This window comes from Haliotis rufescens, unplaced genomic scaffold (genome assembly GCF_023055435.1).
Source record: "Haliotis rufescens isolate VD_foot unplaced genomic scaffold, xgHalRufe1.0.p SCAF_3, whole genome shotgun sequence".
Taxonomy (NCBI): domain Eukaryota; kingdom Metazoa; phylum Mollusca; class Gastropoda; order Lepetellida; family Haliotidae; genus Haliotis; species Haliotis rufescens.
In genome coordinates this window covers 62660353-62726179 of record NW_025964001.1, presented here as the reverse complement: position 1 = coordinate 62726179, position 65827 = coordinate 62660353, and the positions used below count along the sequence as shown (strand labels likewise).

General features: G+C 40.4%; 1 protein-coding gene across 2 annotated transcripts; it reads right to left on the bottom strand.

Moving 5' to 3' along the window:
- Positions 1–5617: 5617 nt before the first annotated feature.
- On the bottom strand, positions 5618–41980 carry LOC124132360 (probable 4-coumarate--CoA ligase 1). Of its 2 annotated transcripts, none has more exons than XM_048403242.1 (12): positions 41818–41980; positions 18123–18370; positions 16861–17068; positions 16419–16525; positions 13384–13586; positions 12474–12651; positions 11631–11802; positions 11209–11309; positions 8909–9053; positions 6742–6824; positions 6026–6185; positions 5618–5898 (listed from the first exon to the last, which is right to left on the bottom strand). In XM_048403242.1, exons 2-12 carry the CDS (start codon positions 18354–18356, stop codon positions 5753–5755), a joined length of 1737 nt encoding a protein of 578 aa, XP_048259199.1. In that variant the 5' UTR covers positions 18357–18370; positions 41818–41980; the 3' UTR covers positions 5618–5752. The 2 variants fall into 2 exon arrangements, with proteins under 2 accessions (XP_048259199.1, XP_048259198.1); XM_048403241.1 differs by lacking the exon at positions 41818–41980 and adding an exon at positions 27977–28178.
- Between the last annotated feature and the right edge of the window lie 23847 nt (positions 41981–65827).

Genomic DNA, 65827 nt, shown 5'->3' with positions numbered 1-65827 from the left:
ACACACAGACAAGAGTGTATGATAATACACAATACATGTAGTTATAAAAGTATATAACCTTTACCATAGATGCGCAACAGATAACATCTGACAACTCAATACTACTCATAGTATACAGTACTATGCATTATAGCAACATATCTTGTTGACAAATATTATAACAGATTATTAAAATATAAGGGAAAATTATATTGCTATTCTATAATTTGCAGTAATTTCTTTTGTACAAACATATGCAAAAGTAATTTTAAACTTCCAAAAAATCAATTCAAAATAGTAAAACAAAAATAAATAAAAACTTACAAAGTATATTGAGGTTCGAACATTGTTTTGAACTCGCTTCACCACATTGAAAACACTAAAACTACTGCCTAGACGAGTTACGTCCCTTTGGCCAAACCCACATCAAGCTCCTTCCCAGTGCGTGACACCTTCGTTACACTCTCGATAGTGTAGAGATATCGCTGTGAGGAGCTTGAACCCACATGTTGCCACGAAAATAGGTGACATCGATACTTTTAACTATGTTGGAAAAGTCTATGAAAATACACAATTTTAATCCAAATATTCCAAAATGTCTAGAAACACTGCTTAACAACCACATCCTATCAATATATATGCACAACATGAAGTTAATACATGTATTTGGCTCGTTTGACAAAACGAGAGCATGGAAAGTTACTGAACGCGGGTGTTTCAACTCAGCGTTCCTACATAATCGATCCTAATACAAAAACTAGAAAATTTGCCTGTTCAGTCATTATGCTACATTAATCTATACATTGGTACAAGCAAAATAATATACATGTTGGCCTTATTTCGACCATAATATTGTTTACATACCTTAAAATATACAGAAGAAATTGGCAGGTAACAAACGTTTATAAGCAGTCGACATAAAGACAAGAGTGCGCGCTGCAATCTGATTGGCCTATTCCTCCAAGCGTGGTTTAGAGCGAGCATAATCATAATAATAGAGTTGCTTCCCTTAGACCGTAAATCTCAAATACGCACCTTTTACCACAATCTTACACAAGTTATGGCATTCGTAACTCGTGGTAGTGGCTATAAAAAGGCAAGCATAAGCCAATAATTTGTCATTTAATTGTCAACATTTTTCAAGTTCGAAAATGACGAGACTCAGCGCTGCCGATCGGAACATCGCTAAAGGACGTATACAAAGAGGGGAATTGCAGTTTTCTGTTGCACGCCACTTCAACGTCCACCACAGCACCATTTGCCGCCTTTGGGAGCGATACACACAGTTCAATTCCACTGCAGACCGTCCAAAAACCGGCCGACCAAGAGTTACCACCCCTGCACATGATCACTACATTCGACTGTTCCACCTTCGTCATCGCAATGCCACAGCAACGCAGACTGGAGGAAGCATCCCTGGTTTGAGGAGGATATCGGACCAGACTGTCAGGAACCATCTTCGCGAGGCTGGCATCCGACCCAGAAGACCAGTTATCGTCACTGTTTTGCAACAGATCCAACGACAGCGACGCTTGCGTTGGTGCCATACCTTACAGCCTTCAATTTGGGAAACTGGAGACGAGTGTGGTTAAGCGATGAATCACGATTTCTTCTTCACCGGCGAGATGGAAGACAACGTGTTTATCGTCGTCGAAATGAGAGTTTTGCCCCACATTGTGTACGTGAATTCGACAAATTCGGTGGCGGTAGGGTCATGGTGTGGGGGGCCATATCCTACACCACGAGACTACTTGGTTGTGGTTCAGGGAAATTTGACAGCAAATCGCTACATGAATCAAAATTTTCAACCTCACCTTTTTCCAATCACTCACCACTAGAGGGAGCTGTTTCAACAGGACAACGCTCCACCGCACAAAGCTCGTGTCACATCTTCCCGAGGCATGTGAGTTTACTGACTATAAAAGTCCAGTTTCCACCCTTGCCGAACTAGGCTGGTATTATGGAGTTAGATTTTGGCTGGCCTAACGAGTCCATGCATAGTCCAATCAACATCGCGCACCGAAATCGAAATCCGGATCGTAAACCGTCGTGCAGATTTCGGTCGATTGCAGGATTTACAAAGCATGTGCACCGCCAGCTCGTTGTCAAAGGATAATTTTTCAAATCTTTTCATGTTTTTAATCAAGGTGCTCGCTGTAATTTAATGCACTTTACGGTGTAAGACCCGTTTTATCACAACATAGGTCTTGATTATCGTGCAGATCGTCTTGACTGGGCTCCGCTATTTTGTTTGAAGCAAATATAAGTGATATGAGAGGTGAATCTGATTGGTCCAGAGGAGAGGCATAGAAGGGACATAACTCGTAATAGCCACTGGTGGCGCTACGATCGAGCCCAAGAATTCAAGCCTAGTTCGGCAAGGGTGGAAACTGGACTTTTGTAGTCAGTTAACTCTATAGCCTCAGGAAGATGCTCGGAACAATGCCAACATCAACGTTTTGCCCTGGCCGTCGAGATCTCCAGATTTCAACCCAATCGAACACCTCTGGGATGAACTCGATCGATGTGTACGTCAACGTCAGAACACGCCGTGTACACTCCCATAACTGGCCAATGCGTTAAAAGAAGAATGGCGCAGAATTCCGCAGGACAGAATTCGTACTTATCCAGTCAATGCCGAGGAGATGCAGAGCCGTGATTGCTGCCCGGGGCGGTCACACGAGATACTGACTTCAGTCTAACCTTGTGGCCTCATGTGACATGACAATGAAGAGTTTTCGATGCCTTTGTACAAAGACAAAATGTGACTATCGAGCTCCAAATTTCATATTTGTATCTATGATATTAAATTAAATATATCGACTTTATTAGGCATAATAAATTTACTAAATATTTACATGTGCGTTTCTTTTTTTGAAATGTGTATTCGGAAGTGAGCCTATACATTCGCCTCTCAATCCACACGAAGAATTGTAAACGCTGGTATCAAAGCCCATAAACAATTTACGTAATATGGATAAAAATGAGGAATATTCGAATCGTTAGTAAAATGAGATGGCAGCGGTGGATTTTCAATAAATGGTAAAATGTACTAAGTATGCTTTCGTGTGCTATTTCTCTTAGTGGATCTCTTACTTTGCTTGTCGGTTTAATAGTTCTAAATTTACCCAGTATGACAATCACATGATGGCGACAATTGTAACATGGTAGAGGCAAATTATGACACCACAGTTTGAAGCTATTTATATAAGGTTATACGGTAAAAGCCACAGCTCTCGTGGAAACTGTACTGTGAAGCATTGCAAGCGTTTATGCGTCAACAGCGGGGACACGTTCTCACGACACTAATTTAACCTCTCTTCACCTTGACAAGCCGGACTAATATAATGTGCCTTTTTTTTGTCTTGTTTTGTCATTTACCAGTAGTTTTTGCAACGTTGCTTGATGGAGGTGTAATCAATTGTTACAACCGCCATGTAGCAAATATGGCTTACACTCCTCCTGCGATACCTATTTGTATTTGTTTGATATCATATCATGCAAATTGTTGTTCTTTGTAATTGTCAACATCAGTCGAAAATGTAATGTTGAGTTGCTAAAAGCGGCGTAAAACCATACTCACTCACTCACTCACTCAGTTTTCCAAGTGAATGAGTATGGTTTTACGCCGCTTTTAGCAATATTCCAGCAATATCGCGGCGGGGGACACCAGAAATGGGCTTCACACATAGTACCCATGTCGGGAATCGAACCCGGGTCTTCGGCATGACGAGCGACGCTTTAACCAGTGGGCTACCCAACCGCCCCCAGTTTTCCAAGAACTGGTATAAGAAGTGTGAGAACTGGTCTTCAGATACCAATGCTTGTTGTAAGAGGCGACTAACGGGATCGGGAGCATGGTCAGACTCGGTGACTTGGTTGCTGCATGTCATCGTATCCCAATTGCAATGATCGATGCTCATGATGTCAATCACTGGATTTACTCGATTATTTACAGACCGCCGTCATATAACTGGTACAGTGCCTTTTGTGGCGTTAAACAACAAACATAATGTTTTTTGTTCCTTGGACATGGATCTTGACAGGACCATTTCTCATAGCGTCAACTGCAGAATAATGAAATCTGCCCCGACGATATTACCCGGAATAGAATCACTCTGGCTCAGTGTAGGTTTAGCTATAAGAAAGTTTGTTTGTTTGTTTGTTTGTTTGTTGTGTAACGGCGCACTTAGCAATATTCCAGCAACATGGCGGCGGTCTGTAAATAATCGAGTCTGGACCAGACAATCCAGTGATTAACATCATGAGCATCGATCCATGCAAGTGCGATACGATGGCATGCATCAACCAAGTCAGCGAGCCTGACCATGCTCCCGATCCCGTTAGTCGCCTCTTACGACAAGCATAGCAGTCGCCTTGTACGACAAGCATGGGTTGCTGAAGACCTATTCACAGGTCAGCTATAAGAATAATAAGGTTGAATAAATATGTACGTTTAACTGATCATGCATGTAAAGTGTGCTTGTCATTTGAACTAGTTTAAGCGCATTTAAGAAATCCACAGTTCACGGGATGGTTATATGATTACAGACGGTCCACACCGCCTCCGTGGTCTAGTGGTAGAGCGTCCGCCCGGAGAGCGGAAGGTCCTGGGTTCGATCCCCGGCCGCGTCATACCAAAAAACGTTAAAAGATGGTACTTGTTGTTACCCCGTCTGGCGCTCGGCATTAAGGGGCTAAAACAAGAACTGGTCGGCTCGGAGTCAGCATACTGTGTCTGAGTGGGGTATTCATGTAAAATTGCGGCATAGTGGCATCTCAGTGAGTTAGGACTATAAATCGGCATCAGTCCGGACTAGTACAAGCAGCCACACACACACACACACACACACACACACACATTCACACACACACACACACACACACACACACACGTGCATGCACGTCGCTAAATAAGTGCAATAATGTTGGACGCGACGTTAAACCCCATTTCACCTCACCTCACAGATGTTACAAATAACATGCCGGGCTGTCTCAAATTTGTTGAGATTTGACAAAATGACTTGTTGCTATTGATATCTAAGTGAGGAAGCACAATAAAGACAGCTGTAGTTGTTTTATTAGTGACGAGGACAAGAATACCATGTTATGTACACGTACAATGATACAACTGGACCGTAATTATACCATCACCATCTTGGTCCCCTTCACAATGTACAGTAAACTTCGGTTATAACGAACTCAAAGGGACCACTAATTTTAATTCGTTATAACCGTTGTTCGTTATAAGCAAATGTACGGAATATATACACCGAATGAACAGTATCAAAATATTTCGTTATATCCGTTAGTTCGTTTTAAGCGTGTTCGTTATAAACGTAGTTTACTGTACATATATAGTAACTTTATTTGGCAGCAACTACAAGGACTGTGATGGGGAATAAATAGAGGCAGTATAAGTAACTGTCCGGAATGAGATGGACAGATCAACACGAACGTATCCTAGTAATGTGGCACCCATGTCACAGTTAAATTGTCAACAGTGTAAGTCAGTATTTGGTACAGTTTGGGAGGGTGGAGTTACCACCCTCCGAAGCCCACAACTAACCCCCCCCCTCCCCCCCGCCCCCTGACCCGTGAAAATCCCGGGTAGACTCTATTATTTACAGACCACCGTCATATATCTGGAGTGCGGCGTCAAACAACAAACAAACAATCAAACAAATAAACAAACACTTGCCCATCTCTCCAGCGAGGCCCCACCACCTTCCACAGCCAGGTTCTCTCCCAACCCCAGCCCACTTTCCCCCAGTTAGTTTCCCCACACTTTCTCCCGCTCCTGTCTGGACATGTTTCTTTCTCGGAGGAGCCTCCTGAGTATCTTGCCGCTGGGGTTCCGGGGGATGTTGTCGATGAACTCAACACCCCCCCGTATCTGCCTGTACGGTGCCACGTGATCTAGAACAGACGTAACATACATGCATAAACAACAATCACGCACAAAACATATAACTGGCGCAATACATTCTGGTTCACCTGCACAAGATGAGACCTTGGCACAGAATGCAAGGAACAACTCACTCACCTGCCACAAGGTCAGTGAGCTCCTTTTCAGTGACGCTCGGCTTGGCAACTACGAACGCTCGTGGCACTTCTCCGACGTCGGCTGTTGGTATTCCCACTACTGCTGCGTCTTCAACGTCCGGGTGGCTTAAAATGATGTTCTCAAGATGGCATGGCGAAATCTGCAACACATTTCACATTTCGTATTATAGAGTTTTACTATGAAGATTGGCAAATTAATGACTCATTATAAATTTGATTTTTGTTTAAATATCCGACACCTAAAAACCAGAACAACTCCAGATCCAAAACGCAGTCAACCGACCCAGCCCCTAAATCCGACCACGTCCTACACTTCGGCCCAATGAAACAAGGTGAGGTGAAATGGGGTTTAACGTCGCGTCCAAGATTATTGCACTTATATAGCGACGTGCATGCACGTGTGTGTTTTTGACTGCTTGTACTAGTCCGGACTGATGCAGAGTTATAGTGCAAGGTCACCGAGATTGGGGTGCCGCAGTTTAACATGAATACCCCACTCAGACGAAGTATACTGACTCCAAGCCGACCAGTCCTTTTTTTAGCCCCTTAATGCCGAGCGCCAGACAGGGTAACAACAAGTACCATCTTTTGGTATGACGCAGCCGGGGATCGAACCCCGGACCTTCCGCTCTCCGGGCGGACGCACTACCACTAGACCACCGAAGCGGTCACCCCAATGAAACAAACATGACCTACCTGATAGCCTTTGAACTTGATTATATCCTTCAGTCGGTCAACAATGTAATAGTGACCATCGTCGTCATAGAAACCAAGGTCTCCTGCATAAGAAAATCAAAGATGTCACAGGGTAGTACATCTTCCCGAGACAAGGGAGTTCACTTACTCTAAAATTCCAGTTTCCACCCTTGCCGGACTAGGCTGGAATTCTGAAGTTAAATCTTGGCTGGACTAACGAATCTATGCATAGCCCAATCAGAATCGCGTAACAAACTAGACAACCGGTTCGTAAAAAACGTGGATATCAACGTGCAGATTTCAGTCGACTGGGCGATTTGCAAAGCATGTGTACCGTCAACTGGGCGTCGACAGACAATAATCTTTTCATGTTTAATCAAGGTGCTCAAGTGGTTTGATGCACTTCGCACAGACCCGTTTTATTACAATATAGACCTTGATTATCGATCAGATCGTCTTGACTGGGCGCCGCCATTTTATTTGAAGCAAATGCAAGTGATATGAGAGGTGGAATCTGATTGGTCAAAAGGTGGGATATAGAAGGGACATAACTCGTAATAGCCACTGGTGGCGCTACGATCGAGCCTGGAAATTCCAGCGCAGTTCGGCACAATCTCATTAAAATCAGATCTAAGTTCTCGCTGCCACTAAACAAAGATCTGAGGAGATCCCATTACGGGTCATGTCAGAACGACCTTTCATCCGACCCAAATCTAGTGCCAGTGCTAGTATCACCTGACCAAATCTGTCCAGGCAGCAATGCTTGTCCGAAGCCCGGCCTCGATAAGTGACCCTTTAACAAGCCGTTCCTCCCTACCCAACTCTATTAAAAAAGCTGTGTCCGCGCTTGAAACAACGGTGTAAACCTACATTTGATCACTCTCAGAAGTTCCGTCTGAGCTTCGTATTGAATCAAGACCGCCTCCGTGGTCTGTAGTGGATAGAACATCTGCCAGGAGAGCGGAAGGTCGTGGGTTCGATCTCTGGCCGCGTCATTTTAAAAGATCCGGTAGTGACCCTTTAACAAGCCGTTCCTCCCTACCCAACTCTATTAAAAAAGCTGTGTCCGCGCTTGAAACAACGGTGTAAACCTACATTTGATCACTCTCAGAAGTTCCGTCTGAGCTTCGTATTGAATCAAGACCGCCTCCGTGGTCTGTAGTGGATAGAACATCTGCCAGGAGAGCGGAAGGTCGTGGGTTCGATCTCTGGCCGCGTCATTTTAAAAGATCCGGTAGTGACCCTTTAAAAGCCGTTCCTCCCTACCCAACTCTATTAAAAAAGCTGTGTCCGCGCTTGAAACAACGGTGTAAACCTACATTTGATCACTCTCAGAAGTTCCGTCTGAGCTTCGTATTGAATCAAGACCGCCTCCGTGGTCTGTAGTGGATAGAACATCTGCCAGGAGAGCGGAAGGTCGTGGGTTCGATCTCTGGCCGCGTCATTTTAAAAGATCCGGGTAGAGAATAGGTCTTCAGCAACCCATGCTTGTCGTAAAAGGCGACTGCTCTTGTCGTAAGAGGCGTCAAACGGGATCGGTTGGTCAGGCCCGGTGGCTTGGTGGATGCATGTCACCGTATCCCAATTGCTTAGACTCGATTATTTACAGACCGCCGTCATATAACTGGAATGCTGCTGAGTGCGGCGTTAAACAGCAAACAAACAAACAAACAAACAAACAATCTTGGGTACGGGTATAATCTGTCCTTTGCCATTAAATGCAGTTGTATAGACTGCACATGTTGTAGTAGTCTTTATTCAAGTGTATTGTAGGCCATAGGCCCATGATACAAACGGTAAGTGTACAGTGGAAGTTCTGCACATATCATTATCTTTTTAGTCAACCTCTATACAACCAAACAAAGAAACTTGTTGCTACCCTGCCTGGCGCTCGGCATTAAAGGGCTAAAACAAGGAATGGTCGGCTCGGAGTCAGTATACTGTATCTGAGTGGGGTATTCTTGTTAAACTGCGATATGGTATCTCAGTGGGGTAGCACTATGAAATCGGCATTTGTCTGGACTTGTACAAGCAGCCACACACACGCACACACACACACGCACACACACACGCTTGCACGTCGCTATATACCTGCAACAGTCTTGAAGGCGACGTTAATCCCCATTACGACTCACCACCTAACATTGAACCATGTATGATCACGCACCTGTTCTGAGCCAGGCGTCTGAAGTGAAGGCCGCCTGGGTTGATGTTCTGTTGTTGAGGTATCCCATCATTACTTGCGGGCCCTTCACACACACCTCCCCCTCCTCCCCCGGGCCGAGATCAGCCCCAGTCACAGGATCAACAACCTGAAAACACGACCCATCTTCATCAACAGAGTCACATAGTCACAGACCCGTGAAGATCCGGGGTAGAATAGGTCTTCAGCAACCCATACTTGCCGTAAAAGGCGACTGAGCTTGTCGTAAGCTGAGACTAACAGGATCGGGTGGTCAGGCTTGCTGACTTGGTTGAATCATGTCATTGTCTCCCAATCGTGTGGATCGATGCTCATGATGTCAATCACTGGAATGTCTGGTCCAGACTCGATTATTTACAAACCGCCGTGATATAGCTGGAGTATTGCTGAGTGCGGCGTTAAACAACAAACAAACCATACCAATTACGTGGATCGATGCTCATGATGTAAATCACTGGATTGTCTGGATTCGATTATTTACAGACCGCTGCCATATAGCTGGAATATTGACAGCGCTAGGACTGTCGTATGTCTGTTTCAGTGTATGGGAGTTACGATCACCTTAGCGCTAAGATCGCTTTGTACAACGGCACCCTTGGCCTCGTTCCGCTGCGTCTGTCGTTTGTCTGTTTCCATGTTTGGGAGTAAAGGGTACAACGGCACCCTTGCCATCGTTCCGCTGTGGCTGTCGTTTGTCTGTCAATGTATGGGAGTTACGATCGCCTTAGCGCTAAGATCGCTTTGTACAACGGCACCCTAGGCCTCGTTCCGCTGTGGCTGTCGTTTGTCTGTCAGTGTATGGGAGCAGTGATAGCCTTAGCGCTAAGATCGCTATGTACAACGGCACCCTAGGCCTCGTTCCGCTGTGGCTGTCGTTTGTCTGTTTCAATGTATGGGAGTTACGATCGCCTTAGCGCTAAGATCGCTTTGTACAACGGCACCCTAGGCCTCGTTCCGCTGTGGCTGTCGTTTGTCTGCGTCAATGTATGGGAGTTACGATCGCCTTAGCGCTAAGATCGCTTTGTACACCGGCACCCTAGGCTTCGTTCCGCTGCGGCTGTCGTTTGTCTGCGTCAATGTATGGGAGTTACGATCGCCTTAGCGCTAAGATCGCTTTGTACACCGGCACCCTAGGCCTCGTTCCGCTGCGTCTGTCGTTTGTCTGCGTCAATGTATGGGAGTTACGATCGCCTTAGCGCTAAGATCGCTTTGTACACCGGCACCCTAGGCCTCGTTCCGCTGCGGCTGTCGTTTGTCTGCGTCAATGTATGGGAGTTACGATCGCCATAGCGCTAAGATCGCTTTGTACACCGGCAACCTAGGCCTCGTTCCGCTGCGGCTGTCGTTTGTCTGCGTCAATGTATGGAAGTTACGATCGCCTTAGCGCTAAGATCGCTTTGTACAACGGCACCCTAGGCCTCGTTCCGCTGCGGCTGTCGTTTGTCTGCGTCAATGTATGGGAGTTACGATCGCCTTAGCGCTAAGATCGCTTTGTACACCGGCACCCTAGGCCTCGTTCCGCTGCGGCTGTCGTTTGTCTGTTTCAATGTATGGGAGTTACGATCGCCTTAGCGCTAAGATCGCTTTGTACAACGGCACCCTAGGCCTCGTTCCGCTGCGGCTGTCGTTTGTCTGTTTCAATGTATGGGAGTTACGATCACCTTAGCGCTAAGATCGCTTTGTACAACGGCACCCTTGGCCTCGTTCCGCTGCGTCTGTCGTTTGTCTGTTTCAATGTATGGGAGTTACGATCACCTAAGGGCTAAGATCGCTTTGTACAACGGCACCCTAGGCTTCGTTCCGCTGCGGCTGTCGTTTGTCTGTTTCAATGTATGGGAGTTACGATCACCTTAGCGCTAAGATCGCTTTGTACAACGGCACCCTTGCCCTCGTTACGCTGCGTCTGTCGTTTGTCTGTCAATGTATGGGAGTTACGATCGCCTTAGCGCTAAGATCGCTTTGTACAACGGCACCCTAGGCTTCCTTCCGCCGTGGCTGTCGTTTGTCTGTCAATGTATGGGAGTAACGATCGCCTTAGCGCTAAGATCGCTTCTTGGAACAAGACCATGTTGGTTTCACTGGGGTGATATACTCAGAAATGCGTCAATTCCGATTTTCCTCACATTTTCTTATTATTGAAATACATTTCAGGGCAGAGTGGAACCCAACTCACTCACACATCCACCCACCCACCAATCCACCCACCCACTCACTCACTCACTCACACACCCACCCACCCACCCAACCACCATCCATGGCCATACCTTGCTGTGTGTAAGAGGCAGTGGTATTCCAACTGATCCGTGCTTGAAGAAGCCAGCTGGAGACGCGTGGGTGGCTGGGCTTGCCTCAGTCATGCCATAGCCTGCATGATAGACAAACCAGGTTTAAATACGACGAGGAACATGTATAGTATAGAAGAGCTGCTATTCACATTTTACAAAATGGAAAATAATTACCTACATCAAAACATATGTCGTTTCATGTGTCATAGTTTTCACAGTTTTTCTTGTACACAGGACCCGTGAAGAACCGGGGTAGAATAGGTCTTCAGCAACCCATGTTTGCCGTGAAAGGCGACTATGCTCGTCGTCAGAGGCGACTAACGGGACCGGGTGGTCAGCCTCGCTGACTTGGTTGATGAATGTCATCCTACATACCTGTCTGAAGGTGTGACTCTACATACCCTGTCTGAGTCCGTTCAGCTTGAGCCTATCTATGAAGATTGTTGTGAGTTCTTTGCTGAGAGCCGCCGCGCCCGACAGTACTGTTTTGAAACTGCTCAGGTCGAATTTGTCCACCATTGGGTGCTTGGCCAGGAAGCTTATGACTGTTGGTGCGACTTGGGAAAACGTTACCTGAGACGGGAAGAACAAACAGTGTCACTTGCATACATGCTCACTGGGTACCGCGCAGGAAACTCGTTTGTCCAGAAAGAAAAGAAATAACCCAGGATACACCAGGATTGATGTCCAGGAAACAAATGTTATATTTGGGATAACACTTTCTTAGTCAAGTTCAGATTCTGGTTACTTTTTGGGTTGAGATCGGGCTTCGAACCCACACTGCCAGAGTGAGGCAAATAATCGCCAACCAAAAAGTTCCCAAATACAACACATTTGACCACTTTCTAAAATAGCATTGGGTGTTCATAGCTTTCGGCCATGGGTGCCGTGACAATTGCCGTGCAGTGACAATTTACACTTGTCAGAGTACGTGATGTAGACTACCAGTTGTCGGATTTTTGTGGAAGCCCCGGTGGCTGAGTGAGTTAGATTTAACGTTGTGTGCTGGCAATTAGGTGCCTCACTCTGGCAGTGTTGGTTGGAATCTGTACTTTACTAAGAAAGTGTTATCCCAAAAATAACATTACATTTGACCACTTTCTTAAATGGCATTGTGTGTTGATGCCCTAGGTGCCGTTGTACACAACAACGACTGTCGTAAGTCAATGTTAAGGTATGGGTGTTACGATAACCTTAGCGCTAAGATCGCTTTGTACAACGGCACCCGGGTGCTGAAGGCGTACCCGGTAGTGCTGCGCCGCCTGAAGAAAGTCCACGGGGTTGTATTTGGGCAGCACGACCGTCGGCACTCCTTGGACCAGAGGCAAACACACCCCGAGGACAATCCCAGCTATGTGCATTGTGGGTAGCGCACACAGGGTCACGTCCTGCTCACTCGACAGACGGAGGAACGCGGGATGCCTGCAAATATACAACCTTACTTCAGCATGTAGCGGTCATTTGTGCAATATAATGTTTTTTTTGGAGTGTTCCAGTTCCTGAGCTGACAAAGATCTACTATAGTGACGACGTGATTGAACAAATATACATATCTCTGTAACTGAGATGACAGAGGTCTGCTAGTCTATTAATTTGGCAATGCAGGAGTCTACACGGGTCTTAAGTGATGTTTTGGGGACTTAATATACATCTTACTACCTGAACCTTAAGTTACCTACTATGGTGATTCTTAATTAATTTAAATCTTACTACCAAAGCATGCAGAGATCTATGATGGTTTGCGATTTATACACAATTTAATACCTTAAGTTACAAGAACCTAATTTGGTGTTTTTTTTAATAGAAATATTAATACATTATCCTACGCAGATCTACTGTGTTGCTTTTGCTACTTATTAAAAATGGGACTGTTTGTTTGTTTCTTATTTAACGCCGCACTCAGCAATATTCCAGCTATATGACGGCGGTCTGTAAATAATCGAATCTGGACCAGACAATACAGTGATTGACATCATGAGCATCGATACAATGCAATTTGGATACAACCAACCAACGGATTAACCAAATCAGCGAGCCTGACCACCCGATTACGTTAGTCGCCTCTGACGATAAGTAAAGTCGCCTTTTAAGGCAAGCATGGGTTGCTGAAGACCTATACTACGTGGGATCTTCACGGATCACAAATGGTATGACCTGAGTTGGCTGAGGTCGGATATGATGTTGGTATGGCTGAGCATGACGCCCTTTGGGAGGCCTGTGGTCCCGCTGGAGAAGGGAATCAGTGCCGTGGTGGAGTCCGGGTTGATGTGGATTCGAGGGTGAGATGGCAGGTGCTTGTCCTGCAGCAGGTTGGACAGAGGTCTACATCCGGGCGCCTCGCCTATGCAGATCACCTCCTGGAAGTATTAATCAATCAATCAATCAATCTTTATTGTATGAAAGGCCATTGGCCCATATACACATACAGATAAACAATATCATTTACAGCTGTACAGCGAATTATATAATTATTGGATAACTAATATGATGCTTGACATGTAATAGAGGTATTGTAATAACAGTGGTAATAACCACAGTGGCAGTAGTAGTATAAAATACAAAAGGAATGGAATAGCACAGCACGACGTTCAATACAAAAGAATCTATCAGTAATATACTCATCATGTCATGACAATTTGAGAATTTAAATGTATATGCATTTCTAGTAGAAACAAACAGACAAAAATGAAATGTAGATACTCCTGATCTAGATGCGAAAGTTTCAAAACAACTATTTTTTTCTGGACATATCGGATTCACTAAGTAATTGACTACGCACTCGTAGACTTTGATAGATGTATTGTAATATCTTAGTTAATTTTTTACTAGGGATACCATTAAAAGATAATATTTTGTTCATGGAATAGTGGTTCTTAGTGATATCAGGCATATATTTCAATCTTAGGTTGTCGTAAATTGGACATATAAACAAAAAGTGTAATTCGTTTTCAATATGGTTTTCGCAGAATGGACAAAAACGCATATCCTTAGGAATAGAGGAGAAGCGACCCCTGTTGCACATCAAATCATTTAACCCTAGCCTAAGTTTAATAAATGTGTCTCTAATTTTTCTCTCTGTTATAGTATGCAGGTAAACCTCTGGTGTTAGACAATATTTAAAGGTTTTATAGACGTCGTAGCGTGTACTGTTATCTAGTGACGACCTCCAGTTTTGAGTAAACATATCAATTGCTACCTGCTTAAAAGAGCTAAGAAAATACATTTTGTCTCCAACGCTTTGATTTAGCCAAACATATCCAAATCCGTGAGAGAAGAGTAAATGCTTAATGTTTGATGCCCAGGTTACGTAACCAACGTATCAGAGAACATGGTCAGTCTAGACAGACGTCTACATCCGGGCGCCTCGCCTATACAGATCACCTCCTGGGAGTATCAGAGAACATGGTCAGTCTAGACAGAGGTCTACATCCGGGCGCCTCGGCTGTTCAGATCACCTCCTGGGGGTATCAGAGAACATGGTCAGTCTAGACAGAGGTCTACATCGGGGCGCCTCGGCTGTTCAGATCACCTCCTGGGAGTATCATAGAACATGGTCAGTCTAGACAGAGGTCTACATCGGGGCGCCTCGGCTGTTCAGATCACCTCCTGGGAGTATCATAGAACATGGTCAGTCTAGACAGAGGTCTACATCGGGGCGCCTCGGCTGTTCAGATCACCTCCATCGGCCGTCGGAGTCCGACAAACTGGTGAAGAGCCTGGGTGACAGTTAGACCATGGGAGGATACGAAAAGAAGTGTTCATGATACTGTTACCTGCATTGTTAGATAATGCCAGTGAATTTACCTAGTTATTTCACTGTTTCAGTTATATGAAGGTGTGTTAGCTGTAGAAGAAAATACATGGCATGCTGTTTCCTTTCCATGATTTACATAACGTGCAAGACACCGATGACCGTAGGCTGGAATCCCAGATTCGGGGATGGTCAGCACAATGCCCGCGCTCGTGGTCATCACATAAGTGGTCAACGCTCACTCACATACCAAAAGACGCTAAGAAATGGTACTTCTTTTCATCTCGCATGGCAACCCGGCAACCAGGGGATAAAACAAGGATTGGTCGGAACATGCACGCACATGCGCACGCATGAATTTCGCCATTTGACCCGTGAAGATCAGGGGTAGAATTGGTCTTCAGCAACCCATTATTGTCTAAAGAGGTGAGGGGGCACGGATGGCCCAGTCGTCAAAGGCGCCGCAATTCAGTGGGCAGAGCTGCGTCCCTAGGGCACGCCAGAAACCTATGATTGTGGGTTCGAATCACGGTTCGCCCCGATTATGTTTCTAGGTTTGTCAGCACCATACCCGTGCTCGTGGGTTTTAAGTGGTAAACGTCTGAGACATGCATCACTTCGGGCTTTCCTCCCACATTAAGCTGACACGCCTGATATAACTGAAATAATGTTAAAATACGGCGTTAAAACCAACTCACTCACTCACTCTAAAGAGCTGACAATGCTTGTTATTGGCGATAACGGGATCGGGTGGTCAGGCTTCTTGACTTAGTTGATGCATGTCATCGTATCCCAGACTCGATTATTTACAGACCGCCGTCATACAGCTGGAATATTCCTGAGTGTGGCGTTAAACAACAAACAAAGACTTCGCTATATAAGTGCAATAATCTTGAACGCGACGTTAAACCCTATTGAACCGCCCACCTACTCCAGCGAGCCAGGTTCCTATGATCGTGGATTAGAATCCAAGTTTCGTCGCAGTTATGATTCTTGGTTCAGTCAACATACTCGTGCTCTTGGTTTTCACCGACGTGGGAAATGTGTACGACCTGCATCACTTCGGGTTTTCCTCCCACATGAAGCAGACACGTTGTATGACACTGTTCAAGTTTGCTGGTTTGTTTGTTGTTTAACGCCGCACTCAGCAATATTTCAGCTGTATGACGGCGCTCTGTAAATAATCGAATCTGGACCATTCAATCCAGTGATTGACATCTTGAGCATCGATCCACGCAATTGGGATACGATGACATGCATCAACCAGGTCAGCGAGCCTGACCACCCGATCCCGTTAGTCGCCTCTTACGACAAGCATAGTCGCCTTTTACGGCAAGCATGGGTTGCTGAAGACCTATTCTACCCTGGATCTTCACGGTTCGTATAACACTGTTGAAGGTGGCGTCAAACCAACTCACTCACACATTCACTCACGCACCTGTGTATACGGCGAGAGGCAGGACGCTGCTAGTGCCGTGTCGGCGCAGTCGGGGGTTGTGATCAGGAGTCGGGATCGTGTCTGTCGCAGCTGGGACGCCAGGTCATCTTAAAAAGGAAACAAACTTTCAATGCCTGATTTGAAACTAGAAGCTGGTTGTTTTAAGTGATTATAAAACTGTCAGCTATTGCTTTCTATTGTAAATATTAATTTTTCGCTTATGAAAGTCAGATCCTTAGAACTTCACAATCGTATTTCTGTTATAAACAAGATGGAAAATGGTTAAATGTGAGATCCTGTGCTCACGAATTACCGTATAATTTGTGATGACTCTAGGTGTTCGCGACACAACGACACATATTAATTAAAACAGTTACAACCTTGGATTTGTTAATCACAGAGTACAAGTACACAATATTTGCAACAAACTAGGGTCAAATACCGGCAGTTAGCTGAGAGTTAGCTAAAGACAACGCTGCGCCGTTGTCGGTAACGCTGCAAAACACGTGGGCGATTTCTGGGACGTTGGTGGCATACATGGTCACAATATCTCGGTGACGTAGCCCAAGATGGTAGAACGCTGATGTCAGCGTGTGGATGTCGTCCTGGAGACGGTCGAAGCTTATCCTTCTATCTGTCTTCCCATCTATCTGAGGAGTAAAACACACTTTGCCCATTATAACAGTTGTAGGGAAAGCACTACCGTATTCATTTAGTTCATGCACGCAGCAAAAGTGAGTGAGTGAATATGTTTTTACGCCGCGTTTTGCAATATTCCAGCAATTCCAGCGGAGTACATCAGAAATGGGCTTCAGACATTGTACCCATTTGCATGGGGAATCGAACCCGGGCCTTCGGCGTGACGAGCGAACGCTTTAACCAATAGGATACCCCACCGCCCCACGCAGCAAAAGCTCAACAAGGAATATATAATTTTAGTTTATACTTTTAAGCATCTTAAAATCTAAAGTGTGACGGTTCACGACTACAATCATGCACGCCATGGACGTTTGCCGCCATTTTGACGAGACCAATAAGCACGGGGTATGGTTCTGACGGATCGATGGTCATAATCGGGTCGAACCTTGGATTCGAACGCACGAACACACTGAATGAGTTAGTTAGGTGTAACGCTGTTTTGAACAGTATTTCAGTTATGTCAGCGTGTAAGCTTGATGTTGGAGAAAGGCCCGAAATGAGCCAGGTCGTAGATATGTTCCGTCTTTATAAAACCTACAAACAGCGGATCCCGAAACACTGACGGGGATGATGAACAGTCTCAGAAGCGTCAGTATCGTGAAAAGAGTGAGTTGAGTTGACTTTTACGTGCGCTTTTAGCAAGATTCCAGCAATATCAGGGCAGGGAGACACCCGATTTGGGCTTCACACATTGTACCAATGCGGGGAATCGAACCCTGTACACAGCGTGGCAAGAGAACGTTTTAACTACTAGGCTACCCCACCGCCCTTCGATATATTAAACTAATCCTGATTAGAAGAAGACTAATTTTGACTGAAACAAACAACTCCATTTAATTTGAAAAGGAGCCCCAGTAAGATGGGAGCTGAGCCTGTGGAAAATCTAGACTTGCTTCATTTAGGGCTATATCATTACAATAAGGGCTGGGCGGAGGGGAATATGATATGGTTTTGGGATTCTGAGACGGACTTTATTCCATAGTGCATTTATAATTGCAGCCTTACCAAAGCCGTGTTCTTGGCGTGCTTGCCAGCATCCTGGAGTAGGTAGTCTGCTATGGACAAGTCTTTGGGAACCACCACTCCGTTCTTGTTCAACTGGTCCTCGATGTGACCAGCTGACGAAAATAGTGATACGCCTTGCTTCAAGGGACCTTTCGCCCAGCGACCTGACGTCACAAGGTTGTGAAGCCCACATCCTCTGCTAAACAGAGCCCGCGTGACGTGAGCACGTGGCATCTCCAGGGAGTGTTCTGAAAGCAGTACATGCTGACGTCATGCATGGTCAGCAAAATGTTAAGCACCACGTGATTTAACAGTGAGTGAGTGAGCTGGGTTTAACGCCGCTTTTTACCAGTTATATCGCGGCGTGTCAGCTTAATGTGGGAGGAAAGCCCGAAGTAATGCAGGTCTCAGACGTTTACCAGTTCGGTGAGACCCACGAGCACGTGTATGGTGCTGACAAACCTAGAAACATAATCGGGGCGAACCGGGATTCGAACCCACAATCATAGGTTTCTGGCGTGCCCAAGGGACGCAAATCTGCACAGCGAATCGAGGCGCCTGAGAATACTGGGCCACCCTTGGCCCCCGTGATTTTACAAATGATTGAGTTAGATTTAACAAGTTAGGGCTCTCTCAGATACAGCACAGATTAATGTGTGAGGGATGTGGACGGTGAAACCAACGACGGCGGGTGTTGGTGTTGACAACCGGAGGCCCATTACAATCATGGCGAATATGGGATTCTAACGCGCGATCAGCGGATCCTACCAGACATAAGGGACATAACTCTGTAAGTACAGACGAGACAAATCAACCATCCTTTTTCCCCTTGGCCATATGCTATTCCGGCGCCTGTACGTATTATGACCTACGTTTGGCCTTCTCATCATGGCTTGTTATGTGTTTTGCGCATGATGTCAATCACTGGATTGTCTGGTCCATATTAATTACAGACCGCCGTCATATAGCTGGAATATTGCTGAATTCGGCGTTAAAAATCAACAACAACAAAAACAAAGAAAAAAATGCTGTATGGGCATACTCCCTTCAGTGCAAATAGCTGGGCTAGCCGACAATATAAATAGCTGGGCTATCTGACAATACAAATAAGTATGCTATCCGACAATACAAATAGATGGGCAATACGAACAGCTGGGCTACCCGACATTATACAGTTTCAGTTTTATATCTCTGAAAAACCACCAATGGTGGTACAAGAGTATATATATATATATATATATATATATATATATATATATATATATATATATATATATATACAACATACAATATACAATGCAGATAAAGATGGTAACAAGCCTAAAAAAGACAAATAAAAAAAAAAACTTTAAAAAAAAGAAGAAAAGAAGAAGAAAAAGAAAGAAAATTAGACACCTTAACGTAATAATGTGTTCAAATGTACGATGAATCTAGACAGATGTTTCAAAGTGGATAGATTTTTAGGTGATAACGTTTTACGCAATTTACACATATTTGGCCAGATATAACAATTCTTTGGGATGTAAAGATGGCGTTGTTGGAGAAGTGCTTCACACCTAAAAAGATAGAGAAATTCGTCTCCAACAGCAGATGAATTGCATAGTGTGCAGACACGGTCTTCTCTCAGTAACCCTCTCCATCGGCCGGTTTCAATGGGCAAATGATGATTGGATGTGCGAAATTGTAAAATAGGGCTAGAAGATAGTTGTGGGAAGTAATAGAAATTTTTCGAATTTTGGTAATTCTTTTAAATGTTGGTAGTATAAAACTTTTGAACTTGATAATATACATTCTCGCCACTGTTGAATAAATTGGTTTTCGACCTTTGAAACCAGCCATGAAGTAGAGCAAATAGACGGGTTTATGAATACTTCTGACAGTCAGACATCATTTAATATTTTTTTACTGTTGCTATCCACTTAAACGATTTTCCGTTTGCATCATAGTCTTTTATCAAAAAATTAGATAAAATATGAGATAACTTTGTGGGTCCGTTACAATTCGTTACTTTATGCCAGAAGGAAATCATCCGTTTAAATACTTTAATTTTGAGGGGTTCCCTGCCAAGTTCCCCATAAACCATAAATTGGGTGTTGAATTCCTCAGACCAGTTACTATTTTAAAAAATTTCAATTGCATTTTCTCTATTATTTCTAAATTTTCAAAACCCCATATTTCGGAGCAGTAGAGAGGTAATGGCACTACCATCACATCAAACGCCTTCAATAAACAATCTAATGGTAGGTTAACATTTCGTGCTCTTTTTATTAAGCAGTACATTGCTTTTGTCGCATTTGCTCTTAGTGATTTCATACAAAACACAAGATTTCTATTTCTGTGAAGATTTATACCTAAATATGTATAATTATCAACAATCTCCAGTATCTTTCCCCAAAAATGAAATATTGATTTGGTTGATTTGGCTGGACCCCCTCCAAAGATTATTATTTTTGTTTTTGAGATATTTACGTTTAGCTTCCATTGTAAACAATATTGATTAAAGGAATCTAATGATTTTTGTAATCCAGATTGGGTATCGCTAAATATGACTGTATCGTCTGCGTAGAGTAGTACTAAAATATGTAACCAACTAACCATACTGTGACGTCATTTCCTGTTATACAATCAAATGAGATCCCTTGGCATCCTTCATTCAAAATCATTTAAAAATATTGAAAACAGTAGTGGTGATAGATTTTCGCCCTGTCTAACACCTGACTGACAAGGGAAGTACTCTGATTCTGCAGTATTTGATTGTACCATTGATTTAATATTACTGTACATATTTTTAACTAAAATAAGAAATCGGCCCTCAATTCCACTGTTTTGCATTTTAGACCACAATCCTACTCTCCAGACAGTATCAAATGCTTTTGTAAAATCTATGCACGCACAATAAAGTATTTTTTGACAGTTTCAAAATATGCATCAACGAATGGATAATGAATATATTATCAGCAGTTTGAAATTGTTTCCTAAGTCCCGACTGTGCTGGAGTTAGGATATTATTGGCATCTAGAAATTTTGTCAGTCGTTCGTTTAGGATACTGGTGAATAGTTTTCCGAAACAGCTTAATATCGTAATGGGTCTATACGAGTTTGGATCAGATGGATCGCCTTTATTTTTGAAGATAAGTTTTATAATTCCCGAGAGCCACGTTTCAGGGATTACACCGCATGAGAGTACAAGATTGAAAAAATCCGAATATAGTTTGGCAAGTACTCCAATGCTATCTATTATATGATCATTCACGACAAAATCTAGCCCAGAAGCCTTATTTCTTTAAAGGTTTCTTTGCAGCCTGTATAATTTCTTCAGTCGTTATGTCATCGTTTAAGATTATACAATCATACACCGGTGTTGCAGTTGCACGTCTTTCTTATTCAGAGTCATCAATTTTGTTTTCATTGTATAAGTTTTTATAAAAATTATAGAAGGAATTTATATCAGGAGCTTTCGGATTTATTTATTTCTTACATCCTGTTAGGATCTGCCAAAATTCTTTAGGCGAGTGGTGAAGGTTTTGGCGAAAAGTCTTATTTAAATTGTCTTTATATTTCCGTATAATTTTATCTATACATTTCTTGTAAGCCTTTGCTTCTTGTTGATATGCCAATTTATTAAATACTGTTTTCGATTTTTAAGACGCCTTTTTGCTTTATTGAATTTCTAACGGGATCGTCTGCATTCTATTCCGAACCAAGGTTTATCTTTTTCGCGTTGTCTGTATGTAACACTGTTTTCTCTGACTCCGAATGTTGCGCGTGCAGCGTTAACAAGCACGTGCGCGATTTCATTCGCGAGTCTGTTTACACTCGGCGGGTCGCCGTGACCTGCCCGTGCTTCGTGCACAGTCTTCATCAGTTTATTTATTTGTTCAACATTTACATTTGTTTGTAATGTTTAGGTTTGTTAGCGGCATTTGTATAGATGCATGGTAGGCCTTTACATGAATTACTTACAGGAGGTTTGACTGCGCTAAGTGTAAAGGTGAGAAGGCAGTGCACGTCTGAGTAGAGGGGTGAGTAGTCAATTATATTAAAATCAGAAAAGAGCGGAAGGCACATTTGCGATACGAAAACATAGCCGATAACTCTTTTATCTTTACATGTTGTTTAACATATCATTTTATTATTTCCTAGCCTGCCATTACCAATAAACAGATTTAAATTTTTACAGATTTCAATAACTTTAAAGCCAAAGTTAGTTTATTCTTGCTTGTGCTGTGTTGCTCTCACGCGTGGCAACCCAAGTTCATCGAGCACAGATTCAGGGTTAAGTTCTGATCTAATTTCATCAATATCCAAATTAAATTCATCAATTATGTATTCATCAAGAATTTCGTACTCGCATAGATTATTTGTCCGGGCATTAAAGTCCCCAATTAAAATGACGTGCTAACTTTTTGACATAATATTAATTATTGATTCCTCAATTTCATAAAACGTATCGTTTGTAATATACTTTGATCCTTCGGGTGGGATATAAACAGTCCCCAAGTACAGATCCTGATCAAAACTAAATAGTTTTTACATACTTTAGTCCAAAGAATGTAATCGCATTTTTCTTCAGTAACGGATATATAATCTCTATACATGTGAATTTACTTTTATATGCTACACCTATGCCTCCAGATCGCCTTACAGTTCCCAACCTATTCTGAAGAAAAAGAGTATATCCGGGTATATTTAACTCATCCAAACTGTTTGTTTTCGTTTCTTGAAATCCAATTATGTCCCTTTTAGCTATCAGGTCAATAAATTCCTTATATTCTAGGTGATGTCTGAGGCCACATAAATTAAGACTATTATTTTGGTCTTGATCATTACAGTCACCACCACCACCACCACCATCATCATCATCATCATCATCATCATCGTAAAAGGCGACTAACGGGATCGGGTGGTCAGGCTCGCTGACTTGGTTGATACATGCCAACGATCCAAATTGCGTGGGTCGATGCTCATGATGTCAATCACTGGATTTTCTGGTCCAGACTCGATTATTTTACAGACCGTCGTCATACAGCTGGAATATTGCTGAGAGCGGCGTTAAACAACAAACAAACAAACAAACATCATCATCATGATCATCATCGCCATCTTATCAACAACAACATGTGCAACAACATTGGCATCATTATCACAATTACTGGCAAACTCAGAACCATGATTTACAGCATTTATATTATTAAGTACAGATTTGATTTTCAATAATTTACATGAAATCTTTGCTTCATGGACTGTGTTAAAAATAACTGGGGTACAGGCATAATTCAGGACATCTGTGACATCATTGGTATTAGGTACATCTGTGTTTGCATATGTTTGGGTGAAAATATTAACATCAGTTAAATTGGTTTCCTTATTTAAGGAAACATGGTTATTCAAAATATTTACAGAGTCCATTGTATCATAGACACTGTAAACACCATTTGGTTTGCTTGGTACATTTATCTTTAAGGATTCCCTGGACTCATGTGTAAGTTGTGTGTAGTCTATGGTTTTCAGAATATCGGATAGATTGTGAGCATGATTTGTGTTTTCTGTTGAATTAACTATTACATTTACATCAGAACAATTGTCAAGATTACATAGAGTAGGGACACAGTTAATCAGTGCATTTGAAGAGTTCGCGTCATCAAGTACTTGGTTGACAACATTAGTGTTTACAGTTGTTTGACTTGAGATATTTACCCCAGAGTGTGTATGGTTATTTGGGACAGTCTTAGGATTATTACACATATCTTCTCTGTCAGTAACATTTGGATTTACATTAAGTTTATATTGAATATTTTCTCAGAGTTTTTATTTAGCATGTATATGGTAGAAACATCATTCTCACTCCCCTCTGCATGTACCTCTCCATTGATAAATGTTGTAATTTGAGCACTTACTTCGACATCTGTTATTTTATTACCTGTGATACAAGTGTGATTATCCAAAGCCTCTGCAACAGGCATATCATCACATATATTGTCATCATATCTGTTTTCATTTAATTGAGTTGAGGTATTTACCTGGCCTTTTGGAATATTATCATAATCAACACCATTATTTTCAACAGCTTTGACGTCAATGTCACAATTATCAGTTAACTCTGAGTCATGACCTACAGCTGTTACATTATTAGGTACATCTGTGTTTGCCATTGGTTTACATGACACACTTTCTTCATGAACTCTGTTAAAAGTAACTTGGATACAGGTGGGATAGTTCAGTACATCTGTGACATCAATGTTATTAGGAACAAATGTGTTTGCCATTGGTTTACATGACACACTTTCTTCATGAACTCTGTTAAAAGTAACTGGGGTACAGGTGGGATAGTTCAGTACATCTGTGACATCAATGTTATTAGGTACATCTGTGTTTGCCATTGGTTTACATGACATACTTTCTTCATGAACTCTGTTAAAAGTAACTTGGATACAGGTGGGATAGTTCAGTACATCTGTGACATCAATGTTATTAGGAACAAATGTGTTTGCCATTGGTTTACATGACACACTTTCTTCATGAACTCTGTTAAAAGTAACTTGGATACAGGTGGGATAGTTCAGTACATCTGTGACATCAATGTTATTAGGAACAAATGTGTTTGCCATTGGTTTACATGACATACTTTCTTCATGAACTCTGTTAAAAGTAACTTGGATACAGGTGGGATAGTTCAGTACATCTGTGACATCAATGCTATTAGGAACAAATGTGTTTGCCATTGGTTTACATGACATACTTTCTTCATGAACTCTGTTAAAAGTAACTTGGATACAGGTGGGATAGTTCAGTACATCTGTGACATCAATGTTATTAGGTACATCTGTGTTTGCCATTGGTTTACATGACACACTTTCTTCATGAACTCTGTTAAAAGTAACTTGGATACAGGTGGGATAGTTCAGTACATCTGTGACATCAATGTTATTAGGAACAAATGTGTTTGCCATTGGTTTACATGACATACTTTCTTCATGAACTCTGTTAAAAGTAACTTGGATACAGGTGGGATAGTTCAGTACATCTGTGACATCAATGTTATTAGGAACAAATGTGTTTGCCATTGGTTTACATGACACACTTTCTTCATGAACTCTGTTAAAAGTAACTTGGATACAGGTGGGATAGTTCAGTACATCTGTGACATCAATGTTATTAGGAACAAATGTGTTTGCCATTGGTTTACATGACATACTTTCTTCATGAACTCTGTTAAAAGTAACTTGGATACAGGTGGGATAGTTCCGTACATCTGTGACATCAATGTTATTAGGAACAAATGTGTTTGCCATTGGTTTACATGACATACTTTCTTAATGAACTCTGTTAAAAGTACTGGGGTACAGGTGGGATAGTTCAGTACATCTGTGACATCAATGTTATTAGGTACATCTGTGTTTGCGTATGTTTGAGTGGAAATATTTACATCAGTAATTTTTTTCTCCCTATCTGAGGAAACATGGTTATCAAAAATATTCATAGAGTCCATTGTGTCATAGTGAGTGAGTGAGTTGGGTTTAACGCCGCTTTTAACAGTATTCCAGTTATATCACGGCGTGTCAGCTTAATGTGGGAGGAAAGCCCGAAGTGATGCAGGTCTCAGACGTTTACCACTTCGGTGAAACCCACGAGCCCGGGTATGGTGCTGACAAACCTAGAAACATAATCGAACCCACAATCATAGGTTTCTGGCGTGCCCAAGGGACGCAACTCTGCACAGCGAGTCGCGGCCCGGTAGACGACTGGGCCACCCGTGCCCCCCCCCCCCCCCCCCCCCCCCTGGGTCATAAACATTGTGATATATTCATCTGACTTTGAGGGGGATCTTCAAGACCAACATCAGTTGTGTTAGGCTACCCTGTGATACAAGCATAATATTCAGAAACATCAGCATCTGTGTTGATTTAAACATATTTTATTCAGATTGAAATGGATTGGGTACAAGTTATCCAACTTAGGACTCCCTCTCCATGGTATTTACAAAGCTTGTACAGTAAATCATATACAAGGAAAACAGAAAAGAAGATGAGTGTAAAGATAACAAGAAATGTACAAAAGAGAGAGACTAGTATATGTATATCAAAGTGTTACCCAAATCTCTTTGTATCACTTATAAACAGTTGCACTGCTTTAAAGATGTGTTGATTTTCGATAATGGACAAACATTCATTTCCGTTTAACATCAAATTTAATCTAATTTAACATTTTTGTTCACGGCGTTCTGTAAAATGTCCCGAATTATTATTAACATAGTTTTTCTTTGGTGGACATACAATGGACACTTTAACAAATAATGATATGCGTTTTCACATGGATTACCACATTGACATATTGGATCACATTTTACCTCTATTCTGTATAAATCATAATTTAACTGGCTTTTCATGTATCTTAATCGAGTATGATAAATATTCAACTTTCTAACACCATAGGAAAAAATATGGAGGTGCAATAACTTGCTCTTTTTGTATGTATGTCTTGAATTGGGATGTAGATGTACAATTTCTACCTGCTGCAGGAATAGTGTTCCATAACCTTACAGTTGATGGGATAAAAGAACACGTTGAGTGTTTTAATCAGCAACTGTGTTTACACTTAGCGTACACAATCCATTTACCTCAGCATCATAGTGAGTCCTCTCTGTGACAGCAACATATATATTTACAACATCCACAGGATGCGTGTTTGTATTGGTATTACAGGACATGTTTCCTTCAGCATCCTTAGACTTATCAGTGATGGGGATATCAGTGATGGGGATATCAGTGATGGGGATATCAGAAACAATATGAACAACATCTGTGTTTACTGGGGAATGACATGGTATGTTTAACTGAGTATATTTGGTGTTACTACCTGTGGTAGACTCTAGATGTTCATCAACATCAGTCCTGTTGCAGGTTATACTACACGTCATATTTAGACTCTCTTGCTTTACTAGTTACATTTTCCTCAGTAAACAATGTTGGTGCTTCTGTTCTACCTACATCTAATGTAGACTCCTGTCCACCCTCGCATCTCTAAAGGGGTCCCTGTGACTGGTTCACACGGGTATGTAGGGCCCTATATGGGGGAGGGGCTACTTTCTGAAGATTATTGTTGATATAGAGTTTGTCAACACTGATGACTGCCCTTTTGTTCTGTGACCCAGCCGTCTTGAGCAGTGGCATGAGTACCTCCCGCCTATAGGAGTTTACCTCCTCCGGGAACTGCTCCTGGAAACTGTAGGGCTTATCTCTCCAATTCCTCCCTGTCCTTTTCATTGCGTCTCTCTCAGATGTATACATGAATTTGGCTATCATGGCGTGTGGTCGGGGACGGCCTCCTGGGTTAGCTGGTGTGCGTGGTCGGGGACGGCCTCCTGGGTTAGTTGGTGTGCGTGGTAGGGGACGGCCTCCTGGGTTAGCTGGTGTGCGTGGTCGGGGACGGCCTCCTGGGTTAGCTGGTGTGCGTGGTCGGGGACAGCCTCCTGGGTTAGCTGGTGTGCGTGGTCGGGGACAGCCTCCTGGGTTAGTTGGTGTGCGTGGTCGGGGACAGCCTCCTGGGTTAGTTGGTGTGCGTGGTCGGGGACGGCATCCTGGGTTAGCTGGTGTGCGTGGTCGGGGACGGCCTCCTGGGTTAGCTGGTGTGCGTGGTATATATTGGCTGACGAATTATCCTTATTATTGTATGATGCAGGAGTGTTAGTGTTGTTTAACATATGGGTATAAAACCTCATATCACTGACAAGCATGTCGCAATGGGCAGCTCGCCATTTAGGACTTTATTCAGTGATATTGGAACTGATCTGATCAATATCCTTTATGACCTTTTATAGATCACCATATACAGTAGAGTACAGAATTGTTACGTACCTCGTTGCTGAGCCCCTAAGACACTCCGGTTTCCTAGATTTTAGCACGTTTCCACACACGGGAATTATTTCCATACACCGAGTGTCATCAATGTCTGCGCTGATACCGTAGACTTAAATTCCCATAATACATTGCCACCAACAATACTGGTGTATATTCCAATTAACGCTAATAGAATGCTCACATGTGTCGTTGTAGTGACCTATTCAGTTATCTAGGACTGTGGGGTTAACACTTTGACACAGTTGGGAAATGCGATGTACGTACAGTTGTCACAGAAGGCAAGATAAGCAGTATTCCGATAACACGCCATGAGGTGTGTATACCGACGCGGGCATTTTCCCTTTACGTTATATAGAGTTACCTCTAATTCTTTAAAGCTGCGATGGATTATTACCTGAAGGTTGTAGCAGTATAGTAGAACTACCATATATGTTACACGTATGGGGCCACTGGAAGAGCAGAACGAATCTATAGAAGTTTGGTTAAAGGTTATTTATGGGCCGCTTCTTTCACTTTATTGTCTGGAAGTGGTTACCGTATTTGGCATAATAAGCGCCCACGGCGATATTTGCATATATATTGGCTTGTGAACTATCACAACTAGCACCCTTTCCGATTGATCAATGTACACAAGATATTGTATTCTAGTAATTATGGGCAATTAAATTCTCGAAAATATATCTAAAGTGTATAATACGCACAGATTCTTCTTTTATATCATTTCAGGCTGTCAGCATAAACCACAAAATTTACAATCTTTCAACTCTGTTTTTTATCTCACCAAAATTATATTCTAATAAGAGCCCCCCTATTTCTAATTGTGAGAGCGCGCTGGGTGCTTATTACGTCGAATACGGTAATACGTTTTCATAAATCAACAATGATGTATTGATCTCAAGAATTCGACATAGTTACATCTCAGAATGTTTTTTTTTGGCTGTCTTATAAATGATTTATAAATATAACCAAATGATATTTTGTAAATCACAAATTCATATATATTCAGTGATATCAATAAATCAGTTTGAACATTGTAACCATGTTTTCATTTAATGTTCGATGATAATATATAAAATATAGACTCAGTGACAGCAGCTATCATGCAGAAACGCCCCTGTCCCCCTTCTTTCTCCCCCAATCCCTCCGACCTTCAATTCGAACTTTCCTCCTACGTAAAGCTGCCACTCCGTGGTATAACTGAAATTTTCAAAACGGTGTTAAACTCAACCTAAAGCACGCACTTGTGCACGCATACCGAAAGCATTACATTGCGTTTTTTAAAGCAACGCAACGCATGGCGATTTTCTTTGATACTTCACCCACTCTTTAACGCTATTACAAAGGCTTAAGGTTAGGGACGGTTTGTTACTGCATATATATTACGGAAATATATTATCGCTGTCCAACATACAACTTTGGAAAACCTCTAAATATCAACAAGCATCATAGTGATCAATGGGATGAATAAGTTCATGGATGTTCGTGAAGCTAGATTGTGTAGTGTTCGAGATACGCTCGGGGAAATTAAAGATTACGGACGGACAGACAGTCTGACATACTGACAACTATATAACCCCCCGTCGTTGGGTACGGTGGCCCATAAGGGACATGGAGTCTGTTTTTCAATATTTTGCTAAAATGAAAATGTCAAAAACAAAAACGAAAAGGTGGAATTATTATCATCGCGGTGGAAATATCATCACCGCGGTGGAAATAGTTTTCTGTATTTTCATTTTAGGTTTGACATTTTCGCTTTTGTTTTCGACCTTTTCGTTTTTGTTTTGGACATTTTCATTTTAGTTTTTGACCTTTTCATTTTTGTTTTTGACATTTTCATTTTAGTTTTTGACATTTTCGCTTCACTTTTCAGCGATTCAATATCTTCTTTATACATGATTTATCACATATTCGTATGACAAATCGTGTTAGTTTGCAAAAGGTTACGATAACAAGTGAAAGTGAAGTGAAGTGAAATATCATAATATTGAAAAACAGATTCCGTGTCCCTTATGGGCCACCGTAGTTGGGGGATAAATATCAAGTCAAACATGTTTTCTATAAGGTAATGATGATGATCATCAACAACATCGTCATCTTCAAGTTTTTGTTCTTTTTTTTTGCTCTGATGAATGCCGACAATATGTGCAGTGAACCTCGGCATATATTGTCGCCGGCGACACTACTTGCCGTAACACGGGAACGGTCTCTCGCATGACAGTTTTAAAGTGTAGATTTGTTTTATCATGATATAAGTGCACATGCATATGATGAGTGCACTGTTCGCTTTAAATCACTGTCGAATTTGACCCAACTACGTTCTGAAAATGAACCTGCAAAAAAAACTCGAGGAAAGTATGTATTGGTATTGAGCACGAGGTAACAAACCTATGTAAACGATGGAGAATCTTCATTGAACCTCATTCACCAACTTTTTCCGATAACCGTATTTTAAAAGGCAATACAAGAACTCCCTGCTTAACTGTGAGTTTCCCCTCCGTGATGCACGTGAAATATGTTGCCTGCGCCGTTCGCACGTGCATTTCATTGTTTGGTGACTTTGGTTATAAAATGCTTGTCCCCAGACAAATACACACTTCATGCAGAGCCAACTTTAGCATCAAGTCTTTGAATTGCTTTTTGCCTCTTAAAAAAGGATATAATGTTTCACAGACTGTTGTTATTGAAATATCGAGTAACTACCCATCGACCTACCTATGGTTTGAAGTATTTCAGTCACAAGGAGTCCTATCGGCAAGTTTACAGGAGACAATTCGAACGAAAAAAGGAAGTTTACATTTATTCCAATGATGGCAGTCTGAAACGGACTATAGAAATATGCGCACGTGACTCCGTTATAACGATAATAATGTAGTCTTCATAAAACATCTAATCCACACACAAAAATCATTTTGAGAAAATTCTAGATGTACATCTTTCAATTCATACCATCAAGTCTACGGTATGATAAATAAAACAAAACAGGGATAGGGGTGGTCTCAACAACAAAACTAGGACGTAAAGGATATTAGACAGCTTTGATACAGGGTGATAAGGCGTGCAGGGTACAAGCTTTATGAGCAGAAGGTAACCCTGACTTGTTGTAGAATTTGGGAGGAATTAAATATGCAATTAATGTTAACTGCAGTAACTATTGCTCTCCATGAGATGGGATTTCGATACACTGCGCGTGGCGATGACAGAGCACTTTTAGGGGAAAATATTCTATCCTGTCTATGAGGTGACATTATCTCCGAACCATTCATTACTATCAGAGTCAGGGCGTCTAGATAATTTACCTTGATGAATCATTCCACTGACTACATGTGGCTATCGGCAGATGGACACAAAGCACCCATAGACCATCAGGTAAAGGTAATCGTGTCACTGTTTTGCACGCTGCAACCCTTAATATGGGGCTTATTGATGGATGTGTGCTAGTATTCGAGGCGAAAAAGAAAACTGGTGATTTTCATAAGGAAATTATAGGAGGTGATGTGTTCATAGACTGGTTGGAACTTCAGCTATTGCCCATTTTAAACAACGTCAGTGTCATTGTCATAGATAACGCCAGTTAATATAACGTCCGGGAATCAGATACTGTCGCCAAAACCATGAGTAGTCTGAAGGCGACCATACAGGAATATATGACATTGTCGACTTCAGACCATATGAGACGAAAGTTCAACTCATGGAGAAAATTCGGCTGAATAAGAACCCTGTAAAGTACAGGACTTATGTGCTCGCGGCACAACACGGTCAGGTTGTCTTACGTACGCCAGTCAGACATTGTGAGCTCAACCCTGTTGTGCCCATCTTCGTAAAGGGTTCGTGGCAAGACATAACACAACAATCAAAGGGGCGGTCGGGTAGCCTAGTGGTTAAAGCGTTCGCTCGTCACGCCGAAAACCCGGGTTTGATTCCAATTTTTGGTGTCCCCCGTCGTGATATTGCTGGAATATTGCTAAAAGCGGCGTAAAACCATATTCACTCACCCACATTCAAAAGTACAGATAACTGCTACCTCAAGAAACTATCTGTAGAACAACAAATACTTCTGGATTTCAAAACCGCATCCTTCTAATACTCATCCCGCTTCATAGCTCTTAATTATTCCATCATGTTTCCAAGCAAATACTAATGCAGTACATATCCTTTATTGCTACCCCAACATCGCACATGTCAATATTTTGAGACCACCCCAACTCGGTGACATTTGCACCTGTGAGAATGCACGGGACTTTGTGAGGTCATCACCTCGGGACAGGTGTTAGGTAATTACCTCAGGTAAAAGGCCTTTTCATACATGCATGACAACAGACGAATATTTTCTAAGTTGATCATCATTTTACCTGTAAAAGTACATTTTAAGGGTAATCACAGTGTCAGGTAGGATAGGCGAGATTAGGGGGATTTGCGTTATTTTGATATATGCTCTTTTTATAGTCCTATGACTTACATTTATGAAATGAAGCCAGAAAAGCAGTTTTCTAGCATTTCCGACAGAACTTAAGAAGTGATACGCATAAGGAAGAGAGTTTATGGATCTCAGCTTCTTTATTCTGAGTAGTATGTTTTTCAGATATCTACGTTTATAACGAACACGCTTATAAAGAACTGACGGATATTACGAACTGTTCGTTTGGTTCCGGTCAATTGCTGTATATTTTATATAATATTGATGGATATAACGAACACGCTTATAACGAAATAACGGATATAGCGAACTCAGTTTGTGGCCCCGTGTGTACTCTGTATATACGTACTCCATCTGGTGAGGGGGCGGTAGGATAGCCTAGTGGTTAAAGCGTTCGCTCGTCACGCCGAAGACCCGGGTTCGATTCCCGACATGGTTACAATGTTCGAAGCCCATTTCTGGCGTCCTCCGCCGTGATATTGCTTGAATATTGCTAAAAGCGGCGTAAAACCATACTCACTCACTCCATCTGGTGAATAAATGCTATGAAGCAGAGAACATATATATGTAAGAACAACAAAAGTAATCAGATAACAAAGGTGGAAACCTAACAAGGGAAGCCAACAGTTAATTGGCGCTGATAGGTGATAGCAATGGACAGCTGGAAACAAGGACTTAAATTATCCCTGATTGGTAATGGACAATGGGCAAACGGGAGGCAGCTGCAGGGCGTAATTAGCACCGATAGGTTATAACAAAAGGAATACCTATAGACATTTGGAAGCTAGCTGGATAATAGCACAGACAATAATCGCCACAGTCAGCAATACCCCCCACAATATCACCATGGCCTGTAAATAATCGTCACAGTCAGCAATACCCCGAAAATATCACCACAGCCTGAAAATAATCGTCAGCAATACCCCAACTACACCACCACGGCCTGTAAATAATTGTCACAGTCAGCAATACCCCCCACAATATCACCACGACCTGTAAATAATCGTCACAGTCAGCAATACACCCACCGTATCACCACGACCTGTAAATAATCGTCACAGTCAGCAATACCCCCACCGTATCACCACGACCTGTAAATAATCGTCACAGTCAGCAATACACCCACTATACCACCACGGCCTGTAAATTATCGTCACAGTCAGCAATACACCCACTATACCACCACGGCCTGTAAATTATCGCCACAGTCAGCAATACACCCACTATACCACCACGGCCTGTAAATAATCGTTACAGTCAGCAATACCCCCCACAATATCACCACGGCCTGTAAATTATCGTCACAGTCAGCAATACACCCACTATACCACCACGGCCTGTAAATTATCGCCACAGTCAGTAATACACCCACTATATCACCACGGCCTGTAAATAATCGTCACAGTCAGTAATACACCCACTATATCACCACGGCCTGTAAATAATCGTCACAGTCAGCAATACCCCCAATTTTCCACCACGACCTGTAAATAATCGTCGCAGTCAGTAATACACCCACTATATCACCACGGCCTGTAAATAATCGTCACAGTCAGTAATACACTAACTATATCACCACGGCCTGTAAATAATCGTCGCAGTCAGCAATACCCAAACTATATCACCACGGCCTGTAAATAATCGTCACAGTCAGTAATACACCCATTATATCACCACGGCCTGTAAATAATCGTCACAGTCAGTAATACACCAACTATACCACCACGGCCTGTAAATAATCGTCACAGTCAGTAATACCCCCACTATAATACCACGGCCGGTAAATAATCGTCACAGTCAACAATACACCCACTATACCACCACGGCCTGTAAATAATCGTCCCAGTCAGTAATACACCCACTATATCACCACGGCCTGTAAATAATCGCCACAGTCAGCAATACACCCACTATATCACCACGGCCTGTAAATAATCGTCACAGTCAGCAATACCCCCACTATATCACCACGGCCTGTAAATAATCGTCACAGTCAGTAATACACTAACTATATCACCACGGCCTGTAAATAATCGTCGCAGTCAGCAATACCCAAACTATATCACCACGGCCTGTAAATAATCGTCACAGTCAGTAATACACCCACTATATCACCACGGCCTGTAAATAATCGTCACAGTCAGTAATACACCAACTATATCACCACGGCCTGTAAATAATCGTCACAGTCAGTAATACCCCCACTTTAATACCACGGCCGGTAAATAATCGTCACAGTCAACAATACACCCACTATACCACCACGGCCTGTAAATAATCGTCCCAGTCAGTAATACACCCACTATATCACCACGGCCTGTAAATAATCGCCAGAGTCAGCAATACACCCACTATATCACCACGGCCTGTAAATAATCGTCACAGTCAGCAATACCCCCACTATATCACCACGGCCTGTAAATAATCGTCACAGTCAGCAAAACCTCAACTATTAATAATCGTCACAGTCAGCAATACCCCCAATTTTCCACCTCGACCTGTAAATTATCGTCGCAGTCAGCAATACCCCAACTATATCACTACGACCTGTAAATAATCGTCGCAGTCAGCAATACCCCAACTATATCACCACGACCTGTAAATAATCGTCGCAGTCAGCAATACCCCAACTACACCACCATGGCCTGTAAATAATCGTCAAAGACCACGGCCTGTTAATAATCGCCACAGTCAGCAATACCCCAACTATATCACCACGACCTGTAAATAATCGTCACAGTCAGGAACACCCCCACTACACCACGACAGCCTGTACATAACCGTGTCTGAAAACCGAAACAACGATCCAATTTTATCGCCTCTTACGACGAGGAATCGGGTCTAGCCCGAGTTCCCATAGTGTTTTAGTCAGTAGGTAAAACATTAACATGGGTGTACGTTACACATGCATGTTGCTATTACTTACAAAGTAGGTCTAATGTGTCATGCACAACTCAACATATACGTACTTGTGTAGATCAGAATTCAGTATTGTAGCGATCCTGGTTTTACTTGTACCAAAATAACATTTAGGTGTGTGGATTTTCTAAAACCAGGATTTAATACTGCGTGGGCTTGTACATAAACGTTAATTGGAACCTTAAACACAACTTAATGTCCTCACACTCACAGTTGCCGCTGTGACCCGTGACAATTCGGGATAGAATAGGTCTTCAGAAACCCATGCTTGCCGTAAAAGGCGACTATCGGGATCGGGTGGTCAGACTCGCTGACTTGGTTGATGCATGTCATCGATCCCAATTGCGTGATGTGAATCACTGGATTGTCTGGGTCCAGGCTAGATTATTTACAGACCGCCGTCATATAGCTGGAATATTGCTGAGTGAGATTATAAGACGAGTGAATCATCAAACCCTACCCTAAGGAGGATAGCGACCCAAGGGACCCGCTAGATTACTATGTACATTCTACGCAGATATATTGAATGTGAGAGTCCAATCATGGATGGATTTAAACTTACAGAGGAACAAAACGGTTTTCGTGCCGACCGACACTGTATCGATTACATCTACTCTTTGAACACCATAATCAACAATATAATGTGGAACAGTAATAAGTAATACAATGCTGTCTCTGCTACATAAGCTGACGACATCGCTCTTAAGACGAAATATAATTACAGAGAATGCTGGACTGCATTGACGTATGGGGTACAAAATTGGGTTTAAAAATCAATATTGATAAAACTAAGGTTATCCATTTCCGCACCGATTCTACTAATATATCAAGCTACCACTTTACCTGCGGTGGACCGCCTCCGTGGTCTAGTGGTAGAGCGTCCGCCCGGAGAGCGGAAGGTCCGGAGATCGATCGCCCGGCCGCGTAATACAAAAAAAAATGGTACTTGTTGTTACCCTGTCTGACGCTCGGCAATAAGGGGCTAAAACAAGGACTGGTCGGCTCGTCAGAATACTGTGTCTGAGTGGATCATTCATGTTAAACTGCGTCATGGTATCTCAGTGAGCAAGCACTATAAATCGACTGTCGCACTGGAGGCATGTCGCATGATGTATATATACCAAGCTGTATAGATCTCTTGACTACTTCCCGAGGCAAGGGAGTTAACTGACTGTAAAAGTCCAGTTTCCACTTTTATAGTCAGTTATCTCCCTTGCATCGGGAAAAGGATCTCTAGTGGAACCCGTGCTGTTTTATGGATCACGTGTCTGGGGTGTCAACGTGTACAGACAAGTCCAGTCGATCCAGAATTAAGCGTGCAGGTATTGTCGTGGAGCTTGACGAAATGCATCCAACATAACTCCAAGAGGAGACATGGGCTGGTTCTTCTGCACAGCTATTCCACGAACAGAAGTTTGCAAAATGCGTACGAGATTAGACCATATGACAGCAGACAGGATCGCCCACATTATACACAAGAATGGGAAAAATCAACCATAGTCATGGGAGAAGAATTTTTTAAAACTTTTAGAACAATGCAATGCAACTTGACTGACGTTGATATGTTGACTCTGGAATTATGGAATGATTGTGACAAACCTAACGGTAATAAGCTACGTACAGTTCAGATCATCAACATCGGAGATTATATTACCCTCGTCAACAATTACTTCCATGGGGATGTGAGAGTTTCTGTCATCAGCCATACCAAGACGTCCAACATATTTCCAAAAGACTCTTGTATTGTTACTCTCATGTAGAGATAGAAGTTCATTCTGTTTAAGGAAGAGCATTTAAGGATGTCAACTTCTTTGTTATGAGGAACACAACGTTTCGGAGTATATGCTTACTCCGTCATCAGATGAATGCATGACATGAGGCAGAGAGCATCTATATGTACATGTCAGTTCTGTGATGAACATCAAGTTGAAGACGAGACCCATTTCCTGATCAACTGTACCCTCTTCTCTGATATCCGCTACGACCTATGGAGGAAAGCCTGCATTGCCAATTCACAGTTTCTGAGTTTCCACCCTTGTGATCAACTTCGCTTCCTTATGCAGTGTGTCAGCTTGTGTAAACCTCTGGCCGCAACAGTGGCGTCAATGTTTCTCCGGCGACAACGTGCCGGGCAGTGATGTATATAATGTGTATGTTTTTGTGATTGATGGATGAGTATGTGGGCAGTGTTTGTATGTGATGTATGCGCACGTGATATTGAGTGGATGTGGTGAACTGCCATGTGTGATTGAAAATGAAATGTGTGTAATATTATTTATGTGTGTGTGTGTGTGCGTGTGCGTGTGTGTGTGTGTGCGTGCGTGCGTGCGTGCGTGTGTGTGTGTGTGTGTGTGTGTGTGTGTGCTTTCGATTATGTTCGTGTATTATTCTTGCCAATTTATATAATGGATAATTTAATGATTTTAAGTGCCTCATAGAACCTTCATGGGTCGGCTGATGTTTTTATATATCATACGTATGTATACGTGTAATGTGTTTTATTGTCTTTAAACACCAGGTGGCACTGTAATAAAATAATTTTCTTCTTCTTCTTCATGTAAGAACAAGAAGAATATTTCTAATAAGATAACAAAAGCTGGAAACTTAACAAGGGAAGCCAACAGATAATTGGCGCTGATAGGTGATTAGCAATAGGCAATGGATGCCAACACTTTACAGTAATTAGCGCTGATAGTTATGGACAACTGAAGGCCAGGACTAAATTAACACTGATAGGTAAATGTCAAAATAAATCACAATCTACATATTTAATAACTTTTGTCCTGAGAGAATTATTATTCTCCTCAAGTGGGACCATCCCCTAACGTTCCCTACTCCAAGCCGTGGTTCCTCATCCCGAGATGAGTTTTGCTGAGATCTTCTCTTTGTTATGAATCCGTTTCTGGTCACAGAGTTCTCGGAATCTTTTCCAGTTTCTGTTTCCGACGATCAATCGAGATGTGACTCTCAATACACACCCGTTCATATTTCTTCAGTGAACGTAGATGTTTCTTCTCCTTCAGGCGCTTGGGTGGCCCAGACATCCAAGGCACCGCGATTCGCTGTGCAGAGTTGAACACGCCAGAAACCTATGATTGTGGGTTCGAATCCCGGTTCGCCCCGAGTATGTTTCTAGGTTTGTCAGCACTATACCCGTGCTCGTCGGTTTCACCGAAGTGGTAAACGTCTGAGACCTGCATCACTTGGGGCTTTCCTCCCACATTAAGCTGACACGCCGTGATATAACTGGAATACTGTTGCAACTTATAATGACTGACCACGCCAATCAAGACCCAAAGCCATAGAGCTCTCCCCAAGCATGTCCGTACAGCCAAGCTTTTTCCTTTATATATCATAAAACGGCATGCATTCACGGTTCACCGCATTCATCGATTTGGCGCTCGCGGTACCAACAGCAGCATCCTTCGAATGAGTTCGGCTTTCCCGGGACTATCTGACATTCACATTTGGCGTTCCCGGTCCATAACCGTTACGATAGCAGTCGAGTTCAAGTCTGTCGATGCTTCTAGCTCTCTTGTTACTGACCGCTATTCTACCGTGGTGATGGGTCCATGGACTGGGGTTGGGGGTTGGGGTAGTGGTCTTGAATTATTTACAGCCACAATATTGTTCGGTCACATTGACTATTTCGTAGGCCAAACCTCTTTTTGTTACTAACAACATATGTTGTCTTGGGCTTCGGGAACAATAGTTTTTTCTTGTAACTCCTGAGACATTTTACCCAGTATTTACTAAAACTATGCTTTTCTAAATATATCTGTGTTTAATGTATACCTTGAACGGCTGTAGTAAGACATGGCATGTAATCTGGTGTCAGTATCTAGGCATACAGTAATCCGCAGAAAACCCGTGGGAATTCCGGGCTGGGATTGGCCCCTAGCATTTTTTTCGTTTGTTGTTTAACGCCGCACTCAGCAATGTTACAGCTGTATGACGGCGGTCTGTAAATAATCGAGTCTTGGCCAGACAATTCAGTGATTGATATCATGAGCATCGATCTACGCAATTGGGATACGATGACAGCGAGCATGACCACCCGATCCCGTTAGTCGCCTCTTTCGACAAGCATGGGTTGCTTAAGACCTATTCTAACCTGTATCTTCAAGGGTTTGGTCCCTTGTCAAATTAGCAACCTACGCTAGTCGTAAGGGGCGACTTAATGTATCGGGTGGTCAAGCTCGGTGACTCGGTTGATGGCGTGTCAATGTACGCACGAATCCTTGTTCATACTATCTATCAGGGGGCACGGGTGGCCCAGTCGTCCAAGGCGCCGCGATTCTCGGTGCAAAGTTGCGTCCCTTGGGCACGCCAGAAACCTATGAGTGTGGGTTCGAGTCCCAGTTCGCTCCGATTTTGTTTCCAGGTTTGTCAGCACCATACCCGTGCTCGTGGGTTTCACCGAAGTGGTAAACGTCCGAGACCTGCATTACTTCGGGCTACCATCCCAGATTAAGCTGACACGCCGCGATAAAACTTGAATACTGCTAAAAGCAGCGTTAAACCCAACTCACTCACTCACTCTTCTCCTTTATGATTTCTTCCTTTTGTTGAGCACTAGCCAGACTTGCTATGACAACACCAGAGGCTCTAACCAAGGCCCGTTTTCTCTTCATTTCACACAGAGTAACATCTCGAAGTTTTCGCCCATCGCGTAATAGAGAGTATATCTTATTTTCTGTGACTTCACTCACTCACTCACTCATACTATCTTTCAATCACTGGATTGTTTGGTCCAGGCTCGGATATTAACAGGACGTCATGTAGCTTGAATACTGGAGTAGCTGGAATGGTGCTGACCGAGGCGTTAAAGAACACACACACACACACACACACACACACTCACACTCACACTCACACTCACACTCACACTCACACACACTCACATTCCCTTGAATCAGAATAGATTTAATCAATTGTCTATCTTTGAAAGCATATGGAAGTATTGTTTTTGCAAACATTCTGCTGTCTACCTTCAATACCGATACTTCATTGTCCCAGTGTCCCATCTGGTATTTCGTATGGATGAATGAATGGATTACACACCACACTCACCACCCCTTTCAAATAGTGCGGCCTTTATGCATGCACCGCAGACCCATTTTAACGAATTTGCGTACTATAACAGGACAACTGAATCTATGTGGAAAATTAATTACGCACTTTATTTTTGTAGTTTGATGCGTAAACCAAAACTGGTGGGAACATGTCAGCGGTTATTTGTAAATTGATGGTGCTTAATCAACCTGTATGAGAAGTAAACCATTTACACTCCTTCTCCAAACGGATGATTTTATTTCAGAAATATATGGTCATGTTCAATAGTTAGATGCGTAAGGTCATGTTCAATAGTTAGATGCGTAATATCATGTTCAATAGTTAGATGCGTAAGGTCATGTTCAATAGTTAGATGCGTAAGCAGACTTGAAGTTCCTAATTCTACGTACTATTTTAAGATAGAATTAGGAACTTCAAGTCTGCTTACGCATCTAACTATTGAACATGACCTTACGCATCTAACTATTGAACATGATCTTACGCATCTAACTATTGAACATGACCTTACGTTCCAGTTGAACGTCGCTATTCGTTGCCCGCCCTCTCCCCCGCCCCTTATATTTACAAATTTGCGAAAATATTACATCATCAAGGAGTCATTTTTACTATTAAATATACAAACATATTTTCTGGCCAAATCGATCTTACAATTCAACTCGTACTTGAATGCAATAGCGATGCTCTTTGCGTTTCGTTTTCAGTGTGAAAATATAACGTGTGTGCTGCTGTTGATGTTAACTGTAAAACACTGCAATATATAGTATTTTACTTACTCTTAATATAAAAGGTTAAACCTTTACTAATTGTTGCAAATGCATAGAATTTTGCCTACCTTTAATATAACGTTCAAACAAGTATCTTTTTGATGTAATTTCATAGTATTTCACCCACCTTTAATATGAACGATTTAAACATTATCTCATTGATGGAAACGCATACTGTATTTCACCTACCTTTAATATGAAAATTAAAACCACATCTCATTGATGGAAATGCATTACAGTATTTTGCCTACCTTTAATATGAAAATTTAAACATTATCTCATTGATGGAAACGCATACTGTATTTCACCTACCTTTAATATGAAAATTAAAACATTATCTCATTGATGGAAATGCATTACAGTATTTTGCCTACCTTTAATATGAAAATTTAAACATTATCTCATTGATGGAAACGCATACTGTATTTCACCTACCTTTAATATGAAAATTAAAACATTATCTCATTGATGGAAATGCATTACAGTATATTCCCTACCTTTAATATGAACGATTTAAACATTATCTCATTGATGGAAATGCATACAGTATTTTACCTACCTTTAATATGAAGGTTAAAACATTATCTCATTGATGGAAATGCATGCATGCTATGTCATTTGTTAATATACAAGATTCAGAAACTCGTTTTCAGCTTTCCACCTACCTTGTGCTGGGAATGGTAGTGCTTCTTTGGCTGTTCCTTCGCGTTGTTACAGATCTATCGTCGTTGGAATAACCCGAATCTACCTCAAATGATGGATCGATACGTGCAAGTTATGCCGACTGTCGGCGACATGTGTCGACGGCGGACATCCAATCTGGCTACATGTGTGCCGCTTGTATACATAATTAATACAGTATATACGATTGCATACAGATAAAAACACTATTTGTTATATATATCTTGTTCCGGTGTACGCACGAGGAGTTTGTTATGTGAGGTGAAATAGGGTTTACCGTTACGTTCAAGATTATTGCACTTACATGGCGAAATGCACGCGCGCGAGTGTATGTGTGTTTGTTTGTTCGTACGTGCGTGCGTGCGTGCCCGCGCACAGGGCTTGTTACGCAAGAATAGCAGCTACAAGATATGTGGCGTTTTAGAGTCGTCACAGGGATTGTCCCTGAACGAATGAATGCGATAATCACCGTTATATATCCAACCACCACCATGTACAATCTCATCCCAGCGCCTCCGTGGTGTGGATTGAGAGCGTCTGCCTGGAGAAAGTAAGGTCGGTGTTTCGATCCCCTGCCGCTTTATCCTAGATGTTTACAGTTGGTACTTGATCTTTCCCTGTCTGTTGCTCGGCATTAAAGGGATGGAATCAAGGTCTGACCGTGTCGGAGTTAGTCTTCTGTGTCTGAGTGGGAAATTCATGTTAAAACGTCAACATGGTGGCTCAGTTGACTGGCACTATAAGCACACGCACGCACACATATTTATATACATGTACGTAGCTATAAATGTGCAATAATATTTTTCTTGAATGTTTGAATATCCACCACACATAATAAAATAATAAGCCAGAATATGTGTACGTCGTCCATTTAGGTAACTTACAACTCTAAGATTTATTACTCAAAACCCCCGTCCGCGTCATACTAAAGGACGTTAAAAGAAGGTACTTGATGTTTCCTTGCCTGGTTGGCTCAGAGTAAGTACAGTAACCCTGAAGGCGGCGTTAAACCATTTCACCTCACTGTTATTTTTCCAGATCGCCATTCAGCTTAAAACAAACAATTCACACCAACCAGGAATGACATCAGTCAGTCGTGGTACTGGGTACAAGGAAACGCCGTAATTCAGGACGGTCCAGTTGCTAGGGGTTCCGATAAACACATGTCCGAAATACCGAATCATTTTCGAAGTCATGTCCAATTTATTGTATATTAACGATCTCAACAGTAATTAAAGAGTGAGTGAGATGTGTTTAACGCCGCTTTGAACAGTATCCCAGCTATGTCACGGCGTGTCAGCTTAAAGGAGAGCCCCGAGTGATGTAGGTCTCAGACGTTTACCACTTCGGTGAAACTCACGAGCACGGGTATGGTGCTGACAAACCTAGAAAATTCATTCGAACCCCTGGTCACAGGTTCCCGGCGTCCCCAACAGACGCAGTTCTGCACAGCTCCACATAGTCAATTCTGCACAGCGAATATGACGCATTTGCATGGAAAATGTCACAAGCCTCAATATAGTCACACTTTCCTTGCTTCATGTTTGAACAGTTTCCTTCATATCCCGATCAGAAAGTTCTTTCCTTCAAGTATGGTGGTCGAGAGGGGACATCCTTTCCTCGCCTCCAAGAAAACGATACAGCGATAACACGAGACGAGAAAGCGAAAAATACAGGTTATCACGCGAGTGTGTTTGGCGATGGTAAATATCCTGTATTCGGAATAAACATTGTATTTAGCGAGCCTTGGCGAGCACCTTGGCGAGCTAAATACAAAGTGTTTATTCCTAATACAGGATATTAACTATCCCCAAACACGCAAGCGTGATAACCTCTATATATCGCTTTTTCGTCTCGCTTTGTCGCTTTCTCGTCTCGTGTTGTCGCTGTATCGTTTCACAAGACTATGGTTATTCAGTCATGATTGATTGTATTGCAAAACACAGTCTTATAATTGCGGGTGTTATTTGACTTGTTTTGAGTAGTATGTGATGTTACAGTGTAACTTCCATATCTATTGTCCGTAAATATCCTTTTTGACGATCGACTTGCTTGTAATGTATGTTTTTTGTCTTGTACAAATATACAAGTACACGTACTTGCATAACGTTATTGGATAAACATTGCGAGTGAATGAGTATGGTTTTTAGAGAGAGAGAGTTAAAGTAAACTGTTACGATAGAACCATTATTTCCTCCAGGGGACATTCCAAAGAGTTCAATGAAAATATATTCAATAACACGTGGTAAGCACCACGAGAGAGCGAGAGAGAGAGAGAGAGGGGGGGAGAGCGATCGAGCGAGAGAGCGAGAGAGAGAGAGAGCGAGCGAGAGAGAGAGAGAGAGCGAGAGAGAGAGAGAGAGAGAGCGAGAGAGAGAGAGAGAGCGAGAGAGAGAGAGAGAGAGAGAGAAAGAATCAGTGTCAACTGTTCACCGAGGAGTAGGAAATGTCGTCTGCTATCACGCCTTGTTTCAGTCGGAAGTGTTATCAGAGCGAGGCAAGAATGTAAGGGTGAATCAGATTAGTGCAGGCCGGGTGTTGCTAAGTTGCAAAGAATGACCCCATTCAAGTATCAGTTGTATGAAGACACTTCAGATGAGTGTGGTTGAAATACTCTACCAAATAGCGCGCACGCATCATGCTCCTTGTGGCCTATGTAATCGCTGACCCGGACCCATCGCGCGGGAGTGTCAGAGTGATCTACTGGCAAGCAGGATACGACATTCAAAAGGAGGAAATATTTCAGTGTAGCAACTCCGGATATTCGATTAGGATCTCGGAGCAAATTGTGTGTATGATGAGAGCGTTCAAGCCTTGTACCTGGCCTGCATTTCTGTAGCAGCAGCTTGTACTGGAATACGCGGGAAGTATTTGTTTTTATCTCTCTATGTATATATTGGGCGTTGATGAATGAAATGGCAACGTTCTTTAAATTCAAATACCGATGAATATATGGTCCATGACATTGAATTCTTAATGGCACAAAGGACCAGAGAAATGATCCATTCTGAAACTATGTTAATTTAGGATGTTGCATTCTCAGTCATACATCTTTAATGATTGTAATCTGATACATTGTGGACGATGTTTTTAGGATTTCAAATTTCAAAACATGGAGGTACACTTCTAGACCCTAGGGATGGGTAACAACGTCTACCTAAAACTTAAGCATGAACGAAAATGCACGTGTTCCACAAGGGCATGCAGTGACGTTGGCACATATTTCGTCCACGTAGACATCGACCCTTTTAAGACCTTTTCATTCCACCGTCTGGTTCCCATACCCAGCCTATCTTTAGACTTTGTTATTTGTGGCATCAATTAATTAAAAATACCACACCAGAAGCTAATCACTTTCAAATATCTGCCGAAATAGATTTCACAAGGTAAATTAGTAAAAGCAATGATCTGTGTAAATATTTTACTTCTGAATTAATAAACAAAATAGGTTTTCTAAATTACTGAATTTAAACTTTCTATGGTGGCCAGTAAACCCGAGCCTATGTATTCCTTAAGTATGCTTGCTAACGTCTATCTTGTGGAGGGGCATCATCATGCAGCTTATTTCAAAAGTCTAACAATATCTGTACATCTTGTAACCTTAATGTTGCAGAAAATGAGTATCATGTTATGCTTGTGTGTAAACTCTATCTTCAATTCATAAACAAGTATATTCCAAAGAAGTTTACATCTTATCTCAAATATCAGTTTGTTTTGCATACTTATGTCAACCGAAAATATTACATTATTAGAAAATATTGCATTGTACATACATCATGCAAGAAACGCGCATACCTTGTAAATACGTTGAACTATGGGCCTATGGCCTCCCAGTTTGCCATGAAGAAACACTTTGAAGTAGCTGATTGTAAATGAGTCTTTGATGAGAGATACATTTGAATGCTTGCACTACTTAAACACACCCAAACATTACTATCTAAGGGTATAGCTATATTGCATTCACAAGAATGCATTAAAAAACACTTATGTTTTCTCTTCCTGTACCACACAGAAAGTGTTTTAGAAGCCAGATTCTTCAATATATGATGACAAGGTAAATTGTTGGACAAAACGTGTAACAATGATAGTGTATTTATCAATGAATAGGTAACATTAAAATGAATAGGTGACACTGTTCGCTCAACAATAAATAGATGCGTTTATTTTAATCTATAATTTGAGGCATAAAAATATTGACAGCATGTTTGAGATGTGTTGTACAATATTCCCTAACTTCCAGTGAAGAAGGATGAACTTAGTATTCATGTCAGTACCGGCAGAAATATTTTCACAAGAAATATTGTAATTGGTCCATTTGTTTAATTCCTAAATGCCGTTAGATACAAAGATATATCGCGTGGGTTAGAACACTGCAGTAACTAAATAATTGTTTTTTATATGCAGTTTACAAAAGGAATTAAAGGTAGACTAGGCTCTGGCAAATTTGCTTTCCACAAGTTTCGGTTAAATCATTCACAACACGCTTTGCCAGCTACTACAAGGTATATGTTGTATATGAACGGAACTGTTACTGATTACCCCAAGTACAAACAGACAATATAACAGTTCCACATATGGAGCTGTATACAATGTCAAGATCGAGACAGAAACAGGGTTCTTATATAGAGGCCATGTTATCTATATAGATCGCGGTTCTATCAACCAAGCAGTTGTAATTGTGTGATCTTCGTGGTATCAACTAATTTGTTATGTATTATGCTATAAGAAAGTTGGTGAAGGGATTCAGAATGTAGGAATATTACAACAATTTTATCCTAGAGATAAATACAAATATGTTGTATTATATTTGTTATATTTGGGATTTTGGTGACGTTTTTTGTCTTGTCCTTCAGTTGTTAATTGTTTATGCAACAAAAATCCGACTATTCAACAAGGTTATATATACAATCAATCCAGACCCTGACCACCCGACCTCGTTAGTCGCCTCTTACGACAATCATAGTCGACTTTTACGGCAAGCAGGGGTTGCTGAAGACCTATTCTACCCCGGATCTTCACGGGTTTTCTTTAACACAATGGACACTATGTGAAATTGTTTAAGTGTAAGGTACGCATCTTTGACCAACCCTTTCTCTCGGTAGTTTATCAAGGGTAGAAAATAGCGATTTACGCAAATAAGAACGAGCAGGTTACATTGTGTATGATATGAAATTTGAGACGGAAACGGCGTTAATTAGAAAGATATATGATTATAAACATTCCGACTCATTTTGTTTTCATTGAATTGAAATCATAAAATTCATATTTTGTAATGGGACTAGATATATTATTGTGAATAACATGAAAGATATGATTTGTACCACCGTGTGCTTTTCATAATGCAAGAATGATTGATAATGATTGACACATATTCTCAAATATATCTGTGATAGTTCATCTAGACTCAGATAAAAGGCCTCTGATTGGTTGTCCTGGCTGACGTCGGTTCGAGTCCGACCAGAGGCTATATATATGACGAGTCTATTAAACTCTGAAAAATGACATGTATATACTATTTATTTACTCATTGTTTTCTAAAATGTGTTGTCGAAGTAAACTCGGCAAAGACTGTCTCTATAGTGTAATAAGTGGCATCGGGGAGAGTGCAATATACCTTTCTTTTAATTGTCTATAATGTATGGGGGCAATGTGAATCTAAAGTAATTGAATCAACTCACCTTTATGCATGTGAAAGATTTGTAGGCACATGAAATGCTCGTCAATTGTTAAAGTGCGACATGGAGAGTGTGGGCGCTTACCGTTCTATGTTTCACGATATATTACCGTTATATAATACTAGCTGAAAATACTTAAAATGCCATGTTACCGATTACCACACAAATGTTACAGTATGATGTTGTATGAAACTCATGGATCTAAAAGCTGGGCTTATCACGTGAAGAACCCACTCTGAGAATGTGGTTACGGTTATGTATGGGGCAATCATTGTGTATCAATAAATCAAGAATATATTCAATGTCACTAAGACAAACCATTGTTGATATGTATCCTACAGTGGACTTCTATTGTTAATTTATTTAGCAAATGTTGCTACTATACACTACTAAACGAATCATTATTATCTACTTTCAGCTGTTTTATAGATGTGAACCTGAGAACGTTTAGAACATCACTGTCACAATTTAGATGTAGGTCACATATATTAATGATTGAACTAGGATGGCACAATAATATACAAAGAAATAAGATATTGTGTACGCAATGTAATTCAAATTCAGTGGAGGATTAATATCACTTTTTATTGGTATATACTAAATATAATAACTTGAGAAAAAACATACCTAAAACGGTGTTCATCCAAATGTAGATAAATTTGTTTCTTTAAAGAAATCAGTCAATCCTTATATCGTTCGTGACCATGCCTATTATAAATTTAATTGTGTGTACATCCTCTCCGGGTGTAAAATAATACATGTACTGTGAGAGTGATTGGTTTATTGGTCAATACACGTGTGTAACAACCACGACCATGTTTTAATTTCATTTGTGGGCATTTAGAAGTTGGTGTACTAAGTAAGGATAAGAATTTATGGATGAACAACTTGTTTATTAAAATTGTAACCCACCAATCAAACCAACCGACCATATCCATTTCTCCACACAGCGCATTTTAAGATGCGCTGTGATATTAGTATGCACAGACAGCGCTGCGCAGAGCTTACTATGTATGGACTCCGACAGCGGGATTTTTGATATATTGAAGAGTGACCACGTATGTGTTTCAAGTTTCCAAGTTTTATTTGAATTGATTGGTACAATTAGTTGATCTGGGTAAACATCAAGTAATAGATTCAGATGCAGGTTATTTCTCAGAGATATCACCACCGGTGGTACATGAGCATTTATATCTAAATATTGGGTTATTGTGTGACCTTAGACTGGTCATGTCGATTCGTGATTAACCCCGTGTCATGTGTTAACAACACGTTTGCATACTCACTTGAAAACAACTCGAGGATTAATTTCACGGGATATGTATACAACGATATTGGTAAAGCCGTGAAACATTAGTTTTGTGGTAGATGTATAATTAGGAAGGACTGCAAGTGAAAGAGAGCACCACCAGAGTGCTGTCTCAGTGAATTTCAACATGCCACAAACGATACACACACACACACACACACACACACACACACACACACACACACACACACACACACACACACACACACATATATGTACATTTAAGAATTTGTGTAAAAGGAAAAAGAAAGCATTGACATTTCAATTACTCAAGTAAGTTTTACAAATGATTGATTAAGATTTGGTACGTGTAACAGGGTATCAAAAAAATCAGAGGTATACTGTTTGATAACTATATTGATAATACTATCATAGTACACAATGAAGAAACATGCAACACGTGTTCATATGTTGATTTTCTATTGGAGGATGTTGCTATGTGTATATGTATGTAGAAATATATTGGTGATTTTTGATGTGGTAAACATCACCGGGAGATGGCCTCCATCTGAATTCCTGAAGATATTAGGGATACAATTGCACCATATCTTACCCTATTCTTTACACAGACAGTATATAAAGGTCAGTTTCCATATTTCTGGACCAGTGCTATTATTGTACCGTTACACGAAAGGAGGAGTATCAATTAACCGGGTAACTACATACACATGACGGAGACTTGTTTAAATTTGAACAAAAGTGGACTTATAATAACAGTGTAGTTCAAGTTGTTAGCTCATACAAATACCTGGGATTTATAAGTACACCCAAATTCATAAGCAGCAAAGCTTGTACAGTGCTTGCTGAACAAGTTGCAAAAGCCTAATAAGATCACTTGTAAATATGATATGCCTGCATTTAAAGTATCTGACTTTGTATTGTAACAAAACTGAATGGAACAGATAATAATTGTACATAGATTATTTTAATATGATGGTTTTAATGAATGGAAAAGATACCATTTGAACATAGGTCATTATATAATGGAGGTTTAAAGAATGAAAAAGATAATAATTGTACATACGCCACTTTACTTTGGAGGTTTAAAGAATGGAAAAGATAATAATTGTACATAGGCCATTTTACTATGGAGGTTTAAATGAATGGAAAATATAATAATTGAACATAGGTAATTTTGATATGGAGATTTATGAAAGGAAAAGGTAACAATTGTGCATAGGTCATTATTATATGGGGGTTTAAAGAATTGAAAAGATACCAACTGAACATAGGTCATTATATTATGGGGGTTTAAAGAATGAAAAAGATAATACTTGTACATAGGTCATTTTGATATGGAGGTTTAAAGAATGGAAAAGATAATAATTGTACATAGGCCATTTTACTATGGAGGTTTAAAGAATGGAAAAGATAATAATTGTACATAGGCTATTTTACTATGGAGGTTTAAAGAATGGAAAAGATAATAATTGTACATAGGCCATTTTACTATGAAGGTTTAAAGAATGGAAAAGATAATAATTGTACATAGGCCATTTTACTATGGAGGTTTAGAGAATGGAAAAGATAATAATTGAACATAGGCCATTTTACTATGGAGGTTTAAAGAAAAGATAATAACTGTACATAGGTCATTTTGATATGGAGGTTTAAAGAATGTAAAAGGTAGCTATTGTGCATAGGCCATTTTAATATGGAGATTTAAAGAATGGAAAATAAAATAATTGTGCATGGGCCATTTTGTTGTAACCATGCCCTGTTGTTGTAGTCTATGGTAAATGTAGAGGACGTCCGTTTATGGTTACGATTAGTATCAGTGCCTACTTACAGATACCCCTATCAATGTTATTAAAAGATTTTAGACAGCTATGCGACCGTAAACGCCCAAATTGGGCATCCCATGTCATACATTGTTTTGGTTTGGGCCATGAATGGGTTCTCGTAGGGTTGGAAACACAGACATATGGTTGAATAGCTGAAACAGAGACTTACTGACTGTGCTGAGCAAAATTGGCATTCAGAACTTTCTGGTAGAAAGTCGTTATATTTTCCAATCATGGTTATAATGTACAGTTATGTATTTACACTGTATTAAAAACAGTAAATTTAGAAAGGCATGATTGCTACTCAGAAGCGTTTGTTAAACTATATAGACATACATAATGTTGAGAAAAGGTCTGTATGATATTCAGAATATTGAGGCAAAGTGTCCTTTTGTAATGTCATTGAAGATGAAAATATGATTTTCCATTGTCCATTATGTGAAGAAGTACGAACTCCTGACAAAATTACATTACCTTATTAAGGCTGTTTAAAATTTTGTAACTAAAAAAACACTTATAGATTATTCTTTTTAGAAAAAAATATATATAATGTCCTTAAATTTCGCGAGGATATGATGTAAATGCATGAGCTACTTAATTATACTATAATGATTGTACGGATTATGGGTCACGATTGTACTGTTATGGTTGTACGGATATTTAGTCACTTAGCCTTAAAACAATGTTGTTTGGTTGCACTTGTGAAAATAGTAAATGTAGATCCTATTTTACGATCCATTCTCAAGATATCCTATGTAAATATTGTGAATCAATACTTATATATGTTTAATATATACAATATGATTTAAGGCATCATGAGCCAGTCCTCTACTCCAAACACGAACTACAGACCTACTTTGAGTGTGTCAACTTTCAAGGAAAAGCTCGAGTCCCAAAACATGGTTGTCATTCGGGAGTCTGGTGACTACCCCCATGCCTCCCTCGGGGACAGACACATCCTGCTGCCGTCATGTGTGCAGAAACCGAACCGGCATTCAAGTCTCGCTACCTCATTGGTTAAGCAGAGGTGAGTCTCTGATTGATTAAAAAAGAGGGGCAGTGAGATGGGGTTTAACGTCGCGTCCAAGATTATTGCACGTATATAGCGACGTGCATCCATATGTGTGTATGTGTGTGGCTGCTTGTACTAGTCCGAACTAAAGCCGAATTTACAGTGCTAGCCCACTGAGATACCATGCAGTGAATACCCCACTCAGACACAGTGTACTGCATTTAGGCCCTTGATTTAGCCCCTTAATGCCGAGCGCCAACAGCAAATACCATCTTTTAGCGTCTTTTGCAATGACGCGGTCGGGGATCGAACCCCGGACCTTTCGCACTTCGGGCGGACGCTCTAACACTAGACCAAAGAGGCGGTCGATTTAAAAAGATATATAAATGTAGCTTAACTTTCCAGTACCGTATTTTGAATCGGATATTAAAGCTCCCTCAGCATCTGGTGGGGGTGGGGTGGAGATGGAGCTGAGGATGGGGAATGGGTGGGATGGGGGATTTTCTTTACTAGTACGCCTTTAAGAGATTCAGGAAGAAAAGAGATCTCTGAATGTCCAACTCTGTCCAGTCAATTCTCTATCAGTATAAAGACAAGGTTTTAATTCTGGAAAGATTCTGATATATGATTAAGGGAGCAAAAGTTGCCCGAAGGAAATAACAGTTTAGGTTGTCATGTTTCAGAACACTAAGGACTCAGCCGTGAATGAGGAAGCACGCCCATGTTACTCTCAGATCGGCAGTGTCGGAGGACGTTAACTTCTGCCTATCAGAGTATCTCTCTCTCTCTCTCTCTCTCTCTCTCTCTCTCTCTCTCAATCATACGACTATTAACCATAGTGATATGAAATAATCGGGGGTTCTTTAACATCTTTTGAAAAGTATATATTTATATTTTAACCTAGGTATTTAGAGAGTATTACCACGGCCCACCCCGCGCTGACAGCTTGATATGTCTCTCCAGTGGAGATCTGTCTCCGTATGTATACTAGTATATGGAATTGATAAGTTTCCACCTTTTGTTCACTTATTACTTTTGTTTACCTTACATGTGCATATACTTAACAACAAAAGTTCCTGTGACACCAATATTTAAGTGTATATTTCAAACAAGTAAAGTTTGGTGTTCAATATTGTAGTACATGTATGGAATCAAGTCACAAAAACGCAACTGTGACAGAAAAGCATACATTCCATGCAAAAGTTGACTTTTAAGCAAGCCCCATGCATTTCACTACCAAAGAATGGGGATAAAAACGTGCGTTAACGGGATTCCATATGCATTGTTTACCTACGTGCTGACAACAATTACTCAGAATAACAACAAAATTACGCAATTATTCAACATTACGAAACGGACGGCCATGCAGTGGGGGCAAGTTCTATTCACTGACGAGTCTCGTTTTCACCTCAGCCACACCGATGGACGGATTCGAGTGTACCAACGTCGAGGTGAACGTTACGTCAATAATTGTGTCATGGAAGAAGGTCGGTTGTTTTTTCTGAAGTCAGCATGGCAAATTAAACCATTTGAATACTTACAGAGTCTTTTATCTGTAGTAAACCGAAATTGTTTCAGATTTGGTAAAAAACGTACCTTTGCATTAAATCTTATTCAATGTCACAGGAACTTTTGTTGTTCAGTATATATATGCTTTCTGCCTCATAGCATTCATTCACCTGATGAAGGAGTAAGCATATACTCCGAAACGTTGTTTTCCTCATAATGAAGAAGTTGACATCCATAAATTCTCTTCCTTATGTGTATCACTTTTAAATATCTTTCAAAGACTTGATTATATTTTCATTGAAATGTTGGGAATGTCATCTGGAGGAAATGAATCACTAATAACTGTTTAATAAAATAACTCTTGTGCTAGTCAGTTTCTTTATGTTTCCCAATTAACTTATGAAGATCCGGGATAGAATAGCAACCCATGCTTGTCATAAGACACGACTAACGGGACTTGGTTGATGCATGTCATCGTATCCTAATTGCGTGGGTCGATGCTTCTGATGGCAATCACTGGATTGTCTGGTCCAGACTCGATTATTTACAGACCGCCGTCATATAGCTGAAATATTGCTCAAACAAACAAACAAACACATCACGTCTGTGGTGTACTTGCTTGAGCGTCTTCGCCGAATAAGTGTGTCCATGTTAATCCGCAGCATGGTGTCTCTAGCACTATCAACCCGCGACATTCATCCCCATTTCACCACACCATATAGTAACTACGTAACTTTTACATTGAGTGGCAAGGGGGTGCTCATCTGAGTGTTTTTGTCTTAAACCAATAATACACAACTCTTGGACATTGCCATTGAAACCTGTTTTATCTTATACTCTTACTACCCTACTCTTGGACATTATTATTGGTATATTTATCTGAACATGTTGCTAGGTTGCCTTTCGGTATGTACCATCTATGATACAATCGTTTGTATAAGTATCAGTACTGAAATACTAGGTTTCCTCTGGGTTTGTTCATACCAAGGAAGACACTTAAGCATGGCAATACGAGTAGTGACTTTTCCAAACCATGCAGAAATGTAACATAAATGGTATCGTTCCAATTGTTACTTTTAAAGATTGTTTTATAAAATTTTGTAAATAATATAAAAATGTTCATAGCAAGAAAAGAAAACTAGTTTCTGAATAGTATTTGTGACGAAAAACCATCATTCATATTACAACCACATAGAATTAACATCGCGTTGCGATAGGTACGTGTATAATAGCTAAGTATTTTCTCCTCAAGCAGAAGATCCGTGTTCCATTTTCCAACATGACACAATTGAAGAAGCTAATTTCTAGTGTCCACCACGCTGATATAGATGAAATATTGCTTACAGCGGTGTATAACGCACTCACGCATTGCTTAAACACAAATCTCCTTTCAAAATGTTTAAATTCTTACTGAGCTGAAAATGCTAACGCAGCACTACGATATGAACACACGAACAAGACAGTTCACAGACAGCTTGTATTTCTAAAATTGCTATCCACAAAGAAACCTGTTGAAAGAAGGTTCTCTTGTCGTTGGCAGGTAATTTCACCTGTCTTACGAAATTAAGCTCATTACAATTAGCAACTAAATGGGGTGATGTGAGGTGAGGCGAAGTGTGGTTAAACGTCGCGTCCAAGATTACTGCACTTGCATAGCGACATGCATGGACGTGTTTGTGTGTGGCTGCTTGTACTAGTCCGGACTGATGCCGATTTTATAGTGCTAGTACACTGAGATACCATGGCGCAGTTTAACATGAATACCCCACTCAGACACAGCATACTGACTCCGAACCGACCAGTCATTGATTTAGCCCTTTAATGCCGGGCACCAGACAGGGTAACAACAAGTACCATCTTTTAACGTCTTTTGGTATGACGCGGTCGGGGATAGAACCCCGGACCTTCCGTTCTCCGGGCGGACGCTCTACCACTAGACCACGGAGGCGGCCCCGGGGGTTGTTTCAGCGATGACGTCGAACATTATTTGTTTGTTTGTTTGTTGTTCAACGCCGCACTCAGTAAAATTCCATGTGTGTTCGTGGCCCTCAGTAATCTAGTTTGGGACAGACGTTCCAGTGATTGATATTATGAACAACAATCCATGCCGTCGGGGTACGATGACACGCAATCAACCCAGTCACCGAGCCAATTAGGACCAGCATAGGTTTCTGTGCACCTGTTCTAATCCGGAATCCCCAAGGGGCCGAGAAATGGCGATACAGTGTAACATATTGATTGTTCAGATTTCTGTGGTTACAAATTACAAAACCTGGAGTGCTTAACGTCACAATCGTATTCCAAATGTAGCATTGAAAGTTGAAAAGTCTCAAAGGCTAAAAATCGTTCTCATACTTAAGCTTCCTAACCCTTTGGAAGCTACAAACGCGCAAAACATCAAGCTTCCTTTTTATGGCATAATGTTGAATGTCAAATATGGAGGTTTATAGTTTTTCATCCTGTAAAACAAGAATTGAAAAGCAAGCTTTCCCTCCACCTCTTTTTGAATGTCACGGAAATTTGAATTATCCAAGGTTGAACACTAGCATTCATCTTTATGGAATGGGAAATGCCATCATGTCGTTATTTACACACATACAACATAAGGCATTTTTTCCAACTGTAGACTCTAATACTGTGCAAAATCAACACTATCACCCGCTGTCTCGTGTACTCTCGTGAACAATGATGAGTTCATCTTCCCGAGGCAAGGGAGGTAACTGACTATAAAAGTCCAGGAAGAGAAACTTTCACAGTCAGTTAACTCCCTTGCCTCGGGAAGATGTCATGTTGTCCTGGGGGCCTTTCCTCACCCACAAAAACAAACCCACACGTATTGTAACACGAACACAATACACACTGTATCTGATAAGTTTCACGTTACTCGTGGAACGTTCATTCGCTTAATAAATGGGTTATTGAACCCACGAGCATAGGACTGTGTTTACTCGTTACCTTCAGAAAAATCACTGAAACTTGAATGGTAATGTATTCTCTAATACTTGTTTTAGTAAGATACTGGAAAAAAACCATTGCCTCAAGTTTTACTAAAAATGTTCGCAAAACATACAGGATGTCCTGAAATGTGATGGAAACATAAATAGCGTCACCTCAGAAGACTAGGCCACCCGTGTCCCCGACAGCCTCCATACCCGCATGTGCATACACGCCTCAGTCACCGCTATTAAGGACGGCAGTAATCATCCTGAATGTATGACTGAGCCCTTAGGATCTTCACGGGTGGCACATGATCTTGAACGGTTAAACTATGAAATATCAAGTGACAAAGTGACAAGTGACAAGTTTATTTGCATTTAAGGCCACATGGCCCATAGTGCTGCATTTACAAAAGACATACTAGTATTAAAAACATCGTAAAAATTGTTAACTCGATACTTCCTGCATAAAAACCAGTGCAATGAATTTACAGTGTTTAATCATTTGTTCACACGATACGGGGGACAAATAGCCTCAAGTTTTACTAGAAAGAACGTTCGCTGCAGATGCTGGATACCCTTACATGTGATGTAAATAAAATTGCTTCGTCTCAGAAGACAGGGCCACTCGCACCCCAACTGCAGCCTTGATACACGACTGTGTGCATGCGTCTTGCACCATCAGACGTGCACCTCGACTGAGGCCACCTGCATCCATCCATGCAGCTCCAGAATATCACAATATATGCACTGAACATCCAACCATTTTTCATCACAAGAATGTTGGTTGCTGTGATACAAGTACTCGGCAAGTTACAGAAATAGGACTTACATGTAACTCCGTGCTAACCTATATCCATCAACCCTGAAATATAATAGGTCACTCATGCATATTCATCGGAGTCAACAGACGAAACATTTCTACTTCTTCATTCCTGTGTACATATATCAGTCGGCTACCCCGTCGAAATCTTCATAGCCAGTAATAAAATACATGGTGAAGTAATTAATATGTCATCAAGGACAAACTAGTCCATCTCATAAAGTCCTACATTTGTATTGACGTCGTATTATCTGAAAGTACAGATATGTTAGGAAATATGACTTATATGAGAGATTAATATAAAGGCAAACGGTCAGCAACTCCACACGTTTGGGGGATCATATTGCTCCAAGAAAATGCATGAGTTTGTGAGTAAGTGAGTTGGGTTTAACGCCGCTTTTAACGTTATTCCAGTTATATTACGGCATGTCAGCTTAATGTGTGTGTGTGTGTGTGTGGGGGGGGGGGGGGGGGGGGGGTGGAGGAGGAGGACGAGGACGAGGACGAGGAGGAGGAGGAGAGAGAGAGAGAGCCCGAAGTGATGCAGGTCTCAGGCGTTTACCACTTCGGTGAAACCCACGAGCTGACAAACCTAGACACATATTAGGGGCGAACCGTCGGAGGAGACAATCTCTTCTGGATCGCTAGGGAATACAACAGACTCGGAAGCCAAGTAAACGTGTGTTTCTAAACACGGGGGAAAAACGAATAGCAAACTTACCACTATACCTACACTGAAGATGTAAGTATCAAAATAAAGCGCTCCAACGGTATCATTCAAGATTCACAACGAGCTATGTACAATTATTGATGAGGCAAAAATGACCATAAATACATGAGAAATATCTGAATGTAGATATACATTCCACTAATGTTTGCAAATCATAATTACAAAAAACATTTTTGATACAAGAATAAGGTAGCAAACATATAAGAGATAACATACAACCAAGTCAATACATAGCCCGCAAGGTGGCGGTGTTTCAGTTTCGAACAGAGACTGACAATGTAAACACAACCGAGTGTCGGGAGAAGCTTTTTGAAAACCGTACGGGAACAAGATCCCCATTGACCGTCAAACTTTGCATCAACTTGAATGACAAACCATGGATACAACAAATGGCTCCATATCTAGATATAAGTCAATAATCTTTTTGTAGTTTTATCATAAAAAATTGAATCGATCATGTTTGGCGTCTGCATCAATCACAGTGGGCCTAGCTTATTTGCGGTTGCGCTATAAATAGCAAAGCACATGGTCATGTTTCTAAGAAAATAGAAATCATGTCAATGCAAAAACAGAAATTATGTGAACACCGAACTCACAATAGATATGTGAACCCTTCTCACACACAGGAGTCCCAAAGAGGGACAGGTCAGCCGAAATTGCCTAGGCAGAAAGCGACCTCTTAAACACCTAATGCAACAACATCATGTGTACATGTGACACATTCAATGTATTTGTGGTCAAAGTGTATTGTGTTGTATATTTTTACGGCAGAACAGCAGTAGAACAACTGTTTCGGTTAATGTAACAGTAACGATACATAAATACGAAATTAACGACAAGATTCTTTAAATTCAATCCGAAAATTACAGATATATGTTTAGTTTTGGTCATTTGCATTCAACAGTTAGATCTATAGCACACAATAATCAGATTATATTTATAAAACTTAAATTATTACACAGATTCTCAACTAGTGTTTAGGAAGGGGCCTAATTTGAAGCACCAGAAGTTGCGACAATATTTCTTAGCTTGACTACAATAGATGAATATGTCACATGTATCAACATAACAATGCACATAAGGAACTGGTAAATAAGTAACGAAATATACTTGATGTTTTGACCTACGTTAGGCCTATCTTGATAATATTTTACTTACGATAAACGAAAACTTCAAAACACATATTCCAAGACGACTTTAATTATGGATTTACTTTCACAGAATTTTCACAAAACTGAGTTTGATCATTAGATCCACACTTGTCCAGTGTATTTTATCTTCGGGGGATTTGGATACACATCGCGCACAAGTTTTAAAATCTGGGACCCCTTTCCCGTTTTGTCCACACCAATTCTTCATCTGCTGCAACTTTTAATATCGGTTTTTTCAAGTCCGAGTATCTACGATCTCTCCAAACACTTCGTTTTTTTAGCTCAGTCCAGAAGTATGGGCCACACTGTTTTCGAATCGGCGAATTTCTGCATCATGGTGGCCGCACCATTCCCTAACTGCGATAGTCTGTGCTGTGCAAAGTTCCTGCAACTGTAAGCAGCCATCAACTTTGATGCGCCCATGGGACGTGGTTGCCAGGAGATCGCGCGTTCAGAAAGGGGGAAAACAAATAGTTTCAGAAAGTAATAAAAGAAATCCGCAGTGCAATCCAAAAGTACCAGGTACTGGATATTTTTTTGGGAAAAAAATATTAACGAAAACATTATTTTCTAAAAATGCTAACTAATTTATTAATTCATCCCAAAGTCGTAACCCTGATCACGTGGTGCGTATTTGGAAGAAATCTTGTGATGACGCCGTGAATGAGGCTGTGTGTATTACATTGTTGACTTCAACTGACCAGACATTGATAGGCATTGATATTATGACAGATGCTCTTCATGGATGGAGATAAACATTGTTGCTTTGAGCCTTGAGACCAAACGTGTTCAAGTCGAAGTAGTTTACAAGAGAGGATGATCCGTGTAGCCAGCGACCTGCATAAGCTTGATGAAAATAATGTTGAAATCCATGTTCACGCACATGACAGAAGTAATGTGAACACATATTTATCTGAACATAGATCTAGTTTCGAAGTATGTGAGTCTGTCCGTATTTTATCTCCATTCCGACGTGAAATAATATAAAATTTAATTTCGTGTCTCATTTTTCCCTGCCGCTGTGGAAAATTGCGCACCGATCTAATAAAAGAAATACTACCAGGTATACCGTTTCACCGTCACCAGGTCAACTTTATCTTTCTTCAGTTGTTAATTAAAAATCCGTTTCCAAGGTAAAGCGACTCGATCTACATCTTAAATTAATTCATAGACTAGATTCTAGTACCAAGTTTTTAAACTTTTTTTTAAAAATATCATAAAATAACTTACACAATTATTGATAGACATTTTTAATAAGTAATATATTTTATTTCGTCCGCCCGCTCTCTTGTTAGTTGAGGCTTTAGGGGAGAAACACTTACAAAAAATATGGATGGCCTTTCTATGTGTAAGATGTGTTTTTTTTACAGAGATTGGACTTTAAGGAACAATATGTCTGTCTGTCATTAAAAGTTGGGTAAACTTCTTTGTTAACAATGTCATTAAAAAAACATAAAGAAATTTCCAAAAACAAGCCTTGGGTGACAAAAGAACATAAACTATTGCTAAATTTAAAAATACCGAGTCTTTTGTTCAGACAGACATTAATGTCAACATCAAGAAGAGAAAAATTCGAAAGCCTACTGGTGCCACAATGCTGGCATTAATCTATTTTATTTTAATGTAAAGTTCTCGTTATTTCAGTTATTTTCTCGAAATTTCGATTATTTTTCGAATATTATTTTTTTTCTATCGTAATTTCAAATATTTTCTCGTTATTTCAAGTTTATTCTAAAAAACTCGAAATTTCAAAATTATTCTCGTGTATTTTCTCGAAAGTTTTCGATTATTTTCTGGTATTTCAATTTTATTTAAAACTTGCAATTTCAAATTTGTTCACGTTACACCGCTATTTCTCGAATATCAAGTTTTCCTCTCGTTATTTTAAATATTTTCTCGTTATTTCAATTTTATTTTAAAAACTCAATGTTTTTAATTTGTTTCCGTTACTTCAATATTTCTTGAATATAAAGTTTTTTTCTCTCGTTATTTCAAATCTTTTCTCGTTATTTCAAGTTAATTTTAAATACTCGAAATTTCGAAATTATTCTCGTGTATTTTCTCGAAAAATTTTCGATTATTTTCTCGTTATTTCAATTTTATTTTAAAAACTCGAAATTTCCAATTTATTCTCGTGTATTTTCTCGTATATTTTCGATTATTTTCTCGTTATTTCAATTTTATTTTAAAAACTCGAAATTTTGAATTTGTTCCCGTTACTTCGATTATTTTCTCGCTATTTTGATTATTTTCTGGTAATTTAAATCTTATCTCGTTGCTCCGATCATTTTCTCGTTATTTCAAGTTTATCTCTTATTTTCTGGAAATTACGATTTTTCTCTCGTTATTTCGATTATTACTATTTTTCGTTATTTCAAGTGTATCTCAAAAACTTGAAATTTCGATTGCTTTCTTGCTGCTTCGAGTTTTTTCTCGTTTTTTCGATTATTTTCTTGTTACTTCATGTTTATTTTAAAAACTCAATTTCGAATTTAATCTCGTGTGTTTCCTCATAAATTTTCGATTATTTTCTCGTTATTTCAATTTTATTTTAAAACCTCAATGTTTTTAATTTGTTTCCGTTACTTCGATATTTCTTGAATATAAAGTTTTTTTCTCTCGTTATTTCAAATCTTTTCTCGTTATTTCAAGTTAATTTTAAAAACTCGAAATTTCGAATATAATTCTCGTGTATTTTCTTGAAAATTTTCGATTATTTTCTCGTTATTTCAATTTTATTTTAAAAAACTCGAAATTTCAAAATTATTCTCGTGTATTTTCTCGAAAGTTTTCGATTATTTTCTCGTTATTTCAATTTTATTTTAAAAAACACGAAATTTCAAAGTTATTCTCGTGTATTTTCTCGTTATTTCAATTTTATTTTACAACCTCAATGTTTTTAATTTGTTTCCGTTACTTCGATATTTCTTGAATATAAAGTTTTTTTCTCTCGTTATTTCAAATCTTTTCTCGTTATTTCAAGTTAATTTTAAATACTCGAAATTTCGAATATAATTCTCGTGTATTTTCTTGAAAATTTTCGATTATTTTCTCGTTATTTCAATTTTATTTTAAAAAACTCGAAATTTCAAAATTATTCTCGTGTATTTTCTCGAAAGTTTTCGATTATTTTCTCGTTATTTTAATTTTATTTTAAAAAACTCGAAATTTCAAAATTATTCTCGTGTATTTACTCGAAAGTTTTCGATTATTTTCTCGTTATTTCAATTTTTATTTTAAAAACTCGAAATTTTGAATTTGTTCCCGTTACTTCGATTATTTTCTCGCTATTTTGATTATTTTCTGGTAATTTATATCTTATCTCGTTGCTCCGATCATTTTCTCGTTATTTCAAGTTTATCTCTTATTTTCTGGAAATTACGATTTTTCTCTCGTTATTTCGATTATTACTATTTTTCGTTTAATTCAAGTGTATCTCAAAAACTTGGAATTTCGATTGCTTTCTTGCTGCTTCGAGTTTTTTCTCGTTATTTCGATTATTTTCTTGTTACTTCATGTTTATTTTGAAAAACTCGAAATTTAAATTATTTTTGCGAAATTTCGAATTTTTTCTCGTTATATCAGTTTTATTTTATAAACTCGAAGTTTAGAATTTGTTCCTGTTACTTCGATTATTTTCTCGTTATTTCGATTATTTTCTAGTTATTTCAATTCTTTTCTTGTTGCTCCGGTCATTTTCTCGCTATTTCAAGTTTATCTAAACAACTCGAAATTTCGAAGTTTTTCTCGTTACCTCGATTATTTTCTCGCAATTTCCTTTATTTTCTCGTTATTTCGTGTTTATTTCAAAAACTCGAAATTTCAACTTTGTTGTACTACCACTCTATTGCATACTGTCATTGTAATTGCTGTGTAGTAATTTGTATTGATTTGTAACCTGGATCATTGTGCGATACAGTTGTTGATTGTGAACCATTTGTTGGTTGTTTGTTAGTTTCACACTAAATTCTTTTATGTTCAGATTTTTGGGTTTGACTTATTGTTTCATTTTTCTCCCGAGATACTTGGGAACAATGCCCCAAGTTTTACTAAAACATGTTCGCAATACATGCTAGATGTCCTGAAATGTGATGTGAAAAAAATTGCTTTGCCTCAGAAGACTGGGCCACCCGCGTTATCACGACAGCCTCCGTACCCGCCTGTGCACGCCTCAGTCACTCCTACACCATCAGACGTGGACATCGACTCAGGTCACCTGCATCCATCCATGCAGCTCCAAAATATCACAATATATGCACTGAACATCCAACCATTTTTCATCACAAGAATGTTGGTTGCTGTGATACAAGAACTCGGCAAGTTACAGAAATAAGACTTACATGTAACTCCGTGCTAACACACAACCTCACCCCTAGAATATAATACGGCGTGTCGCTCATCCATATTCATCGAGGTCACAAGGCAAGTTAATCTTTTGTACCCTCGTTTCTACATTTATAAGTCGGATACCCCGTCAAAAGCATCATATAGTAAGACACACTGTAAAGTCTTTAATATGTTCACATCATAAGATAAAATTAATATTTAAAATCACGCCCCTGGCATCTTATTGCTGTGGATGTCAACTCAATGGGTCGATTATCGTTCTTAACAGAAAGATTTGGAATTTTTTGGAACAGGGATAACAATATATGTCCCCAAAGTAAAGGAATAACACCAACATCGATAGAAATTTGAAATATTATTTGGGTCAAAACATGACGGAGTTGATCACGACATTCCTTCAGCAATAAACCGCATGGATTATTAGGACCTGCAGCTTTGCGGACATCTATTTTATAAAAAAGATAGTAACACATCACAAGAAGTTACGTCTAACGTTTCTCGATCCAGTAAGGACTTTCTGAATAAGTCCCTTTCTTTACCAAAGCCTGTTGTGTCAAAGCGAACGGAGATCATATTCAATTCATTCGCAAAGTTATCTGCAAGACTTAATTCTGCCCGTTTCTAATATGTCCCAGTTATAGTCATTACGCCCTTACAAGCCCGTCTAAGATCACAATCAGCAAACTGGGTTTCTATTTTTGGCGTGTATTGAATTTTGCATTTTTCAGTGGCAGGTGGTATTTCTTTCTGAACAGATTTAACCTTCCAGCATCAGTTTTGAAGGACAAACTAGCCCATCTCTTGTGAAGTTTACATATGTACTGACGATGTATTGACTGGAGACCCGCGGATATATTCATTGTTTGTTTGTTTGTTTGTTGTTTAACGCTACACTCAGCAATATTCCAGCTATATGACGGCGGTCTGTAAATAATCGAGTCTGGACCAGACAATCCAGTGATTTACATCATGCATCTTAGGAGTGTGATGTGTAAAACACTGTCTCACGTGTTCATGTGTTATATAGCAAAAAGAAAAGGGATAATACCGGTAGTTTTTTGTGAAGATTTTAAACATTTATTGTCAATAGATGACAGAAAAAAGGTGCTTGTTTTCGTAATACAAAAACAATTATTCCAAAATTATTGAGACATATTCTCAATATTTCTGTGAAAGTTAATCTAGACTCAGATTAGAAGCCTCTGATTGGTTGTCCTGGATGACGTCGGTTCGAGTCCGACCAGAGGCTATTTGACGAGTCTATTAAATATTTTGAGTATTTAACATTTATTTCCACAACTAAATTATTTGTATTAGGTATCATTGAAATTTCATATACGAATTATCATGATTCAGACTGAATCGAAACTACGGGTTATAGTCAATTCAACATGCATTATAAGATACCTTGACAGGACGAGAAAAACGTGAACATGGCCAAACTCTCCTTCAACGACACCTTTTGTTATTTTTAATTTTAAACAAAATATGGCTTTTCCTGTCAAATAACTTGTTTATCTCATTGATTGACGTTTGTGAGTGATGCAACGGCTTGGAATTTTACAGTTTGCATAGTATAATCAGAAAATGTTAATACCAACTAAAGTTCCACAAACGATCGATTAACTGACCCCTTTGACTTGGGAAATTAAGAAAAATCTACTCATACAGGTAGAGGTTCAATTCCCACGCACAAATTCTATTCAAGCAAAAGTACTTCGTTTACAAGCGTAGCTCTTTCTGCCCTGACACAAGTTGTTAGTCTGTCTCACAGTTCTTGAACCATATTACTTTCTGCCCTTTCTGAAATGCACGGGGGCCGACTAAGTAATATTATTGTTCAAAAACAGCGAACACCAACACCAATCAGCGTGTTCAACCTTTGCCCTTTCACCCTTTTCTTCGGACCTATCACTATTCTATATTGCAAATCTACGCTGTTCAGGACACCCCAAGTTTAGAGTCGACTGTCTACGGAAAGTCAGGTAAATCAGTTTGATCATCGTGATTCCATGCTTTGGCTCCTCTCAGTCGCAGAATATTACGGAACATTCAAAGAATGTTTGTCATTTCCCAGTCAGACACAGTGTAGTGACTTTATTCGTTTACAATCAGGTCAGGCCGCGTTTATTCATAGCCGGTGTCGGAGAGGCACCGTGAGTCAAATATCTGACAGTAAGCTACAAGTCCACAATGTCGCTAATTTCTCTATTTGCATATGTGGTCCGCATCAGTACGCATACAATGCCCGGTTGTAAAACGAGTCAGCATAAGATGCAGACCTGCGTGTGAAATGATCTTCCAAAGAATGAATGAATGTATGTCAAACATAGAAAAATCACGGGTCGACCAAAACCCTGACTCGGATAATTCCTACATACCCTAGGTGTCGGGGCCATAAGAGAAATGTCGAAAAATCCCTTATTTCGTCTATTTACAGATGTGGTCCGTATCAGTATAATACCCTGTTCTGAAAATATGCAAATGACATGTTTTCTTTCTACTGCCTGTCACGTGACAACATGGCGGTATATTTAGAATCGCTTGTACAGTATTATCCTCAGCATGTAAATATTTCTAAACCAGTACATCTTCGGTCACCTTGTTAGGACGCGTTTCACAAACAATGCAGTGTGACCACCATGGAAATGTTCCAACCATATCATCCACAACGTATTACGTAATCCACCTGCCTTCCTCCTTTGGACAGGGTAACCT

What these genes read in the sequence shown, in the direction of transcription:
- LOC124132360 (XM_048403242.1), bottom strand. Translation starts at nt 18,356, where the DNA reads ATGCCACGTGCTCACGTCACGCGGGCTCTGTTTAGCAGAGGATGTGGG. An exon ending in GCCTCTCGCCGTATACACAG is followed by an intron (nt 13,587 to 16,418) that starts GTGCGTGAGTGA and finishes TAATACTTCCAG; the next exon opens with GAGGTGATCTGCATAGGCGA. An exon ending in GCTCACTGACCTTGTGGCAG is followed by an intron (nt 5,899 to 6,025) that starts GTGAGTGAGTTG and finishes CGTCTGTTCTAG; the next exon opens with ATCACGTGGCACCGTACAGG.